Below are 68349 nucleotides of genomic sequence, written 5' to 3' on the forward strand. Positions count from 1 at the left end.
AGACAGTGGGGATGTGACGTGTCAGATAGACAGTGGGAACCTGTCAGACAGTGGGGATGTGACATGTCAGATAGGCAGTGGGGATGTGTCAGATAGACAGTGGGGATGTGACGTGTCAGATAGACAGCGGGGATGTGTCAGATAGAGAGTGGGGATGTGTCAGATAGACAGTGGGGATGTGACGTGTCAGATAGACAGTGGGAACCTGTCAGACAGTGGGGATGTGACATGTCAGATAGGCAGTGGAGATGTGATGTGTCAGATAGACAGTGGGGACGTGTCAGACTGGGGATGTGTCAGATAGACAGTGGGGATGTGACGTGTCAGATAGACAGTGGGGACGTGTCAGACAGTGGGGATGTGTCAGATAGACAGTGGGGATGTGACGTGTCAGATAGACAGTGGAGATGTGTCAGATAGACAGTGGGGATGTGTCAGGCAGTGGGGATGTGTCAGCTAGATAGTGGTGACATGTCAGATAGATTGTGGGGATGTGTCAGATAGACACTGGTGACGTATCAGATAGACAGGGGGGATGTGTAAGATAGACAGTCGGGATGTGTCAGATAGACAGTTGGGATGTGTCAGATAGACAGTGGGGATGTGTCAGCTAGACAGTGGTTACGTGTCAGATAGGCAGTGGGGATGTGTCAGCTAGACAGCATCCCCCAGGACATTATGGGTTTATTACAGTGGACATACAGACGAACTGTTGTCAGTACACTTCTGCTCATGACAGATAATTAACAAGTCCATTCAGAAAGGTGGATAAAGTGTGTGTTTGTGTGTGTGTGCGTGTGTGTTTCAGGGTTGTATTCCCACTATGGCACGAGCAGTGGTTGTGAACGCAGCTCAGCTGGCATCATACTCCCAGTCCAAACAGGCTCTACTAGACTCAGGTACACACACACACACACACACACACACACACACACACACACACACTTGGCTTTTAGCAAGACATGAAGAAGCAAACTTCTGTAAGGGTTTTGTCAACAGAGAGCAGTCATTTTCTGTTTATTGTTCATGCAGCCGGAGCTTCATGTCCGTCGTGTCTTTATGAAGAGAAGGTTTTTCCTTCATAGTGGTTTGACCTTTGTCTCTTCTAACTATTGTTAAAAGCCCATATTGAACATGAACTGCCCCAGAAGTGGTTTAACCAGACAGCTGAGATGGACACTGGTGAGAGCCCACAGGGTGTAGGATACACTTGGTATGTCCTTGTTCCCAGTGTAGCACTTTTGTCTGTTGTTCCTTCACTCTTGTGGTTTTGCAAAGAAAAATGTTGAGAGCGAAGCAGCTTTTTGAAACTCAGTCCTGTCAATCAAATAGGTAAAAACTAAAGACGCAACACAACAAACAGCAGAGCAGATTCCAGATTTAGTTTATTGTCATTTTCACTATGTACCTGCACACATAAATAAAAACAAAATGCCGTTTCTCCCAGACCACAGCAGATAAAAATACACATCCAAAAATTCCCTAAAACAATACCACTAAAAACATAAAAACAGTACAAAAACAAAAAAGCACAAACAATTAACAACACAGTCCGTGTAAGTGCAACACGGTCCATTAAAGTGCCACTCAGTTTAAATGTTGACAGCCGGTGTCTGTCAACGAGTGACCAGCACTGGTGGGGGGCCGGGGGTGGGGGGTTAGAGGGTAGGTGGATGGGCATGACTGTGGGGGGGGGGCAGTTGTTAATGATCCTGACTGCTTGTGGGTAGAAGGTATTTAGCATTCTGCTAAATGTAGCAGAGATGCTCCTGTACCTCTTCCCAGACGGCAGGAGGGCCAACAGTTGTGAGACGGGTGGTGGAGGTCCTTAATGATGCTGGAGGCTCTGAGAACACAGCATTGACGGTAGATCTCCAACAGGAAGAGGAGAAGGGCACAAATGATCTTGCTATCTGTCTTCATTATCCTGTTCAGCTGGTGTTGTTCAGTCGCTTTGCAGGTACCGAACCAGGAAGTGAGACCGTAGGTTAGAATGCTAAGGTGGTGAGGGCTGGAATGGTGAGAGTTGCCCTTTTAAGTCTCCAGAGGGGATGGAGCCCCTGTTGGGCCTTTTTAACGATGGCCAAGGTGTTAATGGTTGAGGTCAGGTCATCCACCAGGTGCACTCCCAGGAACTTGATGCTACTGTCCCTCTCCACAGTGGTGTCATCGATGGTCAGCCGTGTATGATGGTGCCTGCTGGCCCTCCTGAAGTGACTCACCATCTCTTTTGTTTTGCTTATATTCAGGAAGAGGTTGTGGGATTGGCACCACGCCATTACCTGCTCCACCTCCATCATGTAATCAGAGTCATCATTATTGCTGACAAGACCCACTACTGTTGTATCATCAGCAAACTTGATGATGTGGTTGGTGTCAAATTTGGCAGTACGGTCATGGGTTAGCAGGGTTAACAAGAGGGGGCTCAGGACGCAGCCCTGGGGTGAACCTGTGCTCACTAGGATGGAATTTGATGTGTGACTGCCCACCCTGACTGTCTGCTGCCTCCATCAAAGCCAGGAAGATGCCCAGACAGTGCACCAGTCGATCAAGGGGGGAGAAGGACAACAGCTGCCTAAGCGTAAACCAGTGGTGATTTCATATGTGACAGAAGTGTCGGGACAGTTGAGACGCATATTTTCCAAAGATCGCGTCTCGGTTGCTTTCATACTCCAAAACACGCTGCACCAGAAGTTGGTCCACCCCAATGATTGGGTTCCCCAGCACAAACAGAGCAATAAAGTGTACGCTGTTAAGCGCCAGGAGGACCGCTGTAACTTGTACATTGGGGAAACTAAACAGATGCTGGCCAAGAAGATGGCACAACACAGAAGAGCCAATGCTTCAGTCCAGGACTCCGAACGGGGAGTCAAAGGGGCCATCTATGTGAAGAGGGAATGACCATCCCTGAACCGGGGGGGGGGGGCTAAGAGTACATCTGTCACCATCTTACAATGCTGTGATTGCAACTATTCCCCAGTCCTCTGTGAATAGTACACATGACCACTGTAACTCTAGTTAATGCTCACGGGAATTTGCATATGAAACCGATGGTTTGGGTCGTTATGCCACTGTATTGGTTATAAGGGTGGGGTACCTGCAGTCACTGTATTGGTTATAAGGGTGGGGTACCTGCAGTCACTGTATTGGTTATAAGGGTGGGGACACCTGCAGTCACTGTATTGGTTATAAGGGTGGGGGTACCTGCAGTCACTGTATTGGTTATAAGGGTGGGGTACCTGCAGTCACTGTATTGGTTATAAGGGTGGGGTACCTGCAGTCACTGTATGTTTATAAGGGTGGGGGTACCTGCAGTCACTGTATTGGTTATAAGGGTGGGGACACCTACAGTCACTGTATTGGTTATAAGGGTGGGGGTACCTGCAGTCACTGTATTGGTTATAAGGGTGGGGTACCTGCAGTCACTGTATTGGTTATAAGGATGGGGTACCTGCAGTCAGGGGAGACTGAAGAGGTCACTTAGATGATGATGAAACGTTTCTCTCTCAATAAACGTGTCCAGATGAACTGATTCAAGTGTCTGTGAGTGAAAGGGAAGCTTTACAAGATGGTGGTGAGACCAGCTATGTTGTATGGTTTGGAGACAGTGGCACTGATGAAAGACAGGAGGAGGAGCTGGAGGTGGCAGAGATGAAGATGATAAGATTTTCACTGGGAGTGATGAAGAAGGACAGGATTAGGAACCAGTATATCAGAGGGACAGCTCAGGTTGGACGGTTTGGAGACAAAGCAAGAGAGACAAGATGGAGATGGTTTGGACATGTGTGGAGGAGAGATGCTGGGTATACTGGGAGAAGGATGCTGAATATGGAGCTGCCAGGGAAGAGGAGAAGAGGAAGGCCAAAGAGGAGGTTTATGGAGGTGGTGAGGGAGGACATGTGGGTGGCTGGTGTGACAGAGGAAGATGCAGAGGACAGGAAGAGATGGAAACGGATGATCTGCTGTGGCGCCCCCTAATGGGAGCAGCCGAAAGTAGCAGTAGCAGTAGTAGTAATAGTAATGGTAGTAGTAGTAGTGTAGAGCACTTTGTAATATTGTTAAGAAAAGTGCCATACGGGCGTCCGGGTGGTGTAGCGGTTTATTCTGTTGCTTATCAACACAGGGATCACTGGTTCAAATCCCTGTGTTACCTCCGGCTTGGTCGGGCATACCTACAGACACAATTGGCCGTGTCTCCGGGCGGGAGTGGGTATGTGTCCTGGTCGCTGCACTAGCACCTCCTCTGGTCGGGTGGGGCACCTGTTCCGGGGAGGTAACTGGAGAGAATAGCGTGATCCTCCAACGCGCTACGTCCCCCTGGTGAAACTCCTCACTGTCGGGAGAAAAGAAGCGGCTGGTGACTCCACATGTATGGGAGGAGGCATGTGGTAGTCTGCAGCCCTCCCCAGATCAGCAGAGGAGGTGGAGCAGCGACCGGGACAGCTCGGAAGAGTGGGGTAATTGGCCAAGTACAATTGGGGAGAAAAAGGGGAAAAAGAAATTGCAATGTAAATGAAGTTATAATAATAATGATAATATTTTTGTTATTATTATCGTTATTAAATTAACAGTAACAATATTGATTTAATTTAAGAGCCAATCGCAGAAGTTGTGACTTTGGGGAGCAACTGATTAGCTAAAATTTGAACCAGTGTTTTTTATTCCCACACTCATAAGGAAATTTCATTTTTACACTTACCACATATTTGAAGGGTTTCAGGATACAGCAGGTCTGATGTAAACATTTTTTATTCATCCACTTTCATCGGTGGAACTAAAGGTGGTTTAAATATAAAATCTCTCTCTCTCTCTCTCTCTCTCTCTGTCTGTCTGTCTGTCTGTCTGTCTGTCTGTCTGTCTGTCTGTCTGTCTGTCTCTCTGTCTGTCTCTCTCTCTCAGGTTATTTCAATGATGACATTCTGTGTCACTTCTGTGCCAGCATGATCAGTGGGTTGGTAACCACGGCGGCGTCCATGCCTGTGGACATTGTCAAGACCAGGTGAGTCATCTGTAGTTAACCCTACCAGATTAACCAGTTAGTTAACCAGTATGGACACATGTTTCTACCAGATTAACCAGTTAGTTAACCAGTATGGGTACACGTTTCTACCAGATTAACCAGTTAGTTAACCAGTATGGACACGTTTCTACCAGATTAACCAGTTAGTTAACCAGTATGGACACGTTTCTACCAGATTAACCAGTTAGTTAACCAGTATGGACACGTTTCTACCAGATTAACCAGTTAGTTAACCAGTATGAACACATGTTTCTACCAGATTAACCAGTTAGTTAACCAGTATGGACACGTTTCTACCGGGTTAACCAGTTCATTAACCAGTATGGACACACGTTTCTACCAGATTAACCAGTTCGTTAACCAGTATGTACACATGTTTCTACCAGGTTAACCAGTTAGTTAACTAGTTTGTTAACCAATATGGACACATGTTTCTACCAGGTTAACCAGTATGGACACGTTTCTACCAGGTTAACCAGTTAGTTAACCAGTACGGACACATGTTTCTACCAGATTAACCAGTACGGACACGTTTTTTTTATTATTTTTTTATTACTTTATTGAGCCCCGTGGGGAAATTCTTCCTCTGCATGTAACCCATCCTAGCTGTGTAGCTAGGAGCAGTGGGCAGCCGCCATGCAGCGCCCGGGGACCAACTCCAGTTCGTCTCGCCATGCCTCAGTCAGGGACACAGACAGGAGTATTAACCCTAACATGCATGTCTTTTTGTATGGGGTGGGAAACCGGAGCACCCGGAGAAAACCCACCGCAGACACAGGGAGAACATGCAAACTCCACACAGAAAGGACCCGGGACGACCCCCCAAGGTTGGACAACCCTGGGGTTCGAACCTAGGACCTTCTTGCTGTGAGGTGTTTCTACCAGGTTAACCGGCTATTTAACCAGTATGGACACACGTTTCTACCAGATTAACCAGTTAGTTAACCAGTATGGACACATACTTATACCAGATTAACCAGTTCATTAACCAGTATGGACACATGTTTCTACCAGATTAACCAGTTAGTTAACCAGTATGGACACGTTTCTACCAGATTAACCAGTTAGTTAACCAGTATGAACACATGTTTCTACCAGATTAACCAGTTAGTTAACCAGTATGGACACGTTTCTACCGGGTTAACCAGTTCATTAACCAGTATGGACACATGTTTGTACCAGATTAACCAGTTAGTTAACCAGTATGGGTACACGTTTCTACCAGATTAACCAGTTAGTTAACCAGTATGGACACGTTTCTACCAGATTAACCAGTTAGTTAACCAGTATGAACACATGTTTCTACCAGATTAACCAGTTAGTTAACCAGTATGGACACGTTTCTACCGGGTTAACCAGTTCGTTAACCAGTATGGACACATGTTTCTACCGGGTTAACCATTTAGTTAACCAGTATGGACACATGTTTCTACCAGGTTAACCAGTTAGTTAACCAGTATGGACACACGTTTCTACCGGGTTAACCATTTAGTTAACCAGTATGGGTACACGTTTCTACCAGGTTAACCAGTTATTTAACCAGTATGGACACACGTTTCTACCAGGTTAACCAGTTATTTAACCAGTATGGACACATGTTTCTACCAGGTTAACCAGTTATTTAACCAGTATGGACACACGTTTCTACCAGGTTAACCAGTTATTTAACCAGTATGGACACACGTTTCTGCCAGGTTAACCAGTTAGTTAACCAGTATGGACACATGTTTCTACCAGGTTAACCAGTTATTTAACCAGTATGGACACACGTTTCTGCCAGGTTAACCAGTTAGTTAACCAGTATGAACACATGTTTCTACCAGATTAACCAGTTAGTTAACCAGTATGGACACGTTTCTACCGGGTTAACCAGTTCGTTAACCAGTATGGACACATGTTTCTACCGGGTTAACCATTTAGTTAACCAGTATGGGTACACGTTTCTACCAGGTTAACCAGTTATTTAACCAGTATGGACACATGTTTCTACCAGGTTAACCAGTTATTTAACCAGTATGGACACACGTTTCTACCAGGTTAACCAGTTATTTAACCAGTATGGACACACGTTTCTACCAGGTTAACCAGTTATTTAACCAGTATGGACACACGTTTCTACCAGGTTAACCAGTTAGTTAACCAGTATGGACACATGTTTCTACCAGGTTAACCAGTTATTTAACCAGTATGGACACACGTTTCTACCAGGTTAACCAGTTAGTTAACCAGTATGGACACATGTTTCTACCAGGTTAACCAGTTATTTAACCAGTATGGACACACGTTTCTGCCAGGTTAACCAGTTATTTAATTAGCATGGACACGTTTCTACCAGTCTCCTCTAGGGCTGCACGATATATCGAAACTTTTCCTTCATTGCGATATCCACATGCACGATATACATATCGCAAAAGTCTGCTTGAACCGCTATAAATGGCTAATGCAGTTTGTGTTGACTTTAGTGCCCCCTTCTGGAAAAAGGTGGTAGTGTCACTTGGCTGATTCCGCCTCAGTAGCAACAAAATATAATGTAAAAACTAAAATTCCAGCATTAGTGACTGGTAGGACACCGGTTTTAAGTGAGACTGTGACGTCATCGTGTATATTATAGCCTCCTAGTAGCTGCTGTATTTAAATCGGCCCAGATGTTGTGTTGAAGCCATGGAGAAACGGTGTTGCCATGCAGCCAGCTTGGTGGTATGTGTTCATGTCAGTATGGTGTCTGTAGCCGGGGGCAGTGTTCCAGTAAAGCCATGTTGCTGGAATGGAAATACTGCATTTCATGTGTTTATTCAGTGTGCACAGGCTGTTCACCGTCTGGCCTCCGTCTTAGCAGCAAACCTGAAGCCGAAAGACTTTAAAACTTCAATATTTGTTTATTCATCACGAGTCACATCGTCATCGCGGTATTCCCCAACGTTATGGCATGGCGCATGTTTTCCTGATACCGTGCAGCCCTACAAGAGAAAGTCCAATTCTTTCCCTCTCTCTGATCCTGTTTCGCTCTCTTCCTCTTAGGATTCAGAACATGAGGATGATAGATGGAAAGCCAGAGTATAAAAACGGTTTGGTGAGTATCTTATGTATATGTCTGTCTATATCTGTTAGTTTGTATCTATCTGTCTTGGATCTAATTATATATATATATATATATATATATATATATATATATATATATATATATATATATCTGCCTGTCTCAGATCAAATACTATCTATTATGTACATGTAGTATATCATCTGTCTATCTCAGATCTAATATCTGTTATTGATATCTACAGCAATTAGCCAAAACATTAAAACCACCTGCCTAATACTGTGTAGGTCCCCCTCATGCCGTCAAAACAGTTCTGACCCATCGAGACATGGACTCCACAAGACCTCTGAAGGTTTCCTCTGGTGTCTGGCACCAAGACGTTAGCAGCAGATCCTTTAAAGAGACACTGACATGCCCTTTCTGAACACATTTTTTAACATTGGGAGTTTGAATCATAACCGAAAATAGGCATGGTTTTATGAATTCAAAGCTATTGGCTACTGTCTTCCTGGGTGTTCGCATGGGTGGGACTTGGTACCGCTCATCACTTGCCGTAGAAAATAAATGGTTCGCGCCCGGTCTCGTCAGAGTCCGGGGAGGAGTCAGCTTGTGTTCGTCACATCTGTGTGTGTGGGGAAAAAGCAGTGGTTTGGCTTGGAGTCGCCTTGTCACGGAAGTGGCGAGGCGACTCCTTCGAGACTGCCAGCCAGAGAGATGCAGTTGGCGAATGCATGCAGTACGAGGGTGGATGTTTGAACTAAAACAGGGATTGATTGGCCACTAAATTGGGAGAAAAAGGGAAAAATCAGAAATAAATTTAAAAAAACAATTCCTGCAGTTTTCTGGTTTGCATACTGGTTGGCTAGAATAATTCGGTACCTTGCCATTTGTTCACTCAGTTACACTCACTGATAATGCACGAGCTGGGGGTCATGCCCCAAGACGGGTTCCTGTTCCCCTACGTGACGCCCTCAAAAAGGAGTTGGAAAGAGTGGTCGCTTTGGGGCTGATAAAGAAAATCGATGAGCCAACTGACTTGGTCAGTTCAGTGGTGTGCGTGAGAAAAAGAGCGGTGAGCTGCGTATAAGCATGGCCCCAAAGACCGCGATGCCTGCATCAGACGGGAACATTTCCAAATTCCAAAACGCAAAGAAGTTTAGATCGTTTTAGATCGTTTTATTAGCCACATGACCAAGGCCGGTGGAATTTGTTTTTGGTACACAAACTGCAGCACAACGCATACATGGACAACAACAGACACTCCACATATTATCACAAACAATACAGTGACACAATATCATAGCTTTTGTGCACCATTTTAAAATGCCGCTCCAAACGACCCTTCTGCGGTATAGCCACACTAGACAGATGGAGTCTGCGTCGGAAGAAACGAAGAAGAATCTTCCTCCCGTTCATTGTGGAAATGATAAGTTTTCGATCTTTGGGCCTCTGCCATTTTTGTTGTTTGTCGCCTCGGAACACTCAAAAGAAAATGAAAGAGAAGTGGGTCTTGTTGACATTAGTCTCGTCTCCTCGTCTCCACTTTGACACTGACAGTGAATGTAAGGTTACGCCTTCGTACGTCAGAGCTCGTGAGGGACATACTGCACCAGTCATATCTTGACTGACGTTGAACCTGACCAATGACTAATGCAGACCTTGCCTCTTAATGATTACTCAGATCCAATGTCAATCAAGATTTGAACACAAGGGACTGCCGATTCTTTTTTAGATTTATTTTTTCAAAATTTTAACTGCATTTTTCAAAACCGTCTCACGATCGACCGGCAGTCAGCCTGCGAGCGACCAGTCGATCACGACCAACTGGTCGGGCACCCCTGCCTATGATCTCGTCTGCTCACTCTGCCCAGTGTAGCCCGCCCCTTGACAACATATCCCACCGCTTGACAACATACCCCGCCCCTTGACAACATATCCCACCCCTTGACAACATACCCCACCCCTTGACAACATACCCCACCCCTTGACAACATATCCCGCCCCTTGACAACATATCCCACCGCTTGACAACATACCCCACCCCTTGACAACATATCCCACCCCTTGACAACATACCCCACCCCTTGACAACATATCCCACCCCTTGACAGGTGCCATTGTAACGAGATGTTATTCACTTACCTGTCAGTGGTTCTAATGTTTTGGCTGATCAGCGTACATCTGTCTGTCTACTGTCTATCTATCTATCTGTCTATCTATCTATCTATCTATCTATCTATCTGTCTATCTATCTATCTGTCTGTCTGTCTATCTATCTGTCTATCTATCTGTCTATCTATCTGTCTATCTGTCTATCTATCTGTCTATCTATCTGTCTATCTGTCTATCTATCTATCTGTCTATCTATCTATCTATCTGTCTATCTGTCTATCTATCTGTCTATCTGTCTATCTGTCTATCTATCTATCTGTCTATCTGTCTATCTATCTAGCTGTCTATCTATCTGTCTATCTATCCGTCTATCTATCTGTCTATCTATCTATCTATCTATCTGTCTGTCTGTCTGTCTGTCTGTCTGTCTGTCTATCTGTCTATTTATCTGTCTATCTATCTATCCATCTATCTGTCTATCTATCTGTCTATTTATCTGTCTATCTATATATCTATCTATCTGTCTATTTATCTATCTATCTATCTATCTATCTATCTATCTATCTATCTGTCTATTTATCTGTCTATCTATCTATCTATCTATCTGTCTATTTATCTGTCTATCTATCTATCTATCTATCTATCTATCTATCTATCTATCTATCTATCTATCTATCTATCTATCTGTCTGTCTGTCTGTCTGTCTGTCTGTCTGTCTGTCTGTCTGTCTGTCTATCTATTTATCTGTCTATCTATCTATATCTATCTCACTTTGTGTGTGTGTGTCTGTGTGTGTGGTGTGTGTGTGTGTCTGTGTCTGTGTGTCTGTGTGTGTGTGTGTAGGAGGTGTTGTTGAAGGTGGTGAGGAACGAGGGGTTTTTCTCTCTGTGGAAAGGTTTCACTCCTTACTATGCCCGGCTAGGACCTCACACTGTCCTCACCTTCATCTTCCTCGAACAGATGAACAAGTTCTACAAGATCTACTTCCTGGACCGCTAGGACACACACACACACACACACACACACACACACACACACACACACACACACACACACACACACTTCTTAGGTGAATAACAGTATGAGTCAGTGTTAAAAGCAGTATGTCCCATCTAAAAAGCCCACCGTCAACATGCATCACTGACATGTTGTACAGTCCTGCCCTGCACACACACACACACACCACACACACACACACACAGCAGTGTTGTAAGCAGGAAATGGTTTTTGTAAGAAGGAGAATGAACAGCTGAGGTCATTCACACACCGGTCAATCATGTCATTATTAATAATGTGTGGAGAACTCTGGTGCCCCATGGGATTATGGGAAGGCTCCTCTGCTGCTGTGGAGCCAGACAAGAAATGATGGTGGGCGACAGGTTGGAAACAATGAATAAAACCTGTTTTTACAGCCACAAAGTCTCCTGGATTCTGTTGTGTCTGTCCACCTGTCTGTCTGCTGGTATATCACCTGTCTGTCTGTCTGTCTGACTGGTATTGTGTGTGTTCGAACACGTGACCAAAAGTCACCAAAAATGTGCTGTCAGCCATGTTGCAGGATAAGAATGCTGTGGGTGAGTTGCACTTTAACAGCAAAATTGTCTTCGTTTTGTTTAATTTACCAGTGTGGTAATAGTAGTGATAAATGTACACACTTCTCGTTTTGTCATATTCCAAAAACCATCAGGCCCCAAGGAGAACAAGCCCAAGAGAAAACCATCAGGCCCCAAGGAGAACAAGCCCAAGAGAAAACCATCAGGCCCCAAGGAGAACAAGCCCAAGAGAAAACCACCAGGCCCCAAGGAGAACAAGCCCAAGAGAAAACCATCAGGCCCCAAGGAGAACAAGCCCAAGAGAAAACCATCAGGCCCCAAGGAGAACAAGCCCAAGTGAAAACCATCAGGCACCAAGGAGAACAAGCCCAAGAGAAAACCATCAGGCCCCAAGGAGAACAAGCCCAAGAGAAAACCGTCAGGCACCAAGGAGAACAAGCCCAAGAGAAAACCATCAGGCCCCAAGGAGAACAAGCCCAAGAGAAAACCATCAGGCACCAAGGAGAACAAGCCCAAGAGAAAACCATCAGGCACAAAGAAGAACAAGCCCAAGAGAAAACCATCAGGCACCAAGGAGAACAAGCCCAAGCGAAAACCATCAGGCACCAAGGAGAACAAGCCCAAGAGAAAACCATCAGGCACCAAGGAGAACAAGCCCAAGAGAAAACCATCAGGCACAAAGAAGAACAAGCCCAAGAGAAAACCATCAGGCACCAAGGAGAACAAGCCCAAGAGAAAACCATCAGGCACCAAGGAGAACAAGCCCAAGAGAAAACCATCAGGCACCAAGGAGAACAAGCCCAAGAGAAAACCATCAGGCACCAAGGAGAACAAGCCCAAGAGAAAACCATCAGGCACAAAGACGAACAAGCCCAAGAGAAAACCATCAGGCACGCAGGAGAACAAGCCCAAGAGAAAACCATCAGGCACCAAGGAGAACAAGCCCAAGAGAAAACCATCAGGCACCAAGGAGAACAAGCCCAAGAGAAAACCATCAGGCACCAAGGAGAACAAGCCCAAGAGAAAACCATCAGGCACCAAGGAGAACAAGCCCAAGAGAAAACCATCAGGCACGCAGGAGAACAAGCCCAAGAGAAAACCATCAGGCACCAAGGAGAACAAGCCCAAGAGAAAACCATCAGGCACCAAGGAGAACAAGCCCAAGCGAAAACCATCAAGCACCAAGGAGAACAAGCCCAAGAGAAAACCATCAGGCACAAAGAAGAACAAGCCCAAGAGAAAACCCTCAGGCACGCAGGAGAACAAGCCCAATAGAAAACCATCAGGCACCAAGGAGAACAAGCCCAAGAGAAAACCATCAGGCACCAAGGAGAACAAGTCCAAGAGAAAACCATCAGGCACCAAGGAGAACAAGCCCAAGAGAAAACCATCAGGCACGCAGGAGAACAAGCCCAAGAGAAAACCATCAGGCACCAAGGAGAACAAGCCCAAGAGAAAACCATCAGGCACCAAGGAGAACAAGCCCAAGAGAAAACCATCAGGCACCAAGGAGAACAAGCCCAAGCGAAAACCATCAAGCACCAAGGAGAACAAGCCCAAGAGAAAACCATCAGGCCCCAAGGAGAACAAGCCCAAGAGAAAACCATCAGGCACCAAGGAGAACAAGCCCAAGAGAAAACCATCAGGCACAAAGAAGAACAAGCCCAAGAGAAAACCATCAGGCACGCAGGAGAACGAGCCCAAGAGAAAACCATCAGGCACCAAGGAGAACAAGCACAAGAGAAAACCATCAGGCACGCAGGAGAACGAGCCCAAGAGAAAACCATCAGGCCCCAAGGAGAACAAGCACAAGAGAAAACCATCAGGCACCAAGGAGAACAAGCCCAAGAGAAAACCATCAGGCACCAAGGAGAACAAGCCCAAGAGAAAACCATCAGGCCCCAAGGAGAACAAGCCCTAGAGAAAACCATCAGGCACCAAGGAGAACAAGCCCAAGAGAAAACCATCAGGCACCAAGGAGAACAAGCCCAAGAGAAAACCATCAGGCCCCAAGGAGAACAAGCCCAAGAGAAAACCATCAGGCACCAAGGAGAACAAGCCCAAGAGAAAACCATCAGGCACAAAGAAGAACAAGCCCAAGAGAAAACCATCAGGCACGCAGGAGAACGAGCCCAAGAGAAAACCATCAGGCCCCAAGGAGAACAAGCACAAGAGAAAACCATCAGGCACCAAGGAGAACAAGCCCAAGAGAAAACCATCAGGCACCAAGGAGAACAAGCCCAAGAGAAAACCATCAGGCACCAAGGAGAACAAGCCCAAGCCCTAGCTGAAATGAGCTTGACAAGTGACCGTGTTGGTGAGCCCTTTTTGAGTGGCGCAGCTGCACGGCCATGGGACAGATGGAGTCCTGATTGGGTACCCAGCTTACAACTTGGACATGACCAATTTGAAACCCAGAGCGAAACGAGATGAAATGCAGGCCCGAAGTGACTAGCAGCTGAACGGCGGCAGTGGGCTGCTGCTGACTGGCATTGCAACAGTTGCTCACTGATGTTGGGCACTTTTCCACAAACACAAATCTTTCCTAAGTTCTCTGCTTTTTCTGCATAACTTTGATTTGTTGGTTTTTGCTTAGCTGTCCTCTTCTTTGACTTGAATTCAGGAGGTTTTCTGCAGTGTGGGCAGCACCATGTCTTTGGGACTTTCTGTATAAAAAGGCAAGAGAGGTGAAACCGAAACAGGGCAAGATTCCTTTTTACAACAAACCATTTCTTCTGATGCGTCTTGCTTGCAGTGACAATATCCATCTGTGTCTCTGTTCCCCTCCAGTTTCAGATGTTGTCTCCTTGTGTACCGTCTTCCAAGTGTTTCCGGTAAAACACAGATCCTCCAAAATAAGGATAACTGGTACACACTCATCCCAGAGATTTTGATCAGGCATGACTCTCTCATGGCGGCACGGTGGTGCAGTGGTTAGCGCGGTCACCTCACAGCAAGAAGATCCTGTGTTCGAGCCCCGGGGTAGTTCAACCTTGGGGGTCGTCCCGGGTCATCCTCTGCGTGGAGTTTGCATGTTCTCCCCGTGTCTTTGTGGGTTTCCTCCAGGGAGTCCCGTTTTCCTCCCACAGTCCAAAGACATGTAGGTCAGGTGACTCACCGTATTAAATTGTCCCTAGGTGTGAATGTGTGGGCCCTGTGATGGCCTGGCGGCCTGTCCAGGGTGTCTCCCTGCCTGCCGCCTAGTGGCTGCTGGGATAGGCTCCAGCATGCCCGCCACCCTGAGAGGTTTGGAGAAAGGACCATCATTTGTTTCAAAACCAAATGTCCAGGTGAGTACCAAGTCAGTATAAAATACCCAGGTGAGTACCAAGTGAGTATAAACTATCCAGGTGAGTACCAAGTGAGTATAAATATCCAGGTGAGTACCAAGTGAGTATAAAATACCCAGGTGAGTACCAATTGAATATAAATATCCAGGTGAGTACCAAGTGAGTATAAACTATCCAGGTGAGTACCAAGTGAGTATAAATATCCAGGTGAGTACCAAGTGAATATAAAATACCCAGGTGAGTACCAATTGAGTATAAATATCCAGGTGAGTACCAAGTGAATATAAAATACCCAGGTGAGTACCAAGTGAGTATAAAATATCCAGGTGAGTACCAAGTGAGTATAAACTATCCAGGTGAGTACCAAGTGAGTATAAACTATCCGGGTGAGTACCAAGTGAGTATAAACTATCCAGGTGAGTACCAAGTGAGTATACACTATCCAGGTGAGTACCAAGTGAGTATAAATATCCAGGTGAGTACCAAGTGAGTATAAAATACCCAGGTGAGTACCAATTGAATATAAATATCCAGGTGAGTACCAAGTGAGTATAAACTATCCAGGTGAGTACCAAGTGAGTATAAATATCCAGGTGAGTACCAAGTGAATATAAAATACCCAGGTGAGTACCAATTGAGTATAAATATCCAGGTGAGTACCAAGTGAATATAAAATACCCAGGTGAGTACCAAGTGAGTATAAAATATCCAGGTGAGTACCAAGTGAGTATAAACTATCCAGGTGAGTACCAAGTGAGTATAAACTATCCGGGTGAGTACCAAGTGAGTATAAACTATCCAGGTGAGTACCAAGTGAGTATACACTATCCAGGTGAGTATCAAGTGAATATAAACTATCCAGGTGAGTACCAAGTGAGTATAAACTATCCAGGTGAGTACCAAGTGAGTATAAAATATCCAGGTGAGTATCAAGTGAGTATAAACTATCCAGGTGAGTACCAAGTGTGTAATGAATGAAAGGTCACGTGTTTAACTTGACCTACTCACGGATGTACGTGCAGTGCATGTGACGTATACAGGAAGTGAGACGCGCATGTTATGAAGGTTGTATGTCGGATGAACGCTAGTAAAAGCTACACAGTTAAGAACCTACGAAGTCGGCTCGTTCTTGAATTATTCTTATGTCAGTAAGACAAGGCGTCTACGGACATTACATGGTGTCAGAATAGTCTGTGTATCGGAACACGAGCGGTCATGCCGAAGTTTAATCCGCCGAGTGAATTCAAGTTTGACTGCCCCGTTGAATGGCCGGAGTGGAGACAACGGTTTTCGCGCTTCAGGCTCGCGACAAAGCTGGATAAAGACGACGGGGAGATTCAAGTGAGTTCGCTGATTTATGCAATGGGCGGCGAGGCTGAAAAGATATTCAGCTCGTTTGACTTCGCGGCGGAGGGTGATAAAGTGGACTATGATATCGTACTGAAAAAGTTCGACGACTACTTTATTCCCCGCCGTAACATCATACATGAGAGGGCGTGCTTCTATCAACGTAGCCAGCAGCCAGGAGAGACAGCGGAGATGTACATCCGGACATTGTATGAGCTGTCTGAACACTGTGAGTTTGGGGACAAGAGGGATGAACATATCAGAGATCGTCTGGTAGTGGGCATAAAAGATAAGGTGCTCTCCCGTCAGTTCCAGCTCACAGCGGACCTTACTCTGGTGAAAGTCATTGAACAAGTGCGCCAGGCGGAGGCAATAACAAAGCAGCTCAGCCTCCAAGCTAACCAACCAGAGGCCCTGCTGGCTAACGTCAATGTTGTCCGATGGCGGGACGAACGCCAAAACAAAAAGGGCGGACAGCGTCATGGTGGCGGCAGTCCGGCAACCAACAAAGTAGACGAATGCGGGAGGTGCGGCAAGACGCAGCACACCGATGAGCGGAAGTGTCCTGCAACGAACAGTAAGTGCAACAAGTGTCATAAAAAGGGACATTGGGAGCGTGTATGTCACTCTAAAGCGGTGAGAGAAGTCACTGAAGAGGTTAAACAGCTGTACTTTCTGGGAGAAGTTGGCAAAGAGAGCAGTCAGGAAGATTGGACTGTTAGTTTAACAATAAGTGATGTACCAATAACCTTTAAAATTGACACGGGGGCTGACGCTACTGTTATCAACCAAGGGACATTTAAAAAGCTGAAGCCAAACATAAAACTGGGACCTCCTGACACATGCTTCATAAGCCCAGGTGGAAACATCAGCTGCATAGGACAGTTTCAAGCCACAACCAAATACAAGGAGAAACAATACTCCTTTCCAGTGTATGTGATCAAGGGGAGAGGCAGCTGTCTGCTGAGTCGTCCAGAGGCAGTGGAGATGGGTCTAGTGAAGCGGATGAATGAGGTCAGTGGAGTTTTCGGTTCAAGTGGACTGCTGAAAACAGACCCAGTGAAAATAGCTCTGGTGGAGGGTGCCCAGCCATACGCGGTGCATACAGCCAGACGGATACCACTGCCACTTGTACCACTGGTTAAGAAAGAACTGCAGCGCATGGAAAATGAGGGCATTATTGAAAAAGTGACTCAGCCCACAGAATGGTGCGCCGCTATGGTGCCGGTGCTGAAACCGAACAAGAAAGAGGTTCGCTGCTGCGCTGACCTCAGGAGGCTGAATCGAGCGGTGAAACGTGAGAAATACGTGCTGCCCACTATGGAGGAAATAATGCCAAGGCTCGCAGGGTCAAAGTTCTTCACAACGTTGGATGCAGCAAGTGGGTTTTACCAGATCCCCTTGCATGAAGACAGCAGGGGGCTCACCACTTTCATCACCCCATTTGGGAGGTATGCTTTCTGCCGCCTTCCATTTGGTATAACGAGTGCTCCAGAGATTTTCCAGAGAAAGATGGCGGAAACTCTGACCGGGCTAGAGGGCACAGAGGTGTACATGGACGACATCCTTATACATGGAGAGACTGAGGAAATCCATGACCGGCGCCTAGCAGAGGCGCTGGGGGTCATTGAAACAGCAGGTCTCAAACTGAACCAAGCGAAATGCAAGTTCAAACAGAAACAAGTCCGCTTCCTTGGTCATATCATCAACGAGGCAGGCATCAGACCTGACCCGGACAAAGTGGCCGGAATAGAGAACTTTCCTCAGCCCCAGAACGTGACGGAACTCAAGAGGTTCCTCGGGATGGTGAACTATTTGGCAAAATACGTCCCAGAGCTGTCCACTGTAGGTCAGCCGCTTTATGGACTGCTTAAAGCAACGACAGAGTGGCTGTGGGGACCTGCACAGAACACAGCATTCCAAGACCTTAAAGCAGCACTCGCCACCGCCCCGGTACTCACCTTTTATGACGTCACTAAGGCTACGGTGGTGTCAGCAGATGCCAGCAGCTACGGGCTGGGGGGCGTTCTGCTCCAGCAGCACGGGGAACACTGGAAGCCCGTGGCCTACTGTTCCCGACGGCTGAGTGACGCAGAGACAAGGTACGCACAGATCGAGAAAGAGTGCTTAGCCAGCGTCTGGGCATGTGAAAGGTTCGAGAAGTACTTGTTTGGGCTTGACAATTTCAGACTTGTCACCGATCATAAACCACTAGTGCCCCTCATGAACAGCAAAGACTTGGATAATGTGCCCATTAGGTGCCAGAGACTGTTAATGAGGCTGATGCGTTTCAATGCAGTGGCTGAATACGCACCAGGCAAAACTTTAGCTGTGGCTGATGCACTCTCCAGAGGCCCAGAGCAGTGCTACGGAGATGGTGCTTCTCATGATGATGTTGCAGCGCACATTGATGCCATCGTGTGCCAGGTGCCTGCCACACCTCAAAGGATGCAGGAGATAAAACAGAGCACGGATGGGGATCTGCAGCTCCAGACAGTGTTGGGCTTCATCAGACACGGCTGGCCTGAGTATGTCGATAAAGTGCCGGAGACAGTCAGAGACTTTTATCAGGTGAGAGGAGAGTTATCTGAGGTAGATGGTTTAGTCATCAGAGGCAGTCGTATCGTCATTCCCACAGAGATGAGGGAGGTGATCTTAGACAGAATACACGACGGGCACCAGGGGATAGCTAAGTGCAGAGAGAGAGCTAGCCAGTCAGTGTGGTGGCCCAAAATGACAGAGCACATTACAACAAAGATACAGCAATGTCAATTCTGCAGAGAACACAAGAACACACAGAGAAAAGAGCCTTTAATGTCAAGTGAGCTCCCATCCAGACCATGGCAGAAAGTTGGCATAGACCTGTGTGAGTACAAAAAGCAAAACTACTTGATAGTGTCTGACTATTATTCCAGGTTTTTGGAGATCCTAAATCTACCAACAACTACTAGCAGTCAGGTTGTAGCTAGGCTGAAGGCTACATTTGCACGTTTTGGTATCCCTGAAATTGTAGTTAGTGATAATGGGCCACAGCTAGTTTCAGAAGAGATGAGGAGGTTCAGTGAGGATTATGATTTCATCCATGTGACTTCAAGCCCACACTACCCCCAGAGTAATGGACAGGCAGAGAGGGCTGTTCAGATAGCCAAAAGCATATTAAGGCAGGAAGACCCTCTCCTCGCCCTGTTGACATACAGAGCTACACCCTCTTCTTCCACTGGAGCCAGTCCAGCGGAATTGCTCATGGGTAGGAGACTCAGAACCACCTTACCCACATTGCAGCATAACCTGAAACCGGCCTGGCCTAAAGAGGAACTGATCAAAACCGCTGACGCCGCAGCCAAATCGAGGCAGGCTTTCTACTACAACCGCAGGAACGGCGTGCGGACACTGCGCCCACTGAACTCGGGTGACGCAGTACTCACCAAACCTGATGGACAGAAAACATGGACAATGCCAGCAGTTGTTCACAGTCAGAGCTCCACTCCCAGATCCTACATAGTGGAGACAGCTCAAGGTGAACATTACAGAAGGAACAGGCGCCACCTGTTGGCCACACCCAAAACACTCACCTCTGTCAGCAGGGATCCTGACCATGTCACTCCAGGGGAGAGTGGAAACACGGATGAGTCCCGAGCAGCAGAAATGCCAACTTCCACACCATATGTTACTCGCTCTGGCAGGGTGAGCAAGCCTGCAATCCGGCTGGATTTGTGAGGCGTATGGACTTGTGTACTGTGGGAGATTTTTAATTTTTTGTGAAAAGGGGGGTGATATACAGGTTAAAATTGTTGGCAGTAAATGTTCAGAGAAATGTTTAGAAAATAATCTTAGAGGGGGAGATGTAATGAATGAAAGGTCACGTGTTTAACTTGACCTACTCACGGATGTACGTGCAGTGCATGTGACGTATACAGGAAGTGAGAAGCGCATGTTATGAAGGTTGTAACTCGGATGAACGCTAGTAAAAGCTACACAGTTAAGAACCTACGAAGTCGGCTCGTTCTTGAATTATTCTTATGTCAGTAAGACAAGGCGTCTACGGACATTACAAAGTGAGTATAAAATATCCAGGTGAGTACCAAGTGAGTATAAACTGTCCAGGTGAGTACCAAGTGAGTATAAACTATCCAGGTGAGTACCAAGTGAGTATAAACTATCCAGGTGAGTACCAAGTGAGTATAAAATATCCAGGTGAGTACCAAGTGAGTATAAACTATCCAGGTGAGTACCATGTACCAGTAGAACATGTCTGCCCAGGATCTGGGGACAGCCCGACATAATGATCTCATAATGTCCATCACGTCACCTCCCCTCACTTAGCGGGCAAGCAGTCAGTTAGCACGTGTCTGGGCAAAGCTGCTGACTGACACGTGGCAACAGAAACTACATTTTAGCAAACAGCTTACGGCTGGTCTACATCAGCCCACCTCTGCCCCGATTTTAAGTCCCCGACGGAACTCCGACTCATTTTATAGCCGCAAAACAATCTTGAAGAAATCGTCGCAAAATCCCGAGTGTGTCGGTTGTAACAGTCCTGTGTAATATTTGCTAGCAATATTTGATTTGCTAATGTCCCTTACGGCTTTCCGTAGCGCCACAACAAAGTCACGTGATGTACGTAACAACGTCAGTGGGAATCCGGTCGGTGAATAAACGCCCAGCACGAGAGAAGTCGTCCTTGCTTTATTAATGTTATAAGTTAACATAGCCAGAGGGCACAGAACATTACATCCTGTGTGTCGGTAACAGTCCTGTGTGTCAGTTGTAACAGGCCTGTGTGTCGGTAACAGTCCTGTGTGTCGGTTGTAACAGTCCTGTGTGTCGGTAACAGTCCTGTGTGTCAGTTGTAACAGCCCTGTGTGTCAGTTGTAACAGTCCTGTGTGTCGGTAACAGTCCTGTGTGTCAGTTGTAACAGTCCTGTGTGTCAGTTGTAACAGTCCTGTGTGTCGGTAACAGTCCTGTGTGTCAGTTGTAACAGGCCTGTGTGTCGGTAACAGTCCTGTGTGTCGGTTGTAACAGTCCTGTGTGTCAGTTGTAACAGTCCTGTGTGTCAGTTGTAACAGTCCTGTGTGTCGGTTGTAACAGTCCTGTGTGTCGGTTGTAACAGTCCTGTGTGTCAGTTGTAACAGTCCTGTGTGTCGGTTGTAACAGTCCTGTGTGTCAGTTGTAACAGTCCTGTGTGTCGGTTGTAACAGTCCTGTGTGTCAGTTGTAACAGTCCTGTGTGTCAGTTGTAACAGTCCTGTGTGTCAGTTGTAACAGCCCTGTGTGTCAGTTGTAACAGTCCTGTGTGTCGGTAACAGTCCTGTGTGTCAGTTGTAACAGTCCTGTGTGTCAGTTGTAACAGTCCTGTGTGTCGGTTGTAACAGTCCTGTGTGTCAGTTGTAACAGTCCTGTGTGTCGGTTGTAACAGTCCTGTGTGTCAGTTGTAACAGTCCTGTGTGTCAGTTGTAACAGTCCTGTGTGTCAGTTGTAACAGCCCTGTGTGTCAGTTGTAACAGTCCTGTGTGTCGGTAACAGTCCTGTGTGTCAGTTGTAACAGTCCTGTGTGTCAGTTGTAACAGTCCTGTGTGTCGGTAACAGTCCTGTGTGTCAGTTGTAACAGTCCTGTGTGTCAGTTGTAACAGTCCTGTGTGTCGGTAACAGTCCTGTGTGTCAGTTGTAACAGTCCTGTGTGTCAGTTGTAACAGCCCTGTGTGTCAGTTGTAACAGTCCTGTGTGTCGGTAACAGTCCTGTGTGTCAGTTGTAACAGTCCTGTGTGTCAGTTGTAACAGCCCTGTGTGTCGGTTGTAACAGTCCTGTGTGTCGGTAACAGTCCTGTGTGTCGGTAACAGCCCTGTGTGTCAGTTGTAACAGCCCTGTGTGTCGGTAACAGTCCTGTGTGTCGGTTGTAACAGTCCTGTGTGTCGGTAACAGTCCTGTGTGTCGGTTGTAACAGTCCTGTGTGTCGGTAACAGTCCTGTGTGTCGGTTGTAACAGTCCTGTGTGTCGGTAACAGTCCTGTGTGTCGGTTGTAACAGCCCTGTGTGTCAGTTGTAACAGCCCTGTGTGTCGGTAACAGTCCTGTGTGTCGGTTGTAACAGTCCTGTGTGTCGGTAACAGTCCTGTGTGTCGGTTGTAACAGTCCTGTGTGTCGGTAACAGTCCTGTGTGTCGGTTGTAACAGTCCTGTGTGTCGGTTGTAACAGTCCTGTGTGTCGGTAACAGTCCTGTGTGTCGGTTGTAACAGTCCTGTGTGTCGGTAAGTCCTGTGTGTCAGTTGTAACAGCCCTGTGTGTCGGTAACAGCCCTGTGTGTCGGTTGTAACAGCCCTGTGTGTCGGTAACAGTCCTGTGTGTCAGTTGTAACAGCCCTGTGTGTCGGTTGTAACAGTCCTGTGTGTCGGTAACAGTCCTGTGTGTCGGTAACAGCCCTGTGTGTCAGTTGTAACAGCCCTGTGTGTCGGTAACAGTCCTGTGTGTCGGTAACAGCCCTGTGTGTCGGTTGTAACAGTCCTGTGTGTCGGTAACAGTCCTGTGTGTCAGTTGTAACAGCCCTGTGTGTCAGTTGTAACAGCCCTGTGTGTCGGTAACAGTCCTGTGTGTCGGTTGTAACAGTCCTGTGTGTCGGTAACAGTCCTGTGTGTCGGTTGTAACAGTCCTGTGTGTCGGTAACAGTCCTGTGTGTCGGTTGTAACAGCCCTGTGTATCAGTTGTAACAGCCCTGTGTGTCGGTAACAGTCCTGTGTGTCGGTTGTAACAGCCCTGTGTGTCGGTAACAGTCCTGTGTGTCGGTTGTAACAGTCCTGTGTGTCGGTAACAGTCCTGTGTGTCAGTTGTAACAGTCCTGTGTGTCAGTTGTAACAGTCCTGTGTGTCGGTAACAGTCCTGTGTGTCGGTAACAGCCCTGTGTGTCAGTTGTAACAGTCCTGTGTGTCGGTAACAGTCCTGTGTGTCAGTTGTAACAGCCCTGTGTGTCAGTTGTAACAGTCCTGTGTGTCGGTAACAGTCCTGTGTGTCAGTTGTAACAGTCCTGTGTGTCAGTTGTAACAGCCCTGTGTGTCGGTTGTAACAGTCCTGTGTGTCGGTAACAGTCCTGTGTGTCGGTAACAGCCCTGTGTGTCAGTTGTAACAGCCCTGTGTGTCGGTAACAGTCCTGTGTGTCGGTTGTAACAGTCCTGTGTGTCGGTAACAGTCCTGTGTGTCGGTTGTAACAGTCCTGTGTGTCGGTAACAGTCCTGTGTGTCGGTTGTAACAGCCCTGTGTGTCAGTTGTAACAGCCCTGTGTGTCGGTAACAGTCCTGTGTGTCGGTTGTAACAGTCCTGTGTGTCGGTAACAGTCCTGTGTGTCGGTTGTAACAGTCCTGTGTGTCGGTTGTAACAGTCCTGTGTGTCGGTAACAGTCCTGTGTGTCGGTTGTAACAGTCCTGTGTGTCGGTAACAGTCCTGTGTGTCGGTAAGTCCTGTGTGTCAGTTGTAACAGCCCTGTGTGTCGGTAACAGCCCTGTGTGTCGGTTGTAACAGCCCTGTGTGTCGGTAACAGTCCTGTGTGTCAGTTGTAACAGCCCTGTGTGTCGGTAACAGCCCTGTGTGTCGGTTGTAACAGTCCTGTGTGTCGGTAACAGTCCTGTGTGTCGGTAACAGCCCTGTGTGTCAGTTGTAACAGCCCTGTGTGTCGGTAACAGTCCTGTGTGTCGGTTGTAACAGTCCTGTGTGTCGGTAACAGTCCTGTGTGTCGGTTGTAACAGTCCTGTGTGTCGGTAACAGTCCTGTGTGTCGGTTGTAACAGCCCTGTGTATCAGTTGTAACAGCCCTGTGTGTCGGTAACAGTCCTGTGTGTCGGTTGTAACAGCCCTGTGTGTCGGTAACAGTCCTGTGTGTCGGTTGTAACAGTCCTGTGTGTCGGTAACAGTCCTGTGTGTCAGTTGTAACAGTCCTGTGTGTCAGTTGTAACAGTCCTGTGTGTCGGTAACAGTCCTGTGTGTCGGTAACAGCCCTGTGTGTCAGTTGTAACAGTCCTGTGTGTCGGTAACAGTCCTGTGTGTCAGTTGTAACAGCCCTGTGTGTCAGTTGTAACAGTCCTGTGTGTCGGTAACAGTCCTGTGTGTCAGTTGTAACAGTCCTGTGTGTCAGTTGTAACAGCCCTGTGTGTCGGTTGTAACAGTCCTGTGTGTCGGTAACAGTCCTGTGTGTCGGTAACAGCCCTGTGTGTCGGTAACAGTCCTGTGTGTCAGTTGTAACAGTCCTGTGTGTCAGTTGTAACAGCCCTGTGTGTCGGTAACAGTCCTGTGTGTCGGTTGTAACAGTCCTGTGTGTCGGTAACAGTCCTGTGTGTCGGTTGTAACAGTCCTGTGTGTCGGTTGTAACAGTCCTGTGTGTCGGTAACAGTCCTGTGTGTCGGTTGTAACAGTCCTGTGTGTCGGTAACAGTCCTGTGTGTCGGTAACAGTCCTGTGTGTCGGTAAGTCCTGTGTGTCAGTTGTAACAGCCCTGTGTGTCGGTTGTAACAGTCCTGTGTGTCGGTTGTAACAGTCCTGTGTGTCGGTAACAGTCCTGTGTGTCGGTTGTAACAGTCCTGTGTGTCGGTAACAGTCCTGTGTGTCAGTTGTAACAGTCCTGTGTGTCAGTTGTAACAGTCCTGTGTGTCGGTAACAGTCCTGTGTGTCGGTAACAGCCCTGTGTGTCAGTTGTAACAGTCCTGTGTGTCGGTAACAGTCCTGTGTGTCAGTTGTAACAGCCCTGTGTGTCAGTTGTAACAGTCCTGTGTGTCGGTAACAGTCCTGTGTGTCAGTTGTAACAGTCCTGTGTGTCAGTTGTAACAGCCCTGTGTGTCGGTTGTAACAGTCCTGTGTGTCGGTAACAGTCCTGTGTGTCGGTAACAGCCCTGTGTGTCGGTAACAGTCCTGTGTGTCAGTTGTAACAGTCCTGTGTGTCAGTTGTAACAGCCCTGTGTGTCGGTAACAGTCCTGTGTGTCGGTTGTAACAGTCCTGTGTGTCGGTAACAGTCCTGTGTGTCGGTTGTAACAGTCCTGTGTGTCGGTTGTAACAGTCCTGTGTGTCGGTAACAGTCCTGTGTGTCGGTTGTAACAGTCCTGTGTGTCGGTAACAGTCCTGTGTGTCGGTAACAGTCCTGTGTGTCGGTAAGTCCTGTGTGTCAGTTGTAACAGCCCTGTGTGTCGGTTGTAACAGTCCTGTGTGTCGGTAACAGTCCTGTGTGTCGGTTGTAACAGTCCTGTGTGTCGGTAACAGTCCTGTGTGTCGGTAACAGCCCTGTGTGTCAGTTGTAACAGCCCTGTGTGTCGGTAACAGCCCTGTGTGTCGGTTGTAACAGTCCTGTGTGTCGGTAACAGTCCTGTGTGTCAGTTGTAACAGCCCTGTGTGTCAGTTGTAACAGTCCTGTGTGTCGGTTGTAACAGTCCTGTGTGTCGGTTGTAACAGTCCTGTGTGTCGGTAACAGCCCTGTGTGTCGGTTGTAACAGCCCTGTGTGTCGGTAACAGTCCTGTGTGTCGGTTGTAACAGCCCTGTGTGTCGGTAACAGTCCTGTGTGTCGGTAACAGCCCTGTGTGTCAGTTGTAACAGCCCTGTGTGTCGGTAACAGTCCTGTGTGTCGGTTGTAACAGTCCTGTGTGTCGGTAACAGTCCTGTGTGTCGGTTGTAACAGCCCTGTGTGTCGGTAACAGTCCTGTGTGTCGGTTGTAACAGTCCTGTGTGTCGGTAACAGTCCTGTGTGTCGGTTGTAACAGTCCTGTGTGTCGGTTGTAACAGCCCTGTGTGTCGGTTGTAACAGCCCTGTGTGTCGGTAACAGTCCTGTGTGTCAGTTGTAACAGCCCTGTGTGTCGGTAACAGTCCTGTGTGTCGGTTGTAACAGTCCTGTGTGTCGGTAACAGTCCTGTGTGTCGGTTGTAACAGCCCTGTGTGTCGGTAACAGTCCTGTGTGTCAGTTGTAACAGTCCTGTGTGTCGGTTGTAACAGTCCTGTGTGTCGGTAACAGTCCTGTGTGTCGGTAACAGTCCTGTGTGTCGGTAACAGTCCTGTGTGTCGGTTGTAACAGCCCTGTGTGTCCGTTGTAACAGCCCTGTGTGTCGGTAACAGTCCTGTGTGTCGGTTGTAACAGTCCTGTGTGTCGGTTGTAACAGTCCTGTGTGTCGGTTGTAACAGTCCTGTGTGTCGGTAACAGTCCTGTGTGTCGGTTGTAACAGTCCTGTGTGTCGGTAACAGTCCTGTGTGTCGGTAACAGTCCTGTGTGTCGGTAACAGTCCTGTGTGTCAGTTGTAACAGCCCTGTGTGTCGGTAACAGTCCTGTGTGTCGGTTGTAACAGTCCTGTGTGTCGGTAACAGCCCTGTGTGTCGGTTGTAACAGCCCTGTGTGTCAGTTGTAACAGCCCTGTGTGTCGGTAACAGTCCTGTGTGTCGGTTGTAACAGTCCTGTGTGTCGGTAACAGTCCTGTGTGTCGGTTGTAACAGTCCTGTGTGTCGGTAACAGTCCTGTGTGTCGGTAACAGTCCTGTGTGTCGGTTGTAACAGCCCTGTGTGTCGGTTGTAACAGCCCTGTGTGTCAGTTGTAACAGTCCTGTGTGTCGGTTGTAACAGTCCTGTGTGTCGGTAACAGTCCTGTGTGTCGGTTGTAACAGTCCTGTGTGTCGGTAACAGTCCTGTGTGTCGGTAACAGTCCTGTGTGTCGGTTGTAACAGTCCTGTGTGTCGGTTGTAACAGTCCTGTGTGTTGGTTGTAACAGCCCTGTGTGTCGGTTGTAACAGTCCTGTGTGTCGGTAACAGTCCTGTGTGTCGGTTGTAACAGCCCTGTGTGTCGGTAACAGTCCTGTGTGTCGGTTGTAACAGTCCTGTGTGTCGGTAACAGTCCTGTGTGTCGGTTGTAACAGCCCTGTGTGTCGGTTGTAACAGTCCTGTGTGTCGGTTGTAACAGTCCTGTGTGTCGGTTGTAACAGCCCTGTGTGTCGGTTGTAACAGTCCTGTGTGTCGGTTGTAACAGTCCTGTGTGTCGGTAACAGTCCTGTGTGTCGGTTGTAACAGCCCTGTGTGTCGGTTGTAACAGTCCTGTGTGTCGGTTGTAACAGTCCTGTGTGTCGGTTGTAACAGTGTTGTGTGTCGGTTGTAACAGTCCTGTGTGTCGGTTGTAACAGTCTTGTGTGTCAGTTGTAACAGTCCTGTGTGTCGGTTGTAACAGTCCTGTGTGTCGGTTGTAACAGTCCTGTGTGTCGGTTGTAACATTCTTGTGTGTCAGTTGTAACAGTCCTGTGTGTCGGTTGCAACAGTCCTGTGACGTGAGATGGTCAAAGACGGTCCCGAGAGAGCCGGGCGGGGGGCGGCTGAGCCGCTGGGGCGGGTGGGCAGCGTGGTCCCGAGAGAGCCGGGTGGGGGGCGGGTGGCAGCGTGGTCCTCAGAGAGCCGGGCGGGGGGCGGCTGAGCCGGTGGGGCGGGGGGCGGCGTGGTCCCCAGAGAGCCGGGCGGCTGAGCCGGTGGGGCGGGGGGCGGCGTGGTCCCCAGAGAGCCGGGCGGCTGAGCCGGTGGGACGGGGGGCGGCGTGGTCCCCAGAGAGCCGGGCGGCTGAGCCGGTGGGACGGGTGGGCAGCGTGGTCCCCAGAGAGCCGGGCGGGGGGCGGCTGAGCCGGTGGGCCGGGTGGGCAGCGTGGTCCTCAAGAGAGCCGGGCGGGGGGCGGCTGAGCCGGTGGGCCGGGTGGGCAGCGTGGTCCTCAAGAGAGCCGGGCGGGGGGCGGCTGAGCCGGTGGGCCGGGTGGGCAGCGTGGTCCCCAGAGAGCCGGGCGGGGGGCGGCTGAGCCGGTGGGACGAGTGGGCAGCGTGGTCCCCAGAGAGCCGGGCGGGGGGCGGCTGAGCCGGTGGGCCGGGTGGGCAGCGTGGTCCTCAAGAGAGCCGGGCGGGGGGCGGCTGAGCCGGTGGGGCGGGGGGCGGCTGAGCCGGTGGGGCGGGGGGCGGCGTGGTCCCCAGAGAGCCGGGCGGGGGGCGGCTGCAGGCCGCTCTGCACTCAGCCAGGCTGCGTTTATACTGCAGCAGCAGCTGCTTTGTGACGACACTGAAACGTCACGGCTTGAGGCACATGACGGGCTCCACCGGGGTTCTCGGACCGGAACCGTCTGTGTGCAGGACGTGGCTGGTGGACTCGTCATGGACAGTAGCAAAGAGACGTTTTCTAGACACACATCGGAACAGATGAACGTGAGGCCCAACTTGTGTGTTTCACAGGGAGTTTCTTGCTTCTACAAAGGCCCTCAAAGTCACGGAAGACAAGACGCGGCTTTTATCTTATTATCTTATTATTTTATTATATTAATTATATTAATTAGTCACTATACTAGAAGACTATAATAAAGCCCTCGCCCTGTTATTTCCAATGTATTTTATAGTGCTGTTATCAGCCTCGCATCTGTTATCTTTTCTCCTTTTGTCGGTCCGTCCTTCGTATGCGCCCCCTAATGTTCTGATGTGGAAGTGTTGTTGCCACGTTGTTTGCACATTTGAAAGGGTTGAATAATAAAAAGTTGTACTTTATAAAACGCGTTTCTCGCTGCAGCCGCTCAGCGCGCTTCACAACCAGCTCAGCAGTCCCCCCCCCCCCCCCGGGGCTCGAACAGCGCATCACACATGTTGCCAACGTGTGGAAGTTCGCCAAAACACATCATCCAGTTATCCTTCTTTATTATATGGGGAGTTTCTCACGCTCCCCATAGTCAAACCTGGCATCTTCCGCTTAGCGCCTCCTAGTGGTGACGGTTGTGGTTACGCACAATACGTGGGGGCATCTCTTGTTACAGGCATATGTTAATACTGGGTCTTTAGTGACACCTACTGGTGAAGTGTGTTAACCAGGTTGCCATGACGATATTCGGTATGTGGGGAGTTCCGGGATTTTAACACAAACCAAAACTACAAGCTGAAACATCTGTCCCTTCTTCATGGAACAGACTCGTTTATACCGTCGTAATATGTGGGATCATAACAACACAAACTCTGTGTGTAGTTACTAAACTGTTGTTAACCTGACACGCTATGCCTCCACAGTCACTATGCGGAACGTCTGTTTAGTTCCTGTTCCCCCACGGGCACTTCCGTGGGTCCCCCTCTATAAATTATCCCTCCCACCTTCATCTCGGGAAACCATGTGCAGAAGGTTCTGGGTTCGAGCCCCGGGGTAGTCCAACCTTGGGGGTCGTCCTTTGTGCAGAGTTTGCATGTTGTCCCCTTGTGTGCGTGGGTTTCCTCCAGGTGCTCCGGTTTCCCCCCACAGTCCAAAGACATGTAGGTCAGGTGACTCAAAGACATGTAGGTCAGGTGACTCAAAGACATGTAGGTCAGGTGACTCAAAGACATGTAGGTCAGGTGACTCAAAGACATGTAGGTCAGGTGACTCAAAGACATGTAGGTCAGGTGACTCAGACATGTAGGTCAGGTGACTCAGACATGTAGGTCAGGTGACTCAAAGACATGTAGGTCAGGTGACCCAAAGACATGTAGGTCAGGTGACTCAAAGACATGTAGGTCAGGTGACTCAAAGACATGTAGGTCAGGTGACTCAGACATGTAGGTCAGGTGACTCAAAGACATGTAGGTCAGGTGACCCAAAGACATGTAGGTCAGGTGACTCAAAGACATGTAGGTCAGGTGACTCAAAGACATGTAGGTCAGGTGACCCAAAGACATGTAGGTCAGGTGACTCAAAGACATGTAGGTCACGTGACCCAAAGACATGTAGGTCAGGTGACTCAAAGACATGTAGGTCAGGTGACCCAAAGACATGTAGGTCAGGTGACTCAAAGACATGTAGGTCAGGTGACTCAAAGACATGTAGGTCAGGTGACCCAAAGACATGTAGGTCAGGTGACTCAAAGACATGTAGGTCAGGTGACTCAAAGACGTGTAGGTCAGGTGACTCAAAGACATGTAGGTCAGGTGACTCAAAGACATGTAGGTCAGGTGACTCAAAGACATGTAGGTCAGGTGACTCAAAGACATGTAGGACAGGTGACTCAAAGACATGTAGGTCAGGTGACTCAGACATGTAGGTCAGGTGACTCAAAGACATGTAGGTCAGGTGACTCAAAGACATGTAGGTCAGGTGACTCAAAGACATGTAGGACAGGTGACTCAAAGACATGTAGGTCAGGTGACTCAAAGATATGTAGGACAGGTGACTCAAAGACATGTAAGACAGGTGAATCAAAGACATGTGGGTCAGGTGACTCAAAGACATGTGGGTCAGGTGACTCAAAGACATGTAGGACAGGTGACTCAGACATGTAGGTCAGGTGACTCAGACATGTAGGTCAGGTGACTCTTCCATCGGCTGGTGCACTGTTTGGGGTCTTCCTGGCTTTGACACACACCCAGTCAGCATAACCCCAACCTGTCATGGTCCACATCCTCCCTGGTGAACTTGATGTGGTGTCCACAGAGCTCATGTGGCCGGTGAAATGAGCTGCATCCTGAGATTTCCTTTTAACCCACACACACACCACTGGCCGTCCTGTTACTTCCAGAGTCCATGTGAGTTTGTGGCTTGCCACTAGAGGGAGTTGGTAGCTGCAGGTCAGACAAGGTGATGGAGTTGAACTATAACTCCGTTTTTAGCTGCTAGCAAATCTTATATTCTCTAATTTAACATCAACTTAACAAGTCTGTCAGGACGGTCCCTCACCTGGGTGACAACAAACACTGCTTAAAACTCACACACAGACTGTGGGACACACATACAGACTGTGGGACACACATACAGACGGTGGGACAGACACACAGACTGTGGGACACACATACAGACTGTGGGACAGACACACAGACTGTGGGACGGACACACAGACTGTGGGACGGACACACAGACTGTGGGACACACATACAGACTGTGGGACAGACACACAGACTGTGGGACGGACACACAGACTGTGGGACACACACACAGACTGTGGGACAGACACACAGACAGACTGTGGGACAGACACAGACTGTGGGACACACACACAGACTGTGGGACACACACACAGACTGTGGGACGGACACACAGACTGTGGGACACACACACAGACTGTGGGACAGACACACAGACTGTGGGACACACACACAGACTGTGGGACAGACACAGACTGTGGGACAGACACACAGACTGTGGGACGGACACACAGACTGTGGGACACACACACAGACTGTGGGACGGACACACAGACTGTGGGACAGACACACAGACTGTGGGACAGACACACAGACTGTGGGACAGACGGACAGATGAAAGACCATTTTAACTGTTTTATTAACAATCATTTCTTACAGTTTGTGTAGAGACGTGTGAAACAACACAACTCTGGTCCTGTCACATCGTGACTTCCTGTTCGGCCTCCTGGAGCCTCTTCCTGTAGCATGCAAGCTGGCAGCCAAGCACAAACACCTTTTCCTGGTGGGACGTGAGCTAGTCAGTGAAATTAACAAGATGCTCGGGGGGGGGGGGATCTGTACCACTGCCCATCCCCACCACCACCACACACACACGCACACACATAAAATCAAGGAGGTCAGAGGTCAGCCAGAGTTGGCAGGGGTGGACCGTTTGCTCAGGAACGATTTATTCATCCATCCATCCATCCATCATCCAAACCGCTCATCCTGCTCTCAGGGACGTGGGGATGCTGGAGCCCTTCCCCGCAGGCACTGGGTGGCAGGCGGGGAGACACCCTGGACAGACCACCAGGCCATCACAGGGCCCACACACACACACACACACACACACACCTAGGGACAACTTCGTCCGGCCGAGTCACCTGACCTACTTGTCTTTGGAGTGTGGGAGGAAACCGGAGCCCCCGGAGGAAACCCACACAGACACGGGGAGAACATGCAGACTCCATACACAGGACGACCCGGGACGACCCCTAAGGTTGGACTACCCCGGGGCTCGAACCAGGACCTGCTTGCTGTGAGGCGACCGCGCTAACCACGGCGCCACCGTGCCGCCATGAGAGAATCACGCCAGATCAAAATCTCTGGGATGAGCGTGTACCAAGCTATCCTTATTTTGGAGGATGTGAGTTTTACTGGAAACACTTGGAGGACGAAGACGCTACACAAGGAGACAACACCTGAAACTGGAGGGGAACAGAGACGCAGCAGATGGGAGGCGACCGCGCTAACCACGGCGCCACCCACGATTTATCTAATGCATCTAAAATCCATCTCCCTTGCTACCCCCCCCCCCCCCCCCCGAGGGACCGACGAACCGGCTGGGCTCATCACACTCACCCCACACACACAGCAAGGGAGCTACAACAGCCCCACAAATAACAACACAAATCTGAACATCAAAGAAAGAAGCTGTTCATTTTCTTCTGGGGAGTGTGTGTGTGGTGTGTGCTGTGTGTTGGTGTGTGTTAGTGTGTGTGTGGTGTGTGTGTGGTGTGTGTGTGTGTTAGTGTGTGTGGTGTGTGTGGTGTGTGTGTGGTGTGTGTTGGTGTGTGTGTGGTGTGTGTTGGTGTGTGTGGTGTGGTGTGGTGTGTGTGTGTGGTGTGTGTTGGTGTGTGTGGTGTGTGTGGTGTGTGTGTGGTGTGTGTGTGTGTGTGTGGTGTGTGTGTGGTGTGTGTGTGTGGTGTGTGTTGGTGTGTGTGGTGTGTGTGTGGTGTGTGTGGTGTGTGTGTGGTGTGGTGTGTGTTGGTGTGTGTGGTGTGTGTGTGGTGTGTGTGGTGTGTGTGTGGTGTGTGTGGTGTGTGTGTTGGTGTGTGTGGTGTGTGTGTTGGTGTGTGTGTGTTGGTCAGCCTGCTCTCGGGCTGTAGAAAGGCAGGGCTCTGATGAAGGCGTCCAGGCGGCTGGTAAACAGGTCACTCTGTAAACTCTCACCGAGAACACACAGAGGATTCTTCACGATATACTCCACATACAGCTGGAAGACAAACCCCGAGACCACATGGAAGAGGACACACACGCACACGCACACGCACACACACACACACACACACATTGAGTAAAACCATCACACCTTACTATGAACAGATCAATCATTCTGCTTATTTGTGTGCGTGCATATGTGTGTGTGTGTGTGTATGTCCATGTGTATGTGTGTGTGTGTGTGTGTGTGTGTGTGCAGGAGTCTTACAGTGCTGTAGATCTGATGCAGAGTGTCTCGTGCATTGGGGACAGACAGGTCTGTGTTTAGGATGAATTTCAGTCCAGTTGGAGTTTCATAATAATGAAGTTTATACCTGCTGGTCTGAAAAGACAGGAAACCATCCTTCCTGAGACAGGAAGTTGAGAAAAACAACCACTGGCAGAGAGACAGGGCAGCGACACACAGACACTATAGAATGTTAAGAATTGGCCTGTCAAGTCAAGTCAGTTTTATCTGTACAGCCCAATACCACAAATTACACATGTGCCTCAGGGGCTTGACAGCAACACAACATGCTGCCCCCCCCCCACACACACACACACGGGATGAGGAACACCTCCCTGAAACCTTTAACGGGCAGAACAAACAGGAAGGAGCCTCAGAGAGCACCAGAGGGGGACCTCTCTCCCAGGACACACAACGTGACATGATGTTGTGTTTACACAACTTACACAGCACAACACTGAAAGAGGATAACGCCGTTATAATGAATTATAGAGTATATGAAGAACCCAGCCACTGAGGATGCACAAGCCAGCTCATTCTTAGTGCCGGTCCCAAGCCCGGATAAAGGGGGAGGGTGCATCAGGAAGGGCATCTGGGCTAAAATCTTTGCCAAATCAAAAGTCATAAGTCAGATTTCCATACCGGATCGGTCGAGGCCCGGGTTACCAACACCACCACTGGTACCGTGGCCTTCTTTCTGGGGCCGCCCTTACCTGCTGAAAGTGGACGGCATTCACCCTGCTGGGGACGGCGCCGCTCTTTTGTCTAGCAATATAGACAGCTGTTTACGTTTAGTTTGACACTAGGGACTTATCATTCGGCAGGTTGCCGGTGATTAGAGAGCCTGCTAGGTTTAAATCTAGTGCGGGTGTGGAGTCAAAAAGTTTAATTAATATGATTCGTCAGGGAATTTCTCATAGTGTAGATTATCAGCCTGATAGCTTGGTCTATAACATTGAGACTGTCTCCCTACCCTGCTGTATTGCTCCCAAGCTCTCCTCTCCTAAATGTGTGAATCACAATAATCTAGTAATTATTCCTACCACTGGTAGTGGTGAGATGTGCAACAAAGTACCTAATAATCTACAAAACCAAACAGCTAATGTTATCAAGACTGTGGCCACATATCGTCCAAAGTGTTGGTGGCCAAAACTCTCAACAAGGTGTCTAATTCCAGTTAATCTTTCACCTATTGGTAGCTTTAAAGCTCCGCCTACTACTGATCACTTCCACAAGACGCTTAAATTTGGTTTCGTAAACATCAGATCACTGTCTACCAAAGCCTTACTAATAGATGATCTGATTCTTGAACATAGTTTTGATATGATTGGGTTATGTGAAACATGGCTGAAACCAAATGTTTTCCTTCCCTTAAATGAAGCTTCCCCACCTGACTATACTTATGCCCATGTAGCTCGGGCAAATAAACAAGGTGGGGGGGGGGGGTTGCCTTAATATATAAATCTATTTTCAATCTGACTTCTAGACTCGAATCTAAATTCCAGTCTTTTGAGGCTCTTGTTCTTGGTCCATCTCCCTCAGCCATGAATAGATTCGGCTCAGTCCAGATTGTGATACTCTATCGGCCTCCTGGCTGTTACTCGTTATTTCTTGAAGAATTTGTCTCAGGCCTCGTTACTCACACTGATGAGATTCTAATTCTAGGTGATTTCAATATTCATCTGAATAAGGCTGCTGATCCTCTAAGTAAAGCCTTTCTGGCACTAGTTGATACTTTTGGGTTCACTCAGTTTGTCCAAGAGTCGACTCATTGCAGTGGTAACACCCTTGATTTGGTTTTATCTAAAGGAATAGCTGTTTCTGATCTGAATGTCTTACCAACCACATCTGCTGTGTCTGATCATTTTCTCATGTAATTTGAAGCATTATTGGCCTGTCCAGTTAATGTCAGCACAGATGTAACTGCCACTCGCCACATTGGTCCCTCCACTGTAGCTGCATTTGGCCAGCAGCTGCCTGAAGTCTTGGCTCCTTTCAGTGTGGTAACTGACTCTGTTGGAAATTTCACTAGTGACTTAAATGTGGCCCTCTCTAGTCTCTTCGATTCAGTTGCACCTCTCACTACCAGAGCTAGGCAACTAAAGTGGCCAACACCCTGGTTTAATGATGAGACACGTGCTCTTAAGCGGACCTAGAGGAGACTGGAACGTAAATGGCGAAAATCAAAATTGGAAGTTTTTACCTATTGTGGCATGAGTGTTTATTGAAATACAAGCGTGCCTTATCTACTGCAAAAACATCGTATCTCTCTCACTTAATAAATATTAATAAACATAACCCCAGATTTCTCTTTGACACTGTATCTAAACTTACTAAAAAGCAGTCGTCTATTAGCTGCTCACCATTCACAGCCCATGAACTTCTAGATTTTTTCTGCAATAAGGTTGATGAGATCTTAAACAAAATTAGTTCTTCAACTCCGTCTACTCCTGCAGATCCTGTCTTACCTAATTCATATCTACACAATGAGTCACTGACAGTTCCAGTTATTACAGCTTTTGAGACTAGCTCTCTTGATACTTGGACTAAGTTCGTGTTAGCTTCTAAATCAACTGCTTGCCTACTTGACCCCTTACCAGCAAAGCTTTTAAAGACCTCTGGCCTTTTCTTGGACCTACAATGCTAGACATCATTAATTTATCTCTTACTACTGGCATTGTTCCCAGCAGTCTTAAGACAGCTGTGGTTAAACATCTACTTAAAAAACCGCACCTCGATCCAGGGTCTCTTAATAACTATCGGCCAGTCTCTAATCTTCCATTCTTCTCTAAAGTACTAGAGTTGTGTATCAACAACGTTTGACCCATATAAACGAAAATCATCTATATGAACCTTTTCAGTCGGCTTTCAGGCCCTGTCACTCCACTGAAACTGCTCTGACCAGAGTGGTGAATGATCTTCTACTGGCGATCGACTTTGATTCCACTTCTGTGCTTCTACTACTGGACCTCAGTGCAGCCTTTGACACCATTGATCACTGTATACTTTTAGATAGATTAAATTGTAATTTTGGTGTCTCTGGCTTAGTGCTCTCTTGGCTTAAGTCCTACTTATCTTGAAGAACACATTGTGTCTGCTATAATAATATTATGTCAAAATTCTCTGACATTAAATATGGTGTACCTTAGGGCTCAGTTCTTGGCCCTCTACTTTTCTCTCTTTACATTACACCTCTTGGCCAAATTATACGCAGTTATGGAATACATTTCCATTGCTATGCTGATGATACTCAGTTGTATGTGCCTATAAGGGCTGATGATCATACTCAAATGACTAACTTAGAGGCCTGCTTGGCTGCTGTGAAAAACTGGATGTCACTTAACTTTCTGCTTTTAAATTAGGATAAAACCGAGATGCTGGTCATTGGCCCTGCTAGACACAGACAGACACCAATTTGATCAAGTAACGATAACGATCGACAACTGCGTGGTTTCACAAAGTGTGGCAGCCAAAAATCTTGGTGTTACATTTGATTCCAGCCTTTCCTTTGATAAGCACATTAAAGAAATCACCAAGACTGCCTTTTTTCACTTACGTAACATAGCTAAAATTTGGTCTTTTCTCTCCATGGCTGATGCAGAGACTCTAATACATGCATTTGTTTCATCCAGACTTGATTACTGTAATGTTGTGTTCTCAGGTCTGCCACGTTCTAGTACTAAACGTCTTCAGATGGTTCAGAGTGCTGCTGCTAGAATCCTAACTAAAACTAAGACATTTGACCATATTACACCAATTCTTGCCTCCCTTCATTGGCTTCCTATCCATGTTAGATCAGAATACAAGGTGCTCCTGCTGACTTATAAAATCCTAAATGGGCTTGCCCCATCCTACCTGTCTGATCTCCTTAAACCGTACATTCCACCTCGAGCTCTTCGTTCTCAAAATGCAGGGCCCCTGTGTGTACCCAAAGTTAAACAGAAGTCAGCTGGTGGCAGCAGGGCCTTTTCCTATCGGGCTCCATTGTTGTGGAATAACCTGCCTGCTGCCATCAGACAATCGGAGTCTGTTGAGTCCTTTAAATCCAAACTTAAAACTCATCTTTTGGCCTTAGCTTACAATTAGTTACCTTTAAGTTGAGTGCTTCACAACTTGTACTGGATGGTGGGTTGGTTTCTGTCTCAATGAATTTACCAACCACTGTTCTGCCAACGAGATTATAGAGTACAGATTATAGAGTATAGACTATAGATTATAGAGTATAGATATGACTAGTTGATGACTTAATTGATTATGACTAATGACTATTGCAACCTGTTCTCTTCTCTCACGTCTTTTCTCTCTCTCTGAATGATGTCTTCTCCTTTCCCTTTTTCTGTGTTTGAATGGTGTCATGTGAGTCTCCCTTGTGTGCACTTGCAGTCGGTTCTCCTCCCAGGTCTCCGTGGTGATGGTGGACGCTGCCTGCCATTCCTCTCCTCACATAATTTTTTATACATGATGATGCTGGTTGCGTGGCTTGGGTCCTGGACTGTTCCGATGGCATCTGGACACTGCTTAGCATCCTGTGCATCATATTCTTCATAAATTTTACAAGTCCATTATAATTCTGTTATTCTCTTTCAATGTTGTATTATGTAAATTGTGTAAACACAACATCTATTGCACGCTGTCCGTCTTGGGAGAGATATCCTCCTCTGTTGCTCTCCCAGAGGTTTCTTCCTATTTTTTCTCCCTGTTAAAAGGTTTTTTTTTTTTGGGAGCTGTTCCTTATCCGATGAGAGGGTCTAAGGACAGGATGTTGTGTTGCTGTTAAGCCCACTGAGGCACATTTGTAATTTGTGATATTGGGCTATACAAATAAAATTGATTTGATTTGATTTACCGTTGGCCAGCAGGGTGCCGGTGGAAACTATGCTACCAAATATATGAAGAATATGATGACGCCACCAGAACAGCCCAGGACCTGAGCCACGTGACCACCATCACCATGTAGACCTGACAGGACAGACTGCGCATGCCCACAGGGGAGTCTCACATCACACCATTCACACACACGGAAAAAGAGACAAGAAAACACATTAGTCACACATCAGAGTGAGAGAAGGATATAACACTGAAACAGGATAACATAATTACATGGATTTATAAGATGTATACAAAATCTGATGAGGGGGATGTCAAGCAGTGTCCAGGTGGCAACCACCATCACCATGGAGACCTGGGAGGAGGACAGACAAGGAAGACTCACATCACACCATTCACACACACACAAGAGAAATGAGAAGACATCATTCAGAGAGAGAGAAAGACATGGGAGAAAAGAACAGTTTGCAATATCAATAATCTATACTCTATAATCTGTATTCTATAATCAATAATCTATACTCGGTACTCTATGATCTATATGCTATAATCTATACGCTATAATCTATACTCTATAATCAATAATCTATGCTCTATAATCTAGTCGGCAGAACAGTGGTTGGTAAATTCATTGAGACAGAAACTGACCCGCCATCCAGTACAGGTTGTGAAGCACTCAACTTAAAGGCAACTAATTGTAGGCTAAGGCAAAAAGATTAGTTTTAACTTTGGATTTAAAGGACTCAACACACTGTGATTGTCTGATGGCAGCAGGCAGGTTATCCACAAGAACGGAGCCTGATAGGAAAAGGCCCTGCCACCAGCTGACTTCTTTTTAACTTTGGGTACACACAGGAGCCCTGTATTTTGAGAACGAAGTGCTCGAAATGGCATGTAAGGTTTAAGGAGATCAGACAGGTAAGATGGGGCAAGCCCATTTAGGATTTTATAAGTCAGCAGGAGCACCTTGAAGTCTGATCTAACATGGATAGGAAGCCAACGAAGAGAGTCAAGAATTGGTGTAATATGGTCAAATTTCCTAGATTTAGTTAGGATTCTAGCAGCAGCATTCTGAACCATCTGAAGACTTCTAGTACTAGAACGTGGCAGACCTGAGAACAGGACATTACAGTAATCAAGTCTGGATGAAACAAATGCATGTATTAGAGTCTCTGCATCAGCCATGGACAGAAAAGACGGGATTTTAGCTACGTTACGTAAGTGAAAAAAGGCGACAGGCATGGGCGCAAGTCCATGAGTACTGGGACGGCATCCAGCACTTTACCTGTGTCCCCATCCATAGGGTTAGTGGCGGTGTCAGGAAGGGCATCCAATGTAAAATTTTGCCTAATCAGTATGTGGATTGACAAGACCATACCGGATCAGTCGAGGCCCGCATTAACAACGGCCAGCATTGGTGCCGTGCCCTCACAGGGTGCTGATGTAAAATCTGCTGTGGTGACCCCTGAAAAACAGGGAAGCAGCTGAAAGAAGAAGAAAACACAAGTGGAAAAAAGGCAGTGTTGGTGATTTCTTTAATGTGCTTATCAAAGGCTCGGGTCAAACGTAACACCAAGATTTTTGGCTGCCACACTTTGTGAAATCAGAGTTGTCGATTGTTATCATCACTTGAGCAAGTTGTTGTCTGTGTGTAGCAGGGCCAGCCACCAGCATCTCAGTCTGTAAAGGTCACGTTACCATGGAAACCAGACAGGCAGGGTCCGAAATTAACTTTTTGGCTTACTGGCCAAGGGGACTGGTAGATGAAAAAAAATCTACCGGCCAAGCATATTTTTTACCGGCCAAAATAATGAGTAGCCTTTTTGTGCCATACATACGTTTTCAGTACATATCCGTGAGAGAATAAGGTATTGTGTTGAATAAGAGCTTTTAAACATGTGACAAGAGCAGATCTGAAGCAGAAATAGTTTTATGTAAAATTAGTCCATGGTTAAAAGATAAAATGTTACAAGTATGATTTCATGTTTTATTTGCAGTATTATTATAACTACTCGAGAGGCTCCACATGCCCATCCCTAGTCCCAGACTACTTCTCACTCTGCAGCAGCCACTCTCCTTGCACCGCCCATGGAGTCTGGCCTCCTGCTCCTGACGGAGTCTTGGTGCCACAGATCAGCAGCACTGGTTGGCTCCTACTCCCTGATCTCGGGAGATGACAGCTGCACCATCAGTACATCCCAGAGTGTGTCTGAGTTGAGCTTGGACCGCCAATCAGTTTTAACCTGTTTCATGGTGTTGAAGCTAGCACACAGCTAACGTTAGTGCAAGCTAGGTATCACATACTAGTGCTAGCTGGCTAACGTTAGCTACAGCCAGCACTTTGTTTACGCTGTTTAAGGATATTTTGAGATGACAACTAAATTACTCGCACATCCATTGGAAGTGGGAGAGTGGTCTGGCCTTCTTGCCCGTGGCCTGCACAGTCCTAAACCTGTTCTGCATTCTCCTGCTGGTCTGCTCGGACATGGCTGTTAGCGCCTTTACGGAGGATGCTGTGAGGACAGGCTCCGACTGAGCCCGACAGGCCTTCATACAGGTAATGTGACGTCTGGAGGTCTCATGTTCCCTGATGGTTTCTACCTTCATTGTCTTGTTACCGATGACAAATGAATTGCTACGGGTTTTTGGCCTCCTGGCGACAGACGGAGCAACTCACTATCACGGTCTGTGCGTTATACTCCAGCCAGCCTCTCACACCTCCTTTATCGCCATACCTCCACTTTTCACTAAACTTTCTTTTTTCGGTTTGGTGGTGATGGTGGCTTCTTCCTCCTCTTCGGGGCATGGTTGTCTTTTTGATGGTGGTTTCACGGCTTCTAAATATCGCCATGTAACTGGTGTTGCTGGCTAACGCTAGTTAAAAGAATAGAGTAGGCTAGTGCCGAGGGTGACGGTGCTGCTGTCGTTGTTCCTCTCCAGTGTGTGTGTGTGTGTGTGTAATGTTACCCACCAGTAGCGTCTAGCAACATTCTAATGCACTCTGATTGGTTAGTTTCTGTTATTGTTGTTGCTATGTTATTGTTCTAATGCACTCTGATTGGTTAGTTTCTGTTATTGTTGTTGCCATGTTATTGTTCTAATGCACTTTGATTTGCTAATTTCTGTTATTGTTGTTGCTATGTTATTGCTGTTGCTAAGGAGGGAGAGAGAGAGAGAGAGAGCGAGAGAGATGGGGGGATTAAGTGGTTGGATTTCACTTTTTTGGTTACTCGCCATGTGGCAGGTAGGCTTCTGAGATTTACACGCCAGTCAGAAAATCTACTCGCATTTGGCGGGTGACGAGTGTTAATTTCGAACCCTGCAGACAGGATTTTATCTTAACAGAGAAAAGCACACATGAAGGCACCCGCAGTCAGTGTGAAGGATACATGTCCAGTGGTGACATCTTACTGACGAACGATCGAATGGAGAACAACATGCCATACATTAGTTTAAACTCCTGGATGAAAGACATTGATGGACACAGAGACGCGGGGGGGGGGAGGGTAGAGGGGGGGGGGTGGAGAGAGAAACAGAGAGGGGAGAGAGGGGGAAGGAGAGAGAGAGATAGAGGGAGAGATAAACAGATTAGATCTTTCTGAGCTCTGTGACATCATGTTTTGTGAGAATATAAAGAAAGAGCCCTCCTGTTTTGAAAACCCACCTCCTCTTTGGAGATCCCAGCCTGCTTCTTTCTGTTCCACTCGCTGTAGTGCAAACACGTCCCGTTTCGGTCAAATATGTACAAGTTGTGAACCGTCATCTGGAATAAAGACACACAAGCGCCCACAACACATCATACAAACAAGGGTCTGCGTTAACCCGCTTGTGCTGCAGAACCTTTTCTCAGCTCGCACAGAGTTCTGTTAAATGTCTTGTTACTTGTGATCAGGAACATTCATATTACGAACATCAGAATCACTGACGGTGTGTATATGAAACCACTTTGACACTAGACGAACATCAGAATCACTGACGGTGTGTATATGGACCCACTCTGCCACCAGACGAACATCAGAATCACTGACGGTGTGTACATGAACCCACTCTGCCACTAGACGAACATCAGAATCACTGACGGTGTGTATATGAAACCACTTTGACACTAGACGAACATCAGAATCACTGACGGTGTGTACATGAACCCACTCTGCCACTAGACGAACATCAGAATCACTGACGGTGTGTATATGGACCCACTCTGCCACTAGACGAACATCAGAATCACTGACGGTGTGTATATGGACCCACTCCGCCACTAGACGAACATCAGAATCACTGACGGTGTGAATATGGACCCACTCTGCCACTAGACGAACATCAGAATCACTGACGGTGTGTATATGGACCAACTCCGCCACTAGACGAACATCAGAATCACTGACGGTGTGTATATGGACCCACTCTGCCACTAGACGAACATCAGAATCACTGACGGTGTGTATATGAACCCACTCTGCCACTAGACGAACATCAGAATCACTGACGGTGTGTATATGGACCAACTCCGCCACTAGACGAACATCAGAATCACTGACGGTGTGTATATGGACCCACTCTGCCACTAGACGAACATCAGAATCACTGACGGTGTGTACATGAACCCACTCTGCCACTAGACGAACATCAGAATCACTGACGGTGTGTATATGGACCCACTCTGCCACTAGACGAACATCAGAATCACTGACGGTGTGTATATGGACCCACTCCGCCACTAGACGAACATCAGAATCACTGACGGTGTGTATATGGACCCACTCTGCAAGTAGACGAAGAACAGCAAAATCCTTCAAACGGCTGTAAAATGACAGAAACTGACTCGCAGCAGCGGCGAGGCCCCGTCGGCGGCGGCGTTGTTACCTTTCTTTTCCGGTTTGATGCGTCAGCGGGACCCCGGCGGAAAGGTGCCGGTTCAGATGCCTGAATAAAACTCTTCATGGTCCATCACCTTGTTTCGACATTTTTATTGCAAATGATATTTCTAGAAATTACTTTTACGATCTCATAAACCCATGTGAATATGCTTATACGCGTATATAAGCTATATTGGGTGATTATATGCCGCTAATAGGCAATTGTTTTTTTACACATTATATTAATTTACACAACAAATAGTTTCGACTACGGGGACGTTTCAGTCCGTTTGCGGTCCTACGTCAGGAAACGGCGAACGACCGTCAGCCCCCGCGCGCGTTACGTTGGTGTTTTGCGGGCGGTTACGCAAAACTACCAGAGCGACAAGATGGCGGTGGCGGCAACCGTGGCGCCGTTCGGACAGACTATTTCCTCCCAGAGCGACCTGGTCCCGGACTGGACCTGCAGGGAAGTCAGCACCGGGGTACGTGCCGGGTCTGGGAGGCACGAACTGGGTCGGGGTTGAACAGATTCGGTGCCGGTGGGGAGTTAAGGGTCACACAAACAGACCGTCCGCAGCGAAATGAGACAGCACTTCTGGGCGCTAACGGTTTAGTTAGCCTGTTACAGGTTCACTTCAATGGAGTTCCTAACGTTGAAGCTAACGGGTTAGTTAGCCTGCTAGAGGTTCACTTCAATGGAGTTCCTAACGCTGAAGCTAACGGGTTAGTTAGCCTGCTAGAGGTTCACTTCAATGGAGTTCCTAACGCTGAAGCTAACGGCTTAGTTAGCCTGCTACAGGTTCACTTCAATGGAGTTGCTAACGCTGAAGCTAACGGTTTAGTTAGCCTGCTACAGGTTCACTTCAATGGAGTTCCTAACGCTGAAGCTAACGGTTTAGTTAGCCTGCTACAGGTTCACTTCAATGGAGTTCCTAACGCTGAAGCTAACGGTTTAGTTAGCCTGCTACAGGTTCACTTCAATGGAGTTCCTAACGCTGAAGCTAACGGTTTAGTTAGCCTGTACAGGTTCAGTTCAATGGGGTTCCTAACGCTGAAGCTAACGGTTAGTTAGCCTGCTACAGGTTCAGTAGAGTTCCTAAAGCTGACGCTAGCGGTTTAGTTAGCCTGCTACAGGTTCAGTAGAGTTCCTAACGCTGAAGCTAACGGTTAGTTAGCCTGCTACAGGTTCAGTAGAGTTCCTAACGCTGACGCTAACGGTTTAGTTAGCCTGCTACAGGTTCAGTAGAGTCCCTAAAGCTGACGCTAACGGTTTAGTTAGCCTGCTACAGGTTCAGTAGAGTTCCTAAAGCTGACGCTAATGGTTTAGTTAGCCTGCTACAGGTTCAATGGAGTTCCTAAAGCTGACGCTACGGCTACAGTTAGCCTGCTACAGGTTCAGTAGAGTTCCTAAAGCTGACGCTAACGGTTTAGTTAGCCGTCTACAGGTTCAGCAGAGCTCCTAAAGTTGACGCTAACGGATGTCGGCCACTGCCGGACGGATGGGTTAACTTAGATACGTTCGTTCTGTAAACTGGTGTGAGCGCTAAACTGCCAAGTAACCTCACATCTAATGAATTACCCTGTTAGCCTTGTTTCATGCTAACGCCTAGCGTCCTGGGAGTGGGAGCTTCCAGGGTTTGAACCTCAGCCACCACCTGGCTCTGATGGAGGGGCTTGGGTATCTGCTGCTGGGCTGGTTACATCCAGAGAGAATCGGTTTATATATATAACTGACTGACAGACCAGCTGTTCTGTTGTAAAGTAACATTATTCTTCTCCCTGCTCCTTTTCAATCATGGGCTGTGTAAACCGATTTGTGTTTGATTATGAATTGTTTGTTTCTGTCTGGAGCTGTGCGTATTACCACGAGTGGAATTAATAATGAATGAATGAATGAATGACAAAAAAAAATAAATGACTGACAGCCGATGATTGCTTATGCCATGAAACAGGCTTGTACTGTCTCATAAAGAATTTACTTGACTCACTGGATTATTTTTGCTCATTTGTTGAACACTTTCCCGACAGTCGAGTTACTTTAAACAAAGTTATACACACACAAACACACACATATATGTATATATGTATATATATATATATATATATATATATATAGTATATATACACTACCGTTCAAAAGTTTGGGATCACCCAAACAATTTTGTGTTTTCCATGAAAAGTCACACTTATTCACCACCATATGTTGTGAAATGAATAGAAAATAGAGTCAAGACATTGACAAGGTTAGAAATAATGATTTGTATTTGAAATAAGATTTTTTTTACATCAAACTTTGCTTTCGTCAAAGAATCCTCCATTTGCAGCAATTACAGCATTGCAGACCTTTGGCATTCTAGCTGTTAATTTGTTGAGGTAATCTGGAGAAATTGCACCCCACGCTTCCAGAAGCAGCTCCCACAAGTTGGATTGGTTGGATGGGCACTTCTTTGAGCAGATTGAGTTTCTGGAGCATCACATTTGTGGGGTCAATTAAACGCTCAAAATGGCCAGAAAAATAGAACTTTCATCTGAAACTCGACAGTCTATTCTTGTTCTTAGAACTGAAGGCTATTCCATGCGAGAAATTGCTAAGAAATTGAAGATTTCCTACACCGGTGTGTACTACTCCCTTCAGAGGACAGCACAAACAGGCTCTAACCAGAGTAGAAAAAGAAGTGGGAGGCCGCGTTGCACAACTGAGCAAGAAGATAAGTACATTAGAGTCTCTAGTTTGAGAAACAGACGCCTCACAGGTCCCCAACTGGCATCTTCATTAAATAGTACCTGTTAGAGCCTGTATGTGCTGTCCTCTGAAGGGAGTAGTACACACCGGTGTAGGAAATCTTCAATTTCTTAGCAATTTCTCGCATGGAATAGCCTTCATTTCTAAGAACAAGAATAGACTGTCGAGTTTCAGATGAAAGTTCTCTTTTTCTGGCCATTTTGAGCGTTTAATTGACCCCACAAATGTGATGCTCCAGAAACTCAATCTGCTCAAAGAAGTGCCCATCCAACCAATCCAACTTGTGGGAGCTGCTTCTGGAAGCGTGGGGTGCAATTTCTCCAGATTACCTCAACAAATTAACAGCTAGAATGCCAAAGATCTGCAATGCTGTAATTGCTGCAAATGGAGGATTCTTTGACGAAAGCAAAGTTTGATGTAAAAAAAATCTTATTTCAAATACAAATCATTATTTCTAACCTTGTCAATGTCTTGACTCTATTTTCTATTCATTTCACAACATATGGTGGTGAATAAGTGTGACTTTTCATGGAAAACACGAAATTGTTTGGGTGATCCCAAACTTTTGAACGGTAGTGTATATCCAAAGGAGTTGAATCAAGTGCAACTGGGCTTTGTATATATATATATATATATATATATATATATATATATATATATATATATATATATATATATATATATATATATATATATAAGCCCTCAAAGCCAAATCCTTGTGTTTATTCTGTCAGAATGATTTATTGCATTTAGAATTTAACGTAAACGCTTTATAGTTAGGTAAATGATGGAAAATTATGATAAAGGCTATATAAATACACATTGTTATCATGCCATGGTTTGGTTTCTCTGTTCCAGACTACCATCATGGCGGTGGAGTTTGACGGAGGAGTAGTTATAGGTGCTGACTCCCGAACTACAACTGGGTAAGTGTGTGTGTGTGTGTGTGTGTTTTAGACTGTTTGCCAGTGATGGTCAAAATTAACAGATGTGATCAGAGAAGGACTCCTTCCAGCTCTCTGGTGGGTCTAAATGTAGTGACCTGTCTTGTCATACACCGACTCAGCACAACTCAGCAGCCTGAGCGTTTGTCAGCTGTGGAACAGCACAGCAAGTCATCCATAAACTGAATGAAGAGCTGAAACTTGCATTGAACAGAACATCAACCAGCCGGGCCTGATGTCTGCCTTTCAAGAAACTGTTTCCGGTGTCACATAGCCTTAAAGTTTTGTTTCCAAAGCAAATTAATTGTTCTTTTTTTTTTTAGTTGATGTCAAAAAAAGACTAGGCAAAAATATTTTGTCAAACCAGATCAACCCCTTTCTAAAAAGCGTGTAACAAATCATTTGTGCTGCCTACTGTTGAGCTAGATAAGTCAACAGAATAGTCGTAATGTAAATAATATTTCTTAATATTATGAAAAGATGGTTAAAGCAAGTCATCAACGAAAACTGATATGGGTTCTGTACCTGAGTATGGAATGCACTCCAGCCGTCAGAAGAGCTGGAAAGTCTAAAATCAGGATTTGAACAGACTGGCAGGCCAAACCTGGTTTATTTATTTGTTTGTTTTTATTTATTTATTTTTTGCATATCTGAGATGAATCCTTTTTATCATCTATTGTGTATAGCAGAAAACAAATGGAATCTGATTTTTTTTTTTTTAACCTCAGATCAGTCAGTAAAAAGTCTTACTGTCCATCATGTGTGTATTCATTGGATATGTGGTGTATAAGGAAATGACATCATGCATGGAAGTTTTTATATGAGATGAGATGGTCTGGAATAAACAGCTGACATCACACCTGTGTCTGTCCACAGGGCTTATATCGCCAACAGAGTGACTGATAAACTCACTCCCATTCATGATAGAATTTTCTGCTGCAGGTGAGTACGCACATCTCTCAACTCTCCTCCATTCTCATTCCTCTGCTCTCGTTATATCAAAATCTGATCATCATTTAAATCACAGCTTTTTTTTTTGATTGATAGATTTACCCCCCCCCTTTTCTCCCCAATTGTATTTGGCCAATCACCCTGCTCTCTGAGCCGTCCTGGTCTCTGCTTCACCCCCTCCGCTGATCCGGGAGGGCTGCAGACTACCACATGCCTCCTCCGATACATGTGGAGTCGCCAGCCGCTTCTTTTCATTTGACAGGGAGTAGTTTCGCCAGGGGGACGTAGTGCGTGGGAGGATCACGCTATTCCCCCCAGTTCCCCCTCCCCCCTGAACAGGTGCCCCGACCGACCAGGAGGCGCTAGTGCAGCAACCAGGACACATACCCATGTCACGGCCAATTGTGTCTGTAGGGACGCCCGACCAAGCCGAAGGTAACATAGGGATTCGAACTGGCGATCCGCATGTTGGTAGGCAACGGAATAGACCGCCACACCAGCCGGACAACCTTAACCTTCACATTTAAATCACTTCTAAAAACACTCCTTTGACTGTCCTCAGTGGAACATTAAAGCTGCTGTAGGTAACATGAACATTCCAGTGCAAATCCTTCCACTTCTCTCTCTGCTGCCAAGTATCAGTCCGCTAAGCCCCTCCCACCAAATGACCGCCGCATTGCTCTTCAGCCCCTTTCACTCGTGTACAACCAGGAAATGTCAACGCGAGACTCGTGAATCTTGTATTGTAGTTGATAATCGATCCATGTAAAAAAATTATTTTTTCAGCAAATCGCTCAATTACACTAATGTTGTTCATGTGAAGTAGACATTTCGAGTTGGTCTTGTTGATTTTTGGGGTTAGGGGTACAACCACAAGCAACCGGCAGGGCAGGACAGACACGAATTGATCACATACATGCGCATCTGCATTTGTAGAACAGCCAATAGGAGTGCCCTCGCTCTGAAATGGCTGGTGATTGGCTAAAATCTTCCCTCCCGGGCTAGATCTTCTAAAACCTGAATACAGAGCCAAGAGGAGGTGCAGAGTCTAGTTTTCTCTCAGTCCACTTGAATTACAATGTGCTGTAAGGTTATTTGCCCAGTGACACCAACAACAAAAAACTGCCTACCCTGACTTGAATGAATTAGTCCACATTTCAGTTGGGCTGACTGACATTTTATTTTGGATTTTATGTCTTCTGTGAAGCCCTTTGTACATTTGAGATAATGCCGATTGTTATGGTGTGTGTGTTTGTTTGTTTGTTTGTTTGTTTGTTTTATTTCATTTTTTAAGGTCTGGATCTGCTGCTGATACTCAAGCCATTGCTGATGTTGTCACCTACCAGCTTGGATTCCACAGGTACACATGCACACACACCAAACACTGCACACACACACACAAACAGGGTTTTCCACAAGGATATGGTGTAGCCAGCTAGGGTGGTCTGTGGGCATGCCCACCTGGAGAAAAGTTTTGGCTGTAAAAGCACAAATTTGGTGGCCTCTGACATATTTGGGGCAGCACGGTGGCCCAGTGGTTAGCACTGTTGCCTCACAGCAAGAAGGTCCTGGGTTCGAACCCCAGGCTGTCCCAGGTCTTCTCTGTGTGGATCTGCATGTTCTTTCCGTGTCTGCGTGGGTTTCCTCAGGGTGCTCCGGTTTCCTCCCACCATCAAAAAGACATGCATGTTAGAGTTAATACTCCTGTCTGTGCCCCTGAGCAAGGCAATGGAAAGAAGAACTGGAGTTGGTCCCCGGGCACTGCAGCTGCCCACAGCTGCTATACAATCGGATGGTTACATGCAGAGGACACGTGCATTGTAAGAAAACAATGAAGGGCTGAACAATTTGGGAAATAATCTAATTGTGATTTTTTTTTTTTTTAAGACCAATATTGCGATTTAGTATCCATCCATCCATTATCCAACCCGCTTATCCTGCTCTCAGGGTCGCGGGGATGCTGGAGCCTATCCCAGCAGTCATTGGGCAGCAGGCGGGGAGACACCCTGAACAGGCCGCCAGGCCATCACACAGGACCGACACACATGCACACATTCATACCTAGGGACAATTTAGTATGGCTGATTCACCTGACCTACATGTGTTTGGACTGTGGGAGGAAACTGGAGCACCCGGAGGAAAGCCATCTGCGATTTTTTTTTTAAAGTTCATTATCTTCTGTTATCCCCTAAACACAGCAATAAATCATTCCATAGTATGAAAATAAAAAAAAGAATTAAAAACTGAATAATTAATAACAAATATTATATAATATATAAAAAATTAATTAATAATTAATGTATTAAATTAGTAGGCTGGACTTGAAGGAGTAGTCTGCTGTTTGGCTGACAGCTGGCGCTAGCAGAAAGCTGTGAACACGAGGTACACACATGGTAAAAGCTAAATTAGTGTGATGGACAGCGGTCATACTGTGTGTTTTACTTCATCCAGTCTGTTTTCTGGTCCCTCCCCACAGTATTGAGTAGTTTTCTGGCCCCTCCCCACAGTATTGAGTTGTTTTCTGGTCCCTCCCACAGTATTGAGTAGTTTTCTGGTCGCTCCCCACAGTATTGAGTTGTTTTCTGGTCCCTTCCCACACTACTGAGTTGTTTTCTGGTCCCTCCCACAGTATTGAGTTGTTTTCTGGTCCCTCCCCACAGTATTGAGTAGTTTTCTGGTCCCTCCCCACACTACTGAGTTGTTTTCTGGTCCCTCCCACATTATTGAGTTGTTTTCTGGTCCCTCCCCACAGTATTGAGTTGTTTTCTGGTCGCTCCCCACAGTATTGAGTTGTTTTCTGGTCCCTCCCCACACTACTGAGTTGTTTTCTGGTCCCTCCCACAGTATTGAGTTGTTTTCTGGTCCTTCCCACAGTATTGAGTTGTTTTCTGGTTCCTCCCACAGTATTGAGTTGTTTTCTGGTCCCTCCCACAGTATTGGGTTGTTTTCTGGTCCCTCCCACAGTATTGGGTTGTTTTCTGGTCCCTCCCACAGTATTGAGTTGTTTTCTGGTCCCTCCCACAGTATTGAGTTGTTTTCTGGTCCCTCCCACAGTATTGAGTTGTTTTCTGGTCCCTCCCACAGTATTGAGTTGTTTTCTGGTCCCTCCCCACACTACTGAGTTGTTTTCTGGTCCCTCCCACAGTATTGAGTTGTTTTCTGGTCCTTCCCACAGTATTGAGTTGTTTTCTGGTCCCTCCCACAGTATTGAGTTGTTTTCTGGTCCCTCCCACAGTATTGGGTTGTTTTCTGGTCCCTCCCACAGTATTGGGTTGTTTTCTGGTCCCTCCCACAGTATTGAGTTGTTTTCTGGTCCCTCCCACAGTATTGAGTTGTTTTCTGGTCCCTCCCACAGTATTGAGTTGTTTTCTGGTCCCTCCCACAGTATTGAGTTGTTTTCTGGTCCCTCCCCACACTACTGAGTTGTTTTCTGGTTCCTCCCACAGTATTGAGTTGTTTTCTGGTCCCTCCCACAGTATTGAGTTGTTTTCTGGTTCCTCCCACAGCATTGAGTTGTTTTCTGGTTCCTCCCACAGCATTGAGTTGTTTTCTGGTCCCTGCCACAGTATTGAGTTGTTTTCTGGTCCCTCCCACAGTATTGAGTTGTTTTCTGGTCCCTCCCACAGTATTGAGTAGTTTTCTGGTCCCTCCCACAGTATTGAGTTGTTTTCTGGTCCCTCCCCACAGTATTGAGTAGTTTTCTGGTCCCTCCCCACACTACTGAGTTGTTTTCTGGTCCCTCCCACATTATTGAGTTGTTTTCTGGTCCCTCCCCACAGTATTGAGTTGTTTTCTGGTCGCTCCCCACAGTATTGAGTTGTTTTCTGGTCCCTCCCCACACTACTGAGTTGTTTTCTGGTCCCTCCCACAGTATTGAGTTGTTTTCTGGTCCTTCCCACAGTATTGAGTTGTTTTCTGGTTCCTCCCACAGTATTGAGTTGTTTTCTGGTCCCTCCCACAGTATTGGGTTGTTTTCTGGTCCCTCCCACAGTATTGGGTTGTTTTCTGGTCCCTCCCACAGTATTGAGTTGTTTTCTGGTCCCTCCCACAGTATTGAGTTGTTTTCTGGTCCCTCCCACAGTATTGAGTTGTTTTCTGGTCCCTCCCACAGTATTGAGTTGTTTTCTGGTCCCTCCCCACACTACTGAGTTGTTTTCTGGTCCCTCCCACAGTATTGAGTTGTTTTCTGGTCCTTCCCACAGTATTGAGTTGTTTTCTGGTCCCTCCCACAGTATTGAGTTGTTTTCTGGTCCCTCCCACAGTATTGGGTTGTTTTCTGGTCCCTCCCACAGTATTGGGTTGTTTTCTGGTCCCTCCCACAGTATTGAGTTGTTTTCTGGTCCCTCCCACAGTATTGAGTTGTTTTCTGGTCCCTCCCACAGTATTGAGTTGTTTTCTGGTCCCTCCCACAGTATTGAGTTGTTTTCTGGTCCCTCCCCACACTACTGAGTTGTTTTCTGGTTCCTCCCACAGTATTGAGTTGTTTTCTGGTCCCTCCCACAGTATTGAGTTGTTTTCTGGTTCCTCCCACAGCATTGAGTTGTTTTCTGGTTCCTCCCACAGCATTGAGTTGTTTTCTGGTCCCTGCCACAGTATTGAGTTGTTTTCTGGTCCCTCCCACAGTATTGAGTTGGACGAGCCGCCATTGGTGGAGACGGCTGCCAATCTGTTCAAGGCGAGCTGCTATAGGTACCGAGAAGAGCTGACGGCAGGGATCATTGTGGCTGGATGGGACAAGAGACGAGGAGGCCAGGTAAAAACACCACAGTCGCCTCGTCTTCATTATCGGAGAAACCTGAAACAATTCATATGTAAACACCCAGAGCTCATTATGGTCCTTTATGACTTTTAGAGCTCAGAAATCAAGCCTAGTCTATACCCAAAGTGTGTTAGTCGTGTGTGTGTGTGTGTGTCTCATTAGAATGAATGCTGCTTTGTATGATGGTGTCATGCGTCTCACATACGTCATTGCAGCCTGTTGTGTTTTTTGCACTTCAGTCTATTTCTTTTCTCAAGGTAAACGCCGGTGGTGGCCATGGAGTTATCTTTATTTTGACCCCCTTCAGTCGTGTATTCAGTAGGCAATAAGATGGCATTGTTGTAGTTTATAGATGCCCAGTATAAAGTGTATATGACTGAAATGGAACTAGGCATTTGCGTATTGTGAAAGAAAGCAGGAAAGATGTCACTACAGCCAAACTACAAGGTTGTGAAAGTCCTCCTGCGTTCGTCTTCTGAATGTTGGGGTGGACCCACTAGACCGCCATCTGTGCCGTTGTCTTCTTCAGCAGAGAGGAACTGGTGCTGGTTAGGGCCGCGTGACATATGTGGTTTCAGCATCACCATGGTGATGTGCGCATGCATAATAGTCACATGACAGATAGTGGGATGTGAGGCAAATTAGCTCAAACACCTGATGCTGCAACTGTTTAGGTGACAGGCATAGACGCAAGTCCATCAATACTGGGATGGCATCCAGCACTTCACCTGTGCCCCGTGCACAGGGTTAGTGGTGGTCAGGAGGGGCATCCCACGTAAAACTTTGCCAAATGATTATGCGGATTGACAAGAACATATCGGATCGGTCGAGGCTCCATACTGGATCGGTCGAGGCCCGGGTTAACAACAGCCGCCGTTGGTGCTGTACCATCACAGTTTACTGATGGAAACTGTAAAACCCGCTGCAGCAACCTCTCAGAAACAGGGAACAAGCTTCAAGGTGTGTGTGTGTGTGTGTGTGGGTGGGTCTCTAAATGGGAGACAATAATTCTTTCAGGTGGGTGGTGGGTAGATGATAAGTACATGTGGATTCGGATGACGTCAGAGCTGATCCCCACATGACTGTTCTCAGCTTTGCTCCACGTCATCTGTCTGGTTCCCTCTCCTCCTCCTCCTCCTCCTCCTCCTCCTCCTCCTCCTCCTCTTCATGTACGAATGGCGAAAAAAAGGCACTGCTCACTTTTCACATTTTCTGAACAACTCCTCTACCAAATCACCCCAGTACTTCTAGAATGAGTAATTCTTTCCAAATGGAGCTGTTCATCAGCTAAATTCCTGTATCTTTTTCTTCTTGCAGTATAAAAACAGTATTGCAGTGTGAGTCTGCAGTATTGCAGTGTGAGTTTGCAGTATTGTGCAGCCCGTGTGCCAGCGTTCCTCTGTTTGCAGCAGCCGTTGTCCCAACCACAACAGTAAACCGTGTATTATCTACAGAAGACACAAAAACCAGGTTATAGCTTTTTCAAACAGGCTGTGGGTTACCCAGCAGGCCAGCAGCAGCCAGTCCTCGTCCTATCAGGGGAGGGTCTACAGACACCTGGCCCTGCAACGCCACCGTAAATTCATCGAGTTATATCAGTTGTGTACAGAAGTGTAGCTTGGGGAACAACAGAATGGTCGTACTCACGTCGATGCACTGCTGCTGTGTTGCTCCACCAGGCCACACTTCAGTTGTGCAGCAGAACCAGGATGGATGGCGGCGGTGATGTGCTCGTTGTGTTGCCTACATGCTGCTCATGTGACGCGTCCCTTGGAGACATGGTGTAACGTTGCAAATACGTGATACTTACAGTTCCCCTGTCTGTCTCTCTGCTCTGCTTTGCTGTCTGCCTGTCTGTCCAGGTGTATTCTGTGCCGATAGGCGGCATGCTGGTGAGACAGCCTGTGTCCATCGGGGGCAGCGGCAGCACCTACATCTATGGATTCATGGACTCAAACTACAAACCCGGTCTGACAAAGGAACAGTGTCTGGAGCTCACTGCTGCTGGTAGGGTGGATTTTTCTCTGCTTGGAAAACGTCTGACCCGAGGTTTTGAACGGAAGTTCCTGCTTGTAGTGACGGCTTCATCCATCAACAGAAGTAAAAGATGGCTAGGTGTTTAACAGTGTCTCTAGTCTGATCTGTCTCTCTCTTTCTCTCCCCCAATGTCTCCATCTGTCTGTCTGTCTACCTAGCTCTGAGCCTAGCCATGGAGAGAGACGGCTCCAGCGGGGGGGTGGTGAGACTGGCAGCGATCTCTGAAAACGGAGTGGAGAGACGAGTTATCCTGGGCAACCAGCTGCCCAAGTTCTCCACACACTAAAACCCACACACGGTAAAGCAACAAGAGTTGAAGCCTCTCATATTTCCAAACACTGGCTGTGTTGTTCATCTCCCTACATGTGCTGTGGGTCCGTGTAAAGATGTTTGTTTTCTACTAAAATAAAACTGTTGACTCCATTTGGTCTGGTTTGTTCTTGGAGCTGATGCTGGTGTTTCTGATGGATGATGTCACACCGTCCATCCTAAACCGGTTTAAACACTGAAACTGTTGGAGACCAGAGTTATTCTGATGGACGACGTCACACCATCCATCCTAAACCGGTTTAAACACTGAAACTGTTAGAGACCAGAGTTATTCTGAAACCGGTTTAAACACTGAAACTGTTAGAGACCAGAGTTATTCTGATGGACGATGTCACACCGTCCATCCTAAACCGGTTTAAACACTGAAACTGTTAGAGACCAGAGTTATTCTGATGGACGATGTCACACCGTCCATCCTAAACCAGTTTAAACACTGAAACTGTTGGAGACCAGAGTTATTCTGATGGACGATGTCACACCATCCATCCTAAACCGGTTTAAACACTGAAACTGTGTAAGAGACCAGAGTTATTCAACATTTGAAAGTTGGTGTTTACCATAAACCAACACATACTGATCAGTAGTTAAGGTTTGACTCTCATCATCCACTGGAGCACAAACTAGGAGTCATCAGGATGCTGGACCACCGAGCTGACAGCGTCCCCACTGACACAGCGGCCGGGGAAGGGGAGAAACCCCATATTAAACAGGCCCTGGTTAAGTGTGGTGATCCTAACTGGGTATTGGTCAAAGCAGGAAGACCCCAGACAGTGCACCAGCTGATCGAAGAGAGGAGAAGGACACTAGCTGCCTAAGTGTATAGCAGCGGTGATTCTGTATGTGGCGGAAGTGTTGGGAAAGCTGAGACGTGTATTTTCCAAACACCGTGTCTCAGTTGCTTTCAAACCCCAACTCACGCTGCACCAGAGGTTGGTCCACCCCAAGGATCAGGTCCCCCGGCACAAACGGAGCAATATATGGTTATATTTATTTATATGATGCTAATATATGGTTATATTTATTTATATGATACTAATATGTATGTATATACTAATATATATTTTATTTATTTATATTCAATGCACAACTTGCATTGAATGTGAAGTATGCAGTACAGTGGGAAGTGAGTGTGTAATGTACAGTAGCTGAATTAACCAGAGTGGGTGAGAAGGGGGAGGAGAAAACAAGGGTACACTTCGTCCTGCTGCTTTCCCAGCGTGTAACAAATACTGTGATGCATCAGGAGACGCGTTCCCTGAGTGGGGTCTGTTGCTCACAGGGCAGAGGACTATCTGCATGTTGTATCCTGCTCGTTTACACGTTCCACGTCCTTCATTCGTTCCAGAGCCGTGGAAACCACGTGGAGTCCGCATTGTTCTGCACCGTCACTGGTACTATGGAGGGTGGAGGCGACACTCCATACCAGTTGGTGGCGGTAATGCACTAATTCGTTGTTTGCTAATCGCCAGTCAACAAGTAGAAGCAGCAGAAGTGCTTTCATGAAGAGTTGATTTAGAAGCTGTAGAGCAGGGGTGGGCAGCATGGTCCAGAAAGGTCCAGAAAGGTCCAGTGTGGGTGCAGGTCTTTGCTCCAACCAAGCAGTTACACACCTGAGTGTATTAGTCAACCAATAGTCTTTGCTAAGCACCTTGATTTGTAGACTCAGGTGTGTAACTGCTTGGTTGGAACAAAGACCTGCACCCACTCTGGACCATTCTGGACCATGCTGCCCACCCCTGCTGTAGAGCAACGCCCCCCTGGCTGGCGACCTGGCTGGCGGGCTGGCTGGCGACCTGGCTGGCGGACCTGGCTGGCTGGCTGGCTGGCGACCTGGCTGGCGGGCTGGCGACCTGGCTGGCGGACCTGGCTGGCTGGCTGGCTGGCTGGCGGACCTGGCTGGCTGGCTGGCTGGCGGGCTGGCTGGCGACCTGGCTGGCGGACCTGGCTGGTTGGCTGGCTGGCGACCTGGCTGGCGGGCTGGCGACCTGGCTGGCGGACCTGGCTGGCTGGCTGGCTGGCTGGCTGGCTGGCGGACCTGGCTGGCTGGCGACCTGGCGGGCTGGTGGTTCCTGGAGACCAGGTGTAAATAAACCATAACACCTTGGGGAGTTTCAACGCGTCTCATTAACCGTTTGTTTGTGAGTTCTGAATGCTAATGAGGAGCTGATAACGCCATCGTGTGGCGGAAGCCATAAACAGCAACTGTTCGGCAGTCATGGTTTGATTGAGGCGCTGTGAAATATGAAGGTTCACTGCGTTACTGGAAAGAGGTGGAGCTTTATTACTGGTGAAGGACGGAGTTGTGGGGTCAGAGGTGCCGCTCGGCAGCCGTTTTGGGCCCGGTTAAACACGTGGCAGCAGCAGCAGCGTCACGTGGCGTGCACGGTTCGGACCCTCTAGTGGACCGGGTACGCTGTCGCGTGTGGTGCGGCGGGAGATCCGGGTTCGCGTCCGGCCGGGCAGCTGACGGGGCTACTTCTCCTTGCCCCTTACAGGATGCACCAGTTTTGGCACTGCCACAGGCCTTTCTCACACACGCTGGCCTAAGCACTGCCGTCTCCGAACAAGCCTGGAGTCCTTTTCCTTGCAGTCCACTTCAGGACAGTACCGGCTTCAGCCGACACCTCGGCACCAGCGCTGATCCGCGTCCTGGTCTTGTCCTGCAGGAAGCAGCGAGCCGGGTAAGCTGCAACACAGCTGTGCGAGTCCCTGCAGAGGGCGCTGCCGTTTCATCGTCAGCTTTATCATGAAAGCGCGCTGAGGTGCAGCATCCTTCGCAGCGTCCTTTGCAGCGTCCTTCGCAGCATCCTTCGCAGCGTCCTTTGCAGCGTCCTTCGCAGCGTCCTTCTTAACCAGGGGTGTCAAACTCCAGGCCTCGAGGGCCGCAGTGTCTGCAGGTATTTGTTGCAACCGTGCACCACACCACCTGATTTCACTAATTAGCCCACCTCCTGGACCAAGGAGGGGAAGGAACTAGTTTAACCAGGCGGTGTGGTGCACGGTTGCAACAAATACCTGCAGACACTGCGGCCCTCGAGGCCTGGAGCTTGACACCCCTGTTCTTAACGATAGCAAAAAGCAGACTCGCTTGGTAAACGGTTTTGGAAGCAGACTTGGTTCAGATTTTGCGTTTTTTCTTCACGGAAGTGGAACCCTTTTTGTGAGAGCACCCCTTCGTGTTTTCCTTTCTAAGAACTGTTGAAGATTAATTGTACCGTTTACTTTCAGATTCTAATCTGAGCATGGCTAAACGGGTCGAAAGTGGTGCTAGCAAGCGCAGGAGCACTAGCAAGACTTGAAGATGACGTGTAAAGACGTTAAGACCAGTCACCGCTTTCCTGCACCAGCCACGGACACGAGCAGCACGTGCCAGCGGTGAAGCAGACACACTGATACTAAGCAGGAAGTCAGTGTGGTGGAGCCATCCAGCCAACCGCTGACTTCACCTGAAGAACCCCTCCCAAAACAAAAGCAGAAGCAGCGAGGCAGGGCACAGAACAGCCAGCTGGTTATGAGGAAGCAGCCATGATGCCGCCTCCAATCGAACATATAAAACTAGTTCAAGAGTCCCGTACTGGACCGGGAGAGGCCACAAGAAAATACTGTGGATAGTCAGAACTGTCAGCTCACACCTGGTCAGATAGGCAGGGTCCGAGGTATCCCAGACACAGATATAGAGATGAAGCCAAACATAGGTCTACGGCAACAGACGCTGGTTTGTGGACAGAATTGTCACATGAGGGAGTATGCTGTTGGGTAGAGAGGGGCCCCTCTCAAGTTCAGCATCATTGTGGCCCATTTTTAAATTCCAAGCGAGTGCACAAAAAACAGTCCAGCTCTTTTTTATTCAACAAAAGTCAGTGGGGAAACACATAGTGGAGAGTGGCTCCCCCAAAAGGCCGGATTTATTGCTTTGTGTGTGACCTCTTTCCACACCTTGCATCTTCTGCTACAGCTCTGGCTTCTGAAGGGTTTGATGACTGGCAAAACTCCCATCTTATCCCAACTCATGAACACCCAGAGAAGCATGGGAATGCCATGTGACCTACCCAGCGCGGAAGAGAGGACACCCGTTAACCTCGGAGCGAGAGGACCAAACCAAAGCAGAACAGCAGGACTGGCTGGCGGCATGTCATGGAGAGAATTGTCAGTGTAAGATGCACTCTTGCACAACGAGGCTTACCATTCAGAGGAGACGGTGAACATTTGGATCCCAAATAACGGCAATTATCTTGGTCTTGAGAACTAGTAGCAAAATTGATCCGTTTTCACTGGCTCATATCAATCGGTATGGAAATCCCTCTTATTTGTCAAAAACTATGTGAGGAAACGAGTCACGGCACAAAAAAAGAAAAAAGAAAAAAAAAGGACGCAAGTGTGGCTACGTGAAAAAGGCTGGATATTCCGGCTTGTCCGTAGATTCCACCCCTGACATATCGGGGTACTGATCAGTTGACTTTATCAGGTATGTATCACCTGAGGACGGTTTACCAAGTGAGAGACTTTTAACTTTCCCCGAGCTAAAAGACCACACAGGGGACGGCGTGGCTGACTTAGTGGTCACTACTGAGCTGGAAATGGACTCTAGAAAATGCTGAGGACAGTCTTACAACAGGGCTGCCCACATGGCTGGTAGGTACAACGGTATGCAGCAAAAATCCATCGAACAAGACCCGCCTGTAAGATGTATTCCCCGTGCTGGTCACTCTTTAAATGTGGGGGGCCGTTCGGCGGTTGGTTGCTGCCTTGAAGCAGTGAACTGTTTTGGCAGTATCAATGACATTTTTAGCCAGACACCAGGTGGAGGCACATGCAAGAGTGGTCACAGTGCTATTATCCCTGATGCCCTGTCATCTGTACGCTGATGTTAGTGGGAAGGGGGAAACCAGGCTTCAAGCTACCCATCTCTGCAGATAATGGCAGAACTGGAGTTTGTGTGTATGCTGCATTTTTGGACCCTTGTGCTAGGTCATGTTCACGAGGTCCGCAAAGCCATTCAGAAATCAGAACTGGTATGGAGTACTTGTGCAACTTTGTACAGTTCCCCTTTGGATTTTTTTAAGCAGAATTAGAGAAGATTTTGATAAGCTTGAGCAACAAGCGACAGCCACCTTGCCAAATGTCAACTACAGATCTATCACAAGGAGACCAAGAGTAAGGACGCGGCAAGGAAATGACGGAAGTGCACCTGGTCCCGATGCCTTGGTGAACGCTCCTCAAGAGACACGTTTAGGATAAAATCCTCTGTTCCTACACTAGATGCACTTGAAGCCCATGTAAGAAGAAGAGCTACTGTGTACAGTGATGTTGCACAAATGTTTTCCTTTGCTGCCAATCTGACAGCATCTGAGCAAGGAATTCAGCAAGGTGTTGAACCGTTGATGGACTCATGCCCAGAAGATGTTGACCTGGAACTTACTGGTGAACTTTTGCACTTTCACTTGTCTGTGAGACAAAGCCATAGGCCTACAGAGGCTATACAGACCTTTATCAAATGCTACACAAGCAAAGCATTCAGATGGCCTTCCCTCGTGTGGAAGCAATGTTGCGCCTCTTTCTCAGCTGGGTGGTCACTAACTGCTCAGGAGAGAGGTCTTTTTCAAGACTCAAAAGAATTCAAATGAATTAGGGGCCCTGGGTCCACGGTGGTGTAGCGGTCTGAGCATCGGCTCTGTGCCGATGCAGTTGCCCACTGGGGACTGGGGTTCACGCCCCGGTCTCGTCAGATCCGACTATGGCCGGACTCGAGGAAGCAGCGATGATTGGCAGCGCTGTCTTCGGGAGGGGGGCGGAGTCGGCTTGTGTTCGTCACATGAATGGGTCTCTGTGTGTGTGTGTGTGTGTGTGTGTGTGTGTGTGGGTGGGTGGGGGGGGGCAGCGGTTCGGCCTGGATTCACCTTGTCCCGGAGGGGGCGAGGCGACTCCTTCCAGACGGCCGGCCGGGGACATGCAGTTGGCGAGCGCATGCAGTACGAGGGTGGTGTTGGAACTAAAGTAGGGATCGATTGGCCACTAAACTGGGAGAAAAAGGGAAAATCATAAATACATTTTTTAAAAAGAGAATTAAGGGCCACAGTGTCCCAGGAGAGGCTGTCCGCACTGAGCAGTCTGTGCACTGAAAGTGACAAACTTGGACGAACAAATGTTGATGAACTTTTGGATGATTTTGCCGTGAGGAAGACTAGAAAAAGCTGTTTTAGTCTCCGTGTATTTGACGATTGTAGTTTTTTTTATTTCTTAATATGTATTTTAAAACCGACTGCTTAATGACAACATAAAGTAGGATGTACAAGTGTCACATTGTCACTGTCAGGTAGTCATGGTCATCTTATTAACATTTCCCAGCCAATACAATTTTAAACTCGGTTTTTTTTTAAAAGAACATAACCATAAACGTACAATTACATTTTCCTAAAAATTCCTGTTTATTCCACAAAGTGTTTACAAAGTTCGGTTATTGCAGCAGTTTTTCAGTGTTAATTTTAACATTAATCCATTTTTTTTCAATCACTGCGCTGTTTAAAAATAACGTCTGTTGAATTGCGGAGTTTTAAACAGCCCTCATCATCCTCGGCCTTACTCAGTTTTGTTTAAAACACTCTTCCATCCTCCTCCAGTCGTGAGGCTGGGGGATTGGGAGCGGACTAGCCTAGGCCCTGGGCGCAGGGGTGGGCGGTCTTACCCAGAAAGGGCCGGTGTGGGTGCAGGTTTTTGTTCTGACCAAGCAGTTACACACCTGTGTCTCCTAATCCAGTTCCTCAGCAGACTCTGCTGGTTGATTCGTGGGATCAGGTGTGCAACTGCTTGGTTGGAACAAAAACCTGCACCCACACCGGCCCTTTGTGGGTAAGACTGCCCACCCCTGCCCTATAGGGCCTCCCTTCATGCAAGTCCGGCACTGGCTTGGCCTGTTGAAGAACTGGCTGCTGCCAGAGCGGCAGGGGCGTTGGGCTGTTTTGAACTGAGCGGAGCTGGAGTAGCTGGGACTGAACTTGAAGTGAGTTAAAGAGTCCCATACTTTATACTGTGTTGTGTTACGGTTCAAGGTATAGTAGAGTTGCACTTTGATTTGGAAACTGTGAAATTGTTCTCTTGTGAAGGAGGGAAAGAAAAACTCGAGAAAAATAACGAAACCAAATTAGGCCCAACCTGTTATCCTAAATCAGATAGTTAGGCTACTCATAGACCGGTGCGACATGAACCCTCCAGCCTAGACGAACCGCCCCTCGCAGAAGAGCCTAAAAGGGGGAAGGTGACTTCTGCTTACCTTCTGTTGCCCACAGGGTTGTTCGTTGTTTGGTGTCGTTTTGTTTAACCCAGTAGAGTCCCGCCGGCTTCTGTATTTAACGCATCTGGTCCTTGGCTTGGTTTTATATTGTCATGCCCACTCGAGCTGCCGCTAGGCCTGGTCCAGTAGCACCCACAGTGCTGTATCGGTGGAGACACGCGCCCACTTCATTTGTGCGGCAGAGGGACTTTTGAGTTTTGTTACAGTGTAGCGGTTATGAGGCTACATAACTCCCCTTATTGAGCCGGTAGGAACGTTGGTTTACAGCTGCCGTTTCTCGGTCCGGGTTTACAGTGACACACTTCCGCTGCGCAGGTTTTTGTGTTGTTGTTATGGTGAAGGTGTAGTTGTTATGGGGATCCATAACTCCCCTTATTGAGCCGGTAGGAACGTTGGTTTACAGCCGCTGTTTCCTCGGTTCGGGTTTACAGTGACGCACTTCCGCTGCGCGGGTTTTTGTGTGGTTGTTGTAATGGTGGAAGGAATAAATGGTGCACGTTGTGTAGCCGAAAGAGAAAGCGGTCACGACTCCTGCTTGAGCTCCTCTACACCAGTGACTTTATGAACAGACAACACATAAAACACACACTGCTCTTTATTCATCGCCAAGTCAAACAGTCAACGGCAGTTTTAAGCGCGTGGCTAATGAAAGACTTTGCTAATTTAAAGTCTATAAGTCTTACACGTGCGGAGCGACAGAAAGCCAGCAGGGTGGAACTGAACTGTGGAACATGTGTACCTGCTTCCGGCTGAAACCGCAGGCTGTGCATTATGGGAAAAGACTTTCGACCAATCAAATTGCTCGGCAGCGTCTCTACCCAAGGCGCTTCAGAATAATTGAAAGGTGCAAAACTGATAAATGGCCACTAGGGGCGCTCGAAGCACAGTACACGTATAATGAACGGGGTCAATAGCGAATTTCACAAAATCGCAAGCGATCACACATTTATGAAATGATATTTCTATAAAGACCGTCATCACCCGACATGCAGCTTCTAGAAACTGGAGCTTTGCTCTCTTATGCGGACAGGATGGGATCCTGATTGTGAGGTTGATGCTCGAGGGTCCGTATCGATTCACGTGGGTGGAGCGTATTTGGATTGACACCTCCCAGGGGCTAAATAAACAGAAGGTAGACGGCTGTAGAGCCAAGGGGCCGTGGGATTTTACACAACGTACATGAAGTTTGCTTAAGCCGCGTCTCAGCCGCGTCTCAGCCGCGAATCAGCCGCGTCTCAGCCGCGAATCAGCCGCGTCTCAGCCGCGTCTCAGCCGCGAATCAGCCGCGTCTCAGCCGCGTCTCAGCCGCGAATCAGCCGCGTCTCAGCCGCGAATCAGCCGCGTCTCAGCCGCGCCTCAGCCGCGTCTCAGCCGCGAATCAGCCGCGTCTCAGCCGCGTCTCAGCCGCGAATCAGCCGCGTCTCAGCCGCGTCTCAGCCCTGCCGCACCGGTTCGTTTTAGGTGCCGTTTACTCCTACCAGAGATGGCACGTGCTGAGTCTTGCTCAGATAAACCATCTTTGGCTGTACGTGACACGGTCTGATAACGTCACTCCCTGGCGTTGGTCTCGGGAGGCGGGGCTACTCCCCACGGCATGCTGGGTAAAAAATAAGACATCCACTCCCCCCAGCTGCTCCTCGGAACTTCCCCCTGCTCCCCCAACGACACCTCCCATCCTCCCACCTCCCAGTCCAGCTCCCCCTCCCCCCTCTGCTCCCGCAGAATGAGACGGTAGCTCCTCCTGGAGGCTCCTCCTCTCCTCTCCAACCCTCCCTCTTCCGTGCTGACCCGGCTCTCCTCTATCTCCTCCCTCCATCCCTCCATCTCTTCCTGTCGTCTAAACACACGGTACAACGTCTTCCTGTACGCTCCTCCTCTGCTCTCCTCCTCTTCCTTCCTGTTCTTCATTCCTCCTACTCCTGATGGCTGGAGAGAGATGACAAGTTCCTCTCTCTCTCCATCTGTCTGTCTCTCCTCTCCTGTCTCTCTGGAAACAAACAGAACAGAGCGATACACAGCATTTACTCCTGCTGTGATCCCTGCCCCCTGTCTCACCTCCTCCCTGTTGCTCCTTTTCCCCAGTCTGACCAGTAACGGTGTGTAAACCCACCAATACCACCACGCAAGCCAAACCCCCATCACACACGTGCAAGCCCCCGACGCCATGCACAGGAACACACACCCTGCAAACAGCCAGCAGCAGAACACGCCCGCTTGCTGTGCGCTCCTCGGCATGCTGCCAGGCAGCTCAAAGATCGCCGGCGGGCGCGAGGTTGTGGTGGCGAGGGGGGTCATCGAGGTGAAGGTACTCATGGTACTCATGGTACTTCCTACTGCAGTCATATTTACTTGGTCAGTCCCACCGTTTACACCCAACCATGACCTGTCACTTTTAACCTCCAACCCTGAGTCATGTGACCATTCTAAGGCACTGGTGAAAGTGTGGTACCAGGACCATGTGACCACCTCTGAGACCAGGTCTGGTGGAGCAGGACCATCTAGTTTCATGGTGGTTTGTAGTTCTGTAGGGAATGGGGTTACTTCAGTCGTCACAGTGGTAGAGGGGGCTCCTCGTGTTGTAGAAGTTGTGGCCGGCAATGGTAAAGTAAGAGTAGTAGTAGTAGGCTTAAGTATGGTAGCAGTAGTAGTACTAACAGTACTTATAGTAGCTGTAGCAGAAGTAGTAGTAGGCATTGGTGTGGTTATGGCAGTAGTGCTAGTAGTAGTAGTAGGCATTGGTGTGGTTATGGCAGTAGTGCTAGTAGTAGTAGTAGGCATTGGTGTGGTTATGGCAGTAGTGCTAGTAGTAGTAGTAGGCATTGGTGTGGTTATGGCAGTAGTGCTAGTAGTAGTAGTAGGCATTGGTGTGGTTATGGCAGTAGTGCTAGTAGTAGTAGTAGGCATTGGTGTGGTAGTGGAAGCAGTAGCAGTAGTAATACTACTAGTAGTAGCAGCTCTAGTAGTAGAAGGCAGTGGTGTGATAGTACTCGGGGAACTGGAGTAGGTTGATAGCGGGTGGTCCACGTCTCCAGCTGGAACCCAGGCGGTAGAATCTGGACAGAAGTCTGATTCCTCCATAAGCACCACAGGTTTTCCTTTCAGCCCACGAGGGGAGTCACAGACCTGAGAGCAGAAACAACCAATAGGAAATCAGCATCCAGAAAACAGCCAATCAGGATGAAGTCTTCTGCAGTTCTTCAGCATTCAGGTTTCTTTTCCAGCAGTTTTATCACATTTTTCTCTTCCGTCATCTGCTCTGTAAGGGGTTCTGCTTAGGTCACTTACCCAAACATGAAAGTAAAACCATTCGCTGATATTTGTTCAATGTTTTGGACTCAGAATTAAAAGAGTACGAGGTAAAAGTTAGCCTTTAAGCTAAAGCTTTGAATGTTTACTGTTCTCGCTGCTAAATCCGCATGTTGCTATGGTTACAGCATGCGGACTTGGGACGGTGATTAAGTTTAGCCGTTAATCAGGTATGAAACACACCCTCCGGCCAATCAGAGACCAGTATTCTCTGTGACCATGGAACAAAGTGAAACTCATCTGGGATCCACGTGTTCAACAGAGTCAAAGTAAAGGAAGTGGACAATTCGGGAGGACTCGTCCTCGTTTCAGCAGCAACTCGGAGAGCTCGCGGTCACAGAGACAACTCGTCGTTCTACAGTCTTGTGATGAGAGAGCTTCAGTTGGCGTCTGGTTTCTTCTGGTGTTGATACTGAGGCGTGATACTGAGGCGTGATACTGAGGCGTGATAATGAGGCGTGATATTGAGGCGTGATAATGAGGCGTGATACTGAGGCGTGATAATGAGGCGTGATATTGAGGCGTGATAATGAGGCGTGATACTGAAGGATGATACTGAGGCGTGATACTGAGGCGTGATACTGAGGCGTGATATTGAGGCGTGATACTGAGGCGCGATACTGAGGCGCGATACTGAGGCGCGATACTGAGGCGTGATACTGAGGCGTGATACTGAGGCGTGATATTGAGGCGTGATACTGAGGCGTGATAATGAGGCGTGATATTGAGGCGTGATAATGAGGCGTGATATTGAGGCGTGATACTGAGGCGTGATACTGAGGCGTGATACTGAGGCGTGATATTGAGGCGTGATACTGAGGCGTGATAATGAGGCGTGATATTGAGGCGTGATAATGAGGCGTGATATTGAGGCGTGATACTGAGGCGTGATACTGAGGCGTGATACTGAGGCGTGATATTGAGGCGTGATACTGAGGCGTGATATTGAGGCGTGATGCTGAGGCGTGATGCTGAGGCGTGATACTGAGGTGTGATACTGAAGGATGATACTGAGGCGTGATACTGAGGCGTGATACTGAGGCGTGATATTGAGGCGTGATACTGAGGCGTGATACTGAGGCGTGATACTGAGGCGTGATACTGAGGCGTGATACTGAGGCGTGATACTGAAGGATGATACTGAGGCGTGATACTGAGGCGTGATACTGAGGCGTGATACTGAGGCGTGATACTGAGGCGTGATACTGAGGCGTGATATTGAGGCGTGATACTGAAGGATGATACTGAGGCGTGATACTGAGGCGTGATACTGAGGCGTGATACCGAGGCGTGATATTGAGGCGTGATACTGAGGCGTGATACTGAGGCGTGATACTGAGGCGTGATACTGAGGCGTGATACTGAGGCGTGATACTGAGGCGTGATACTGAGGCGTGATACTGAAGGATGATACTGAGGCGTGATACTGAGGCGTGATGCTGAGGCGTGATGCTGAGGCGTGATACTGAGGCGTGATATTGAGGCGTGATACTGAAGGATGATACTGAGGCGTGATACTGAGGCGTGATATTGAGGCGTGATACTGAGGCGTGATACTGAGGCGTGATACTGAAGGATGATACTGAGGCGTGATACTGAGGCGTGATGCTGAGGCGTGATGCTGAGGCGCGATACTGAGGCGTGATATTGAGGCGTGATATTGAGGCGTGATGCTGAGGCGTGATATTGAGGCGTGATACTGAGGCGTGATACCGAGGCGTGATATTGAGGCGTGATACTGAGGCGTGATGGAGTGACGTGGTAGAAAACACGACTTACTACGCTCTCTCCATCCACCGTGATGAGGGGTCCGTCTCGCACATAAACATTGTAGTCGTAGTCACCGAGGTAACGGTGCAGGTAACGGAGAGAGCAGAAACAAGCCCAGGGATTGGCTGAGAGGAAGAGGTAGGGCACCTCCTCTTTTTTGCTGAACCAATCATCTGGCATCACCAGGATCTGCGGAGGGTTCAAAGAGGAGAGAACGAGTCAATTGATTTGTATAGGCCAGAGACCCTCTTTAGAGAGTGTGTGTGTGTGTGTGTGTGTGTGTGTGTGTGTGTGTGTGTGTGTGTGTGTGTGTGTGTGTGTGTGTGTGTGTGTGTGTGTGTGTGTGTTATTACGTTTGACTGACAACGGCTGGCCGGGTGTACCTTGTTGTCCTCGATGTTGAGGGTTTCTATGGCGGGGAGGGGGTGGAGCACGAGAGGGGGCAGCACCTTGATACGATTGGATGACAAATCCAGGATCTGGGAGACAGGACAACCAATCAGAGGAGGAGCTCAGATGACTGACCACATGAGCTGTCTGCAACCTTCAGTGATTCTTTACTGAGCTGAACTTCATCTTTTTTATCATGATTTTGCAGCTCGTTATTCATGTCAGGCTTCATCAAGGAAGAAGCAGCTGGTTTAAGATGAAGATTAGACGCATGACTCCTGATCGTCTGCTGGGAAAGTGTGGCTGAACTGTTTTCTCTCAGTTTAATAACTGGGAGGTCGTTCTCTCCTGAAATGTCCTTAATCATGCCTAAGAAGCCCTGTTGTTTCCCTCGTCTTCCTCTGTCCCCTCCATACTGTGTACACGTGATGAAGGTGAACAAGTCATGAAGGTGATGGTGTGAACAAGTCATGAAGGTGATGGTGTGAACAAGTCATGAAGGTGATGAAGGTGAACAAGTGATGAAGGTGATGAAGGTGAACAAGTCATGAAGGTGAACAAGGGATGAAGGTGATGAAGGTGAACAAGTGATGAAGGTGATGAAGGTGAACAAGTCATGAAGGTGAACAAGTGATGAAGGTGATGAAGGTGAACAAGTGATGAAGGTGATGGTGTGAACAAGTGA

General features: G+C 47.7%; 3 protein-coding genes across 9 annotated transcripts in view; 2 read left to right on the forward strand and 1 right to left on the reverse strand.

Moving 5' to 3' along the window:
* Positions 1–11588, forward strand: part of slc25a11 (solute carrier family 25 member 11) — a 24925-nt gene extending 13337 nt beyond the window's left edge. The window contains exons 6-9 of the mRNA XM_056300298.1: positions 809–899; positions 4900–4999; positions 8039–8090; positions 11013–11588. Coding sequence (XP_056156273.1) covers positions 809–899; positions 4900–4999; positions 8039–8090; positions 11013–11168 — 399 coding nt within the window. The 3' untranslated portion in view covers positions 11169–11588. The remainder of the gene's footprint in view (positions 1–808; positions 900–4899; positions 5000–8038; positions 8091–11012) is intronic.
* A 20007-nt stretch (positions 11589–31595) lies between these two features.
* On the reverse strand, positions 31596–43241 carry trappc1 (trafficking protein particle complex subunit 1). Of its 7 annotated transcripts, none has more exons than XM_056300542.1 (5): positions 43151–43241; positions 41952–42050; positions 41677–41747; positions 33443–33581; positions 31596–33229 (listed from the first exon to the last, which is right to left on the reverse strand). In XM_056300542.1, the coding sequence occupies exons 1-5, from the start codon at positions 43226–43228 to the stop codon at positions 33101–33103; spliced, it is 516 nt and encodes a 171-aa protein (XP_056156517.1). In that variant the 5' UTR covers positions 43229–43241; the 3' UTR covers positions 31596–33100. The 7 variants fall into 7 exon arrangements, with proteins under 7 accessions (XP_056156517.1, XP_056156518.1, XP_056156521.1 ...); XM_056300543.1 differs by lacking the exon at positions 43151–43241 and adding an exon at positions 43049–43149; XM_056300546.1 differs by lacking the exon at positions 43151–43241 and adding an exon at positions 43030–43124.
* Positions 43242–43513: 272 nt separating this feature from the next.
* On the forward strand, positions 43514–55003 carry psmb6 (proteasome 20S subunit beta 6). Its single transcript, XM_056300540.1, has 7 exons — positions 43514–43628; positions 46748–46815; positions 47710–47775; positions 49079–49144; positions 52408–52537; positions 54406–54550; positions 54739–55003. The coding sequence occupies exons 1-7, from the start codon at positions 43533–43535 to the stop codon at positions 54864–54866; spliced, it is 699 nt and encodes a 232-aa protein (XP_056156515.1). The 5' UTR covers positions 43514–43532; the 3' UTR covers positions 54867–55003.
* Positions 55004–68349: the final 13346 nt, after the last annotated feature.

Source organism: Lampris incognitus, chromosome 20, assembly GCF_029633865.1.
Source record: "Lampris incognitus isolate fLamInc1 chromosome 20, fLamInc1.hap2, whole genome shotgun sequence".
NCBI classification, from domain to species: Eukaryota; Metazoa; Chordata; class Actinopteri; order Lampriformes; family Lampridae; genus Lampris; species Lampris incognitus.

Bases quoted from the DNA above. Each gene is read 5' to 3' on its own strand.
- trappc1 (XM_056300542.1), bottom strand. From the start codon at position 43,228: ATGAAGAGTTTTATTCAGGCATCTGAACCGGCACCTTTCCGCCGGGGT. The intron at 42,051-43,150 runs GTAACAACGCCG...TCTTTATTCCAG, and splicing joins CATCAAACCGGAAAAGAAAG to ATGACGGTTCACAACTTGTA. The intron at 33,582-41,676 runs GTATCCTTCACA...TTCCTGTCTCAG, and splicing joins AAGATGTCACCACTGGACAT to GAAGGATGGTTTCCTGTCTT.
- psmb6 (XM_056300540.1), top strand. From the start codon at position 43,533: ATGGCGGTGGCGGCAACCGTGGCGCCGTTCGGACAGACTATTTCCTCC. The intron at 46,816-47,709 runs GTAAGTGTGTGT...GTCTGTCCACAG, and splicing joins GACTCCCGAACTACAACTGG to GGCTTATATCGCCAACAGAG. The intron at 47,776-49,078 runs GTGAGTACGCAC...TCATTTTTTAAG, and splicing joins GATAGAATTTTCTGCTGCAG to GTCTGGATCTGCTGCTGATA.